The sequence below is a fragment of the Sander vitreus genome, chromosome 11 (assembly GCF_031162955.1).
Source record: "Sander vitreus isolate 19-12246 chromosome 11, sanVit1, whole genome shotgun sequence".
In the NCBI taxonomy this organism is placed as follows: Eukaryota; Metazoa; Chordata; class Actinopteri; order Perciformes; family Percidae; genus Sander; species Sander vitreus.
In genome coordinates, this window is record NC_135865.1 from 8,748,173 (window position 1) to 8,820,261 (window position 72,089).

The following is a 72,089-nucleotide window of genomic DNA, read 5'->3' on the forward strand; positions in this document are numbered from 1 at the left end:
TACAGAAGACACACATTCAAGCCTACACACACACACACACACACACACACACACACACACACACACACACACACACACACACACACACACACACACACACACACACACACACACACACACACACACACAAACACACACACACACACACACACACACACACACACACACACACACACACACACACACACACACACACACACACACACACACACACACACACACACACACACACACAAACACACACACACACATACACACACACAGAATAGATAGAATGATTAGAGGTTTCAGCTGAAGGATGAATACAAACTCTCAGATCATCACGGATTATCCGACAGGGAGGAGAATGAAACTGATTACAGACAAGTAGAGGAAAAGACAATGGATAAAAAATATGGGTGTGGACAGTGAAAAAAGCAGAAGAGAGAAAAAAAGACGTGTGAAAGAACTTCACGAAAGCAATAAACGAGCATGAGGAAGGACATTTACAGTAGAATGCAGAGGAGAAAAACAGATGCTTGCTAGAGTAGACATAGAAAGAAAAAGACAAACACCTCTGCCAGACAACTTGGACACATTTCCAGTACCTCACTACCAAAAAGTCACTGCAATCCTCCTGTGTGGCTGTATGGAAGACTGTAAATGTGTGTAGTGTTGTGGTTGGCACTGGTGGCAGTTCCCATCAAATGTGAGCAGGGAAGCTAAATTGGACAAGTTGAAACACAAATCAGTTGCATCAGATACCAGATGTGCATCTCAGCTGAATGGAGACAAAATCTGGATAGATCTAAAACAAACATAACATAACACTATATAAACACTAATACTTATTTATAATATACATATGCATTTCTCTGCTTTTAGGAGACACGTTTTATAGATTCATTTAGATACAAAATCTGTAATAAAATGAAAATAATAATGCATGTTTTAATTAACTTAAACTGTACTTGTGTCAACAAAAACACTGACGATGTAGACACTGGATGAGATGGAGGGGATGTTTGCTCAAAAGTGTATGAGCAGAAGAAAAAGTTTTATGTGAGAATCCGTTTGAGCAGGCCCGGGAATCTGGCCTGGATAAGATAGAAGTGGGATGTATGAGAGAAAGAAAATTCTTTCCCGGTACCACCAGTGAGCATTATATAATTAATAGCTGTTACAGCATGTCTTCGTCTAGTCTGAAGAAGTGTGTCTGCTGTGTTTATCAGTGTTTTAAGCCCCCAACGTCTCCTTCCAGGCAGCGCTGCCTGGAAGGCACTAGGATTAGGCAATGGTAATGGTTAAGGTTAGGGTTAGGTGCCTTGAAGTCAACGGTCGCAGCGCTGCTTTGAAGTCGATTAGGCAATGGTTAGGGTTAGAGTTAGGTGCCTTGAAGTCAACAGTCACAGCGCTGCCTGGAAGGAGACGTTGGGGGCTTAAAACACCATTTAGCATCTACTGTGAGCCTATTAGCTTCCATCCTCTTGTCTTTAGCATGACACCATACAGTCACATGCCTGTCTCTCCCATGTTCTCGGCCTCTCATGGTTCCCACACCTCTCTGGAGCCGTGTGACTCCTGTCGTCCATCTTTAATACTGCCACGCATACAACTATTGCTATAATGGTAGGGGACCATTTAAAATGTAATATTCTGCAAGGAGGTGTGTTCAAGTATAATTGCACTATGCAACGTGAGGTGTCATGAGGAGATGAGATGTAGGACGATGTGGGCGCTGCCATATGAAGTAAAAGCTTTGAGGTCAGCTTGGTGTGTCAGGGGCCTTGACAGAAGTGCTATTAGGGTGCACTTTTGGGGGCAGGCCATTTCTCTCATTTGGGTCTTAGAGACAGAACAGACAGCCTATGTGTAAATATGGAATGATAAGATAATTTGATCATCATTTCATGTGCATGATTTTCTACAAAGATATCTCAGCATTAAGTCGGTTGTAACAGCAGCCTGCAGCAATACTGTCAGAAAGCATTTAGAATTGCTTTATTGGTTTTCTGTCTTTGCTGGTTTGGAAGTATTTTCCAGTATCTCTGATGGAAAAGAAACCGAGCAGGTCACTGGGATTGTTTGTACAGCCACTCTATATTAAGCCTGTACAATTGTACATTAGACAAAATAATGTTTTCATAATCGCCTAGTATTCAAGGGTTACTTTGACATAAAATAGAAGAATTTTTGGACTACACCAATGACCAATGTGGAGGTGGACAGTGTGTGTGGTTTTCTTTTTTGTTGTTGAAATAATCCACATCTGGTGGGCAACGAGAGGAGTTTGTTTTGAATGAGTGTCATTTTATAGTGTTGTTTCAAAAAACAAAGCGATAATGTTGCAATGTCTGAGGCATGCACACGCACGCGCGCGCGCGCACGCACACACACACACACACACACACACACACACACATAGTGCGTCTCACTATCTTTGTGGGGACCCATCATTGACATAATGCATTCCCTAGCCCCTTACCCTAACATTAACAATCACAACTAAATGCCTAACCTTAACCCGTACCCTCACCCTAACCATAATCTAATTCTAACCCTAATCCTACAACCAAGTCTTAACCCTCAAACAGCCCTTTAAAGTTGTGGGGTCCAGCATTTTGGCCCCACAAAGCTGTCCGGACCCCACAAGTATACTGGACTCCCGGTTTTTGGACCCTACGAATATAGTTAAACAAGAACACACACACACACACACACACACACACACACACACACACACACACACACACACACACACACACACACACACACACACACACACACACACACACACACACACACACACACACAACCCCCCACCAGAGCAGCAGTCCATCTATGGTGGGGAAAGTGTTCCAAAGTCTACAGACTGTGAACAAATTGGTGAATCATTGTTATTTCTGTAGATTTAATTTAACAACTCCAACTGTTATTCTCTTTGTTGCATCCAGTCTTGCGTTGGTTTGTTGGCTGCTCTAACTTTGAAATACAAAAAAGTATAAAGACGCTATCCAGGTTTTAGTTGGGGTTTCATCTGATAGAGTATAGCTTAATTCTTCCAGTTGTACAGCCTGCAGTAAGGAAACATGAATGACATCATAATATGCTGAGACAAAACAAAAACACACTGTGATTTGGTTCACCACTGATTTAACAATAAGTGGCTTTAATTGAAATCTGTGAGTGGGTTATGAGTTTGAGCCACTGGCTAATTCTTTCCTACATTTTTCTTCTTGATCTCCTCTATCCAAGTGTATCAATTCCAGATGTGATACAGAAGGTACCACTTGTTTTTTTCTGTATTGCATTGCATTTGACAGTTCATAGGTCATGTATTTCAAAATGTATAGGAAATACTGCATAATTGAAATTAGGTCAAACAACCAAAAACCAAAAAACAACATGGACGCAAGAGGAAACTGAGTGAATCAGAAAATCGGTTTTTTTGCTTAAGAGGGGACTTTTGGGAGTTCTACAGAACAATGACACACATATTTGACTTTACAATTGTACTTGACTTATCTGCATGATTACAACATACTGTACAGTAAATGGATTTTAGGGGAAGCATTGGCCTGTGTATTAATTTAAGCCCAGTGATACCAGTGGGGGAAACGTTGAAGCTTGGTTAAAATGGTGTTATGTTATGTTAAAACGAATGTACAATGACCGTGACTCACCACCAGCTTGGTTTAGCAATGATACAAAACTGATAAGAAACATTTGCAGTTAATTTAATCCTCCTCTGTCAGAGTATACAGTGCTCTAAAAAAAAGGAATGGCTTTCATACAGTTATGAAACAGGAGTCGATGGTACAACTGCGTCTTTTGAACAAACTGAACTTATTATCTTGTTAGCGACCGATTTACAGTAACAAGCTTGCAAGCTAACTAGCAATGAGGGCTTCTTTCCTTTTCTGTGATTCTTTATTGGATGAAATTATATATGAATCCTAACAACAAAATGCCAGGGAGGAGAGGCTGTTAGTAGAGTTTAAAGTGCTCAAATTATGCTTTTTGGCTTTTTTTTCTCTTTCCTGTATTGTGTTATATATCTTTTTTGTGCATGTTATTGGTTTACAAAGTGAAAAAGCCCAAAGTCCACCCCAAAGGGACTTACCATCTCCAACAGAAAACACTGTTCACAAACTGCTCCAAACAGCTCTATTGTAGTCCAGCCTCACCTAGCCGCTAGCGTGGCACGCCCTCATACTCTGCTTCTGACTGGCTAGCAGTCCTTACCTAGGTACTGCGCATGTGCGACTCCCAACAAAGATGGAACAGAAGTGAGATGCCTCACTCTGTAGCTAAAACAGAGAGCTCAACACACAGGGTGAAAAGAGGAGCTGCAGCAATGTGCATAACAAAAATATGGTGTTTTTTGAAAATTTAACCATGTAAACCTATTCTGGTACAACCTCTAAATACAATTATGAACCTGAAAATTAGCATAATATGAGCAGTTTAATGCAGTTTTGGCAATTTCTTCGCTGTTTTCTCACTTTTTTCTTGCAGGTTTCTCTATAGAGCTCCCCCTACAGCTTTGGAATAGATATTTGGCAGCTCCTATGTTTACTTGTGTCTGACTCCTCGCTCGGTCAGTCTGCCGTTTCCTCTTTCTCTGTTCCTCCAACAATGCTTTCCTAGCTTTCTGCTTCTTTTTTGCTGGCTCAGCCATGACGATAGTGTGAAAAACTCCATCGCTACCTTGTTAGCCGGTTCCTGAATGGGCGTATGTGTGCAGTGCTGTGAAGCAATTCGTTACATCACGATACCTGATATCACGCAATACTTCCTGACGCTGAGGCCGGCGGCTCGTCGGCCGAAAGTTGCAAGGGTGGTTTTTCCGCTCACAGGCGCTAGGGGGAAGCGAGACGACCACCATTCAACTCGAAAAAAGTCATATAACCATTCCAATGACTCTGAAGCTGTAAGGTAAATTAAGCTAAAAAAACTGCATAGTTCCCCTTTAAGTCATCTGACACACAATCAGTTTTGGATGTAAATAGTTTCCCCCTTATTTTAAAAAGGCTTATACTTTTACTATTGCAGTGGCTGAAAACTATTTGCTGTAGTTGATCCTCAACGGATGAATGGATGCATCTACAGTATGATGTGGCATTTGTCTCTTCTCATTTTCCTGTCTCTCTGCACCACATATCATCAGAAGGATTAATAAAGAGTTTCAGGAGAGTAGGCTGCCTGCCCTTAGTCAAACAGTCACTCTTCTGTTCTGATAGCAGAGCAGATATTTGGGGGCAGGTTGGTGTGCAACATCAAAAGAACTGACCTGATTTGTCTGTCCTGGTTCAGTGGACAGGTAGCAAAGGAACAGAGGCTCCTCTAATAATGTAGCCCCTCAAAAGACATGAAAGAAACCAAAACCTTATCCTGATCCCTTCTATTTACTGTACACATGCACACATACACGTATACTTTTTTATTTTTTTAATGGTGTAGATTAAAATCCCCACTCCCCAACAAAGATCTAAGAATACAGCAACACATCCTGTTCAATCACAATGAGAACTGGACCTGATATGCTATTTATAACTTTATATCCTTCTAGGATACCAAGTAGATTTTTTTTAACACCATGGCAAATCCCTTGTATGTGAAAACCCACTTGGTAAGAAATCCCATTCTAATTATTTCTACTCAATCCTTTTTCCTCTCATCTCATTTAGCCTATTTCCTATATCTCTCTTTCTTACCAAACAATGATTGCATTACTGTTTATGGCATTTTCAGATGTCTAGTAAAGTAGCTGAATACAAGCAACAGTGTTGTTTTTTAATTAGATCAAAAGAAAATACAAGTTCATATGAACACCAACATAATGTTAACATGCAATAACACATTTGACCACATACATGATGCAGTAAATGTACTCAGAAGCACACACACACGATACATCAGCATGAACACACACTAGTTCTCTCTCTCCTCCCCGTCCGTCCCTCACTCACTCTCTGGTGCCCTTGTCATAACAGCCCAGTTGATGTCTTTCCAATGCCAATGGAGTGTCTAGTAGCCTACAGTACAGAGCCATCTGGAAGTGTATGAATTTCCCAGTCTGTTTCCATTCATTGGTTTCCACTCAGACCAAACTGACTCATGCAGGTTATGATGTAACACTCAAATTCAGAAAGCGGTAGAAGAAAAATAAAGGTGCAATTTCATTTTATACTCATTTCATACAAAAACCTCATGTATGGCATAGGGTATTGAACCAATAACATAATACCAGACTACAGGACACTGGTAAGTAAACTCAAGGATCACTTCACACATATTTTCTCACTTACCTCTAGTGGTAATTATCCATGCAGAATGTTTTTAAGACACCAGTCTCTGAATGTTCTGCCTCCACCCAAATAGAATGGAGGTGAATGCAACTACATTTGTGGCACACACAACATTGAAAAGTTACAATAAAAGAAATTCAAAAGCAACATCTCTTTTTTAGAAACATCAGTCTGACGAGATGATAACAATTTGGCCTCTGGGAGCAACGACCAATATTTGGGGGGTTCTGGTGTATCCAGCAGATATCCGGATTACGGATATCTGGGCCTTCTATGTTTTCTAAAAACAGATGACTGCATATGAATGCAGATAAGTAAATAAATATAAAAACTAATAAAAAGCTAAACCGTTGTCAGACAATAGCCGATGGGTTCCGAGATTGCATTTCGACCAATGCATTCCGCCTCTTTGCTCTCCACATGGACTGTTTACCTGCATACAACCAAAGCCTGCTCAAACATTATTTGGTCAATACTATGTGGAATACAAATCAGAACTTCCAACAACCAAATCTTGTCCCGTTGCCTACAGATTGGGAATTCATATGCAGTGTCACCCTTAACCAGGATAATCCACAGAACACACTGTTTTTATAGGGACTATTTCTTCCTTGAAAGAAAGTAGTTCTGGCACCATATGGGACTTGCAATTAAGATACGTTCCTACAAAGGGAGAAATATTTAATGGCTTTAAAAGGGCTACTACAATGAGCTGTCAAACTAGCACATCTCTATTTAAAACCTGTGTCATGAAATCTCTTCATCTTAAACCTAAACAGTGCAGTGTCAGACCTGTGTTAAATTCAAGTAACAAGCAGAGTCTCTGAGACAGGTGGGATAACCTGTGTAGCTAATGTAAAGCTTCTTTATCTGTCGCCAACTACTTTGATAATGCAAGTAGTTCCAGTAACTGACTGTTTTAGGGCTGCTTTGTGGCTGAGTGATGTGGGACACGAAGATATCCTTGACCTCTGATCCCACATCGCAGCATTCTGCACAAAATGTAGTCTTGATGCTTAACTCTGCCCTGAGAGCATAAAAACACACATGCAAATAGGTTCCCTCACTCCTCCATCCAGGACACACACACACACACACACACACACACACACACACACACACACACACACACACATAGTGCGTTTCACTATCTTTGTGGGGACCCGTTATTGACATAATGCATTCCCTAGCCCCTTACCCTAAGCTTAACCATCACAACTAAATGCCAAACCTTAACCCTTACCCTCACCCTAACATAATTCTAACCCTAATCCTACAACCAAGTCGTAACCCTCAAACAGCCCTTTAAAGTTGTGGGGCCCAGCATTTTGGCCCCACAAAGCTGTCCGGATCCCACAAGTATACTGTATTCCTGGTTTTTGGACCCCACGAATATAGTTAAACAAGAACACACACACACACACACACACACACACACACACACACACACACACACACACACACACACACACACACACACACACACACACACACACACACAGCTCTTCCCAAACATCTCCATGTGTAGTTATATACCTCTAATTAGAACATGACTGTGTATGACTCAAATGTTTGAGGGAAGTCATCATTTCCCAGCTCTCCCGACTTTCCATGCCCTCTGTGCTTAGTAACTACGATATAATAATGACTCAACCAAACACATTTGTGCACGATGTCGTTGGAGGTTGCCTTCTTTCATGCTTCTTCTCTTTTGCCTTCTCTCTCTTATTCTTTCACTTTTTCTCTTCCCCTTTATTCTTCCATTCAGTATGGTTCACCCTCCCCCCTATCCTCTTGGAGCTTTCTGTTCTGCGATCAAGTTATGACTCTGGAATTCCTCACCAGTGTTATGGGGTAACCATGGAAACCCAAATCTAAATCCCCCTCGGTAACTAACATGATATTTTTAGCTTCATATTGAGTTGAGAAAACAGTGGCAACTGTGAAATCAGCAATTCATTTAAATTTTACTTACTTACATCTTACAATATATTTCTTATCTTAATTGCCTGTAGGCATAACATTTTTAAATATTGAAATAAATAACTTATTTTACAGGAATGACATATATCATTATTCTCTTGCTTTTTTCTTATTGCATTATTTATTGGATATGTTTTGTTTAGAAACCTATACACATACGCAAATGAGGATGTTAAATATTTACTGGTCAGACAGAGGACAGCAGGGTCAGATGGGTCACTGTCTGGGCTCATACATCTTTCTTAAGTAGCCCAAAGAGCACTTTGTCCATTCAACCACTAATACGTGGTAACATTTTTCAATCTGCCAAGAAGTTTACAAGCCAAATCCCTTCTTTCCTCAATAACCAAAAGCAGAAAAAATATTATTCTCGACTAGGAGATATATTGTATTTAACGGAAATGGACACCTAATCTGGGAACCAAAACAAAAAAATAAACCAGAGGTTGATTTGTGTTCCCAGACCAGCACCCACATTTAAAACATGACCAGATTTGGCCCAGACTTATGAAAACAAGTACTTCTGCCATATATAGTGATGACGCTTCGAAGGGTCTGTAAACTCATTGTCAGTGTTTATCCAAAGTCTGGGTCTGAACTATACACGGGGCATCAGTGAGACCCCATGTTATTTTTTTTAAATGGTATAATGTTACATATCTCATGATTTCTGCAAAGTTATGATAATGACACTCTAATAATGTTTTCCATGTAAAATGTCACCAAATTGCAAACGCTATATCCTTTGCGTTCCACTTCTGGGATTGCTCCGGTACTGCAGGAAATTCCACTGGATGCATGTATTTTCCGTTTACTTCCGCTTTCTTTGTGTTGGAATTTTAAATTTGCTGAATTTCTGAGAACTATGGTTAACTGCTCCTCAGATCTCTGCAGGGTAAATCCAGACAGCTAGCTAGACTAGCTGTCCAATCTGAGTTTTCTCTCGCACGACTATTTTTGCAGCGGCTCTGTGTGGAGTTTAGCACCGCCCATGACGATTCTGATTGGTTTAGGGAAATGCCATTAAACCAGAGCACTTTTCCTCCCATCCCCGAATGCTACATGGAGTAGCCAGACCCTCCTTCAGTGCACTTTGGTATGGGGTGCCCAATTTTTTAGCTGATACATTTTCAACATTTAGCTCACTTTCCTTACATTTAGCACATTTTCCTCACATTTGAGACAGAAATTATATATATATATATATATCTAAATGTTAAATATATATCTAAATATTATATCTAAATCTAAACCTTAAATATATATCTAAATGTTAAATCTAAATGTTATATCTAAATGTGTCGCCAACTGTAAAGCTAAATATTTAGAAAATATTCAAATCCCCAAGGAAACCACGCCCACTGCAGTGGCTTCAAATCGCGCTGCACCCAGTGATGCCCCAGCAAGGGGTATCTCTGCTGTAGCCAGTGGGAACTTGGAAAGATTGTGGAGCAGCTTAACTAATCAAAATAATAATTGAATTATGATTGACTTAAAACAGTATATCAGCTAAAACAGCTCAACACATATGTTAAAAGATATAGCAAAGTAATCAATGGTAGAAAAAAATAGCTAAAAGTAGCCTACTGACTTAGCTAACAGTTGAAATGATTAGCTAAAAGTAATGGATGACTTTTGAAACATTAACCACACTTCAAGTAAAAGGTCTAGTTAGTAGAATTTCTGACTAAACCAACCTAAATGTTTACAGTTCAATTGCATGAAAATGTCAGAATATTCACTTTAATATGATAAATAGTGTGAACACATTGGGAATTGATAGGGCGGGTATGTGAGTTTATCTGACAGGGCTGTGGGGGAATCTCAGACCAGAAGGGTTGGAAAGCACTGATCTACAGTATTTTTATATTATTGACCGACCGGTATATTACAGACATGCCTTAATAGTTGTGTTAATCACAATACCGTTGTTTGAATTACATATCTCCGTGTGTGACTAGCGTCATCCTTCCCAAGCAATCTAACATTAGCCCAGCATGGATAAAGTCCAGCTATGCATCCAACATATTCATCCGAACACAACTAAAATGTCACAATCCAGCCACTTGTAAGAAGTTTGTAATACTGGTTACATAGCTAGTTATCGTGCTTTATTAACCTTAATTCTGTTTGCCAAGGCTATATTTTATTGGCTTGCAAAGTAGCTATCCGTTGCTAACGCTAACGTTAGCTAGCTAATTTATGTCAAAAAGCAGTAGCTAACTAATGTTACTGCCAAGATTTGGTTTCATTGTAAGACAGTGTAAACACATGACAACACTTGACGAGTCTTACAACACCTCTCTGGTCTCTAGTGAAATCATATCTGGCAGTAGTTAGCTAACGTTTCTGCTTTTTGAGATAAATTAGCGTTAGCAACGGATAGCTCCTTCGCAAGCTAATATAGCAACATAATTCAGGTTAATAAAATACGGTAATGTAACCAAAGTATTGAAAACTACTTACATGTGGCTATAGTGTGACAGGCCTACTGCTGTTCAGTCTCGCACTGCGAGACCTAGCTAACTTAGCTAGTTACAGTGCTGCGAGGCCTGTTCAGATGACATGTCGGCTGCAGTGTGTGAGCTAGATTGCTTGTGAAGGATGAATCAAACTAACGTTAAACACACAAGGAGATATGAGTCAAACAAAACAACGGCATTATAGTACACACAAATATTAAGACATTTCTGTGATATAAGTCAATAATACAAAATACTGACCGAAATGTGTTTTAACCAAGTAACATTAGTCGAACAGCTCCGCTGTAGTCAGTATTTACTGTACCAACAGGTGTTGACTGAAAATTGCGGTGCAGCGCGATTTGAAGCCACTGCAGTGGGCGTGGTTTCCTTGGGGATTTGAATATTTTCTAAATATTTAGCTTTACACATGGCGACACATTTAGATATAACATTTAGATTTAACATTTAACATTTAGATATATATTTAAGATTTAGATTTAGATATATATTTAGATATATATTTAAGATTTAGATATAACATTTAGATATAAATTTAACATTTAGATTTAACATTTATATATATATATACACACAAATTTCTGTCTCAAATGTGAGGAAAATGTGCTAAATGTGAGGAAAGTGAGCTAAATGTTTAAAATTTATCAGCTAAAAAATTGTAACCAAACTTTTACATTCGGCACCCCATACTTTGGAGGATGGTCTGGCAAAGCGAGACTACTGTCATACTGACTTACAAAACAACTGAATAAAGTGGAATACAGATGGCAACACCTTAAAACTGACATTGACATTCCTCCTGTACAACCACTGGTCATGATTCATCAGTCAGTGAAATAGAAAGTAGAGTAAAGGGTCAAATGATTTGGATTTAACCAAATGAAATGGCTGCCATGCTGCAAAGCGAACTGCACTCACTACCTTAACATGATGCACTTTAATGATCAGCATGGTAAATAACTGTGTTATTGCTGATAGCAGATAGAGCGAAAGTGGCAAATGCTATCAATGGCAAATACATAACTGAACTGCACTCGTCGCTGCCTTTTACTATGATCACACTAACAAAGACATTTATTAATACGGCAATGCACACAGACTTGCTGAATTGCCATCATTTAACACTTTGGATTATGGCATGCAGGGGGTGGAAACACACCACCGCAGCCCTGTATCTTGTTTTAATGTAGGGCTGTTTTGGTCTGAACAAGTCAGACTGTTAATAACTCATTTTGGCTGAGCTATAGTTTTGCACATAAATAGGACTGTGGATATTGTCCACCACATAGATATAGAACATATCTATATCTATGGTACACCATCTCTTACATGACATTTTCCACCCCCTGCACGCCATAATCCAAAGTGTTAAATTATGGCAATTCAGCAAGTCTGTGTGCATTGCCATATTAATAAATGTCTTTGTTTGTATGAGACAGTTAAATGACTGCGAATTTGAAGGCTTCTCAACACTGCATTATGTTTATAATACAGGATTTTACAACTTTGGAAAGTTATCAAAACAGCAATTATTACATTTTTCCGTTGTATAGTGTGTTGACATTACAAAGTAATGCATTTGTGATACGAGTGACTCAGATTGCTGAACTTTAGTATGCATTTTTACACAGAACTAAGACTGTGGATGTTGTCCCACATCATTTCAATTTCAATCTTTCTTTTTGTAGTTGGACTTAATGGATGTAAAATGGGAAGATAAATCTGTCAAAGGGAGAGCGACCAGCTGTGCCAATTCCATACCATATGTTATCCCGAATTAGTTGACTTTACTAGAAATTAGCGTGGAAACCCGTTGCCTTAAAGCTATATTGCTGTTTCTGTCGCCCCCATGAGGAATTCTAAGTAATGACAACAAAACTGTCAGCGCGTCCACATGATACAACCTTCCGTGATCGCGCACACGCCCCCACCCCTCTTCCACGCAGATGCTAGTAGCCAAGAAGGACACGGAGGATTAAAAAACATGATGGACTTCAGAAGTGGTAATTATCTTCACTTGAGCTTCTGCACGGGAAAGTCACTGGACGCCACAATCCTCACGCACTAAAGCTTTAAACAGTCTAAGTATTTACACAAGGTGAAACTTAACAGGTCAAGTTGTATTAACAGAGCGGTAAGTTGATGCAGTAGACAAATCAAGTTTACATTAGTAGTCATTACTAAAAATCATTAGTAAACATAAATTATTTTTTTTCTGGAGTCATGTTGTCTAAAACAAGCATGTTAAGTTAAAGGTGCTCTAAGCGATGTCAGGCGTTTTTTAAGCTACAACATTTTTTGTCACATACAGCAAACAAATCCTCACTATCCGCGAGCTGCCGGTCCCCTGAACACACTGTAAAAAAAAACGCTGTCTCTGTAGACAGCCCAGGCTCCACAAACAGCAACAAAAACAAACTGTGCCAACCTGCACCACCAAACATAACAAAGGCTTTGGCCAATAACCAACAAGAAGGATTTAAGGGGGCGGGTTGGGTTGGATAGCGCACGGAAGGGAGGGAGAGGGGACGGGATGAGGAGGGAGTGGCGAGCTGCCTCGTTTTGTTTGAAAATACTTTGAATGTCAACAATAAGTGCTGTTACCCAACATCGCTTAGAGCACCTTTAAACATGCAAAGAAACATTAAAAATATACATAAAGGCTATTTGTCTCTATTAAATAAATTGTTAAATACCCCATCAGTCCCCACACGGGTCTCGGTCATGGTGTAACAATAAATGTAGATAAACATGAACACTAAATCAACAATACAAAACTAAAACCCAGATAACATAAATGCACACCCAACATTAACAGAACATTATAAAACACACTTTAACTAGGACAGAAACTGTTCAGAATGAGCCTTTGCACCGCTCCAGGCAGAACAGTTCAAACGACCCCGCCCCTCCCATACAGAAACTTAACATCCTTAGCTATCTCTGCTTAAAATGATCTGTGCACTGCATACTTAAGATGATTATTTAGTAATGAATGTTTTTATCAAAACATGAAAGAACAAGTAGTGACCACTAAAAAGTTGAATTACAACTAAATCTGGGCTTACAGTGTATAAACTAATACTACAAAGCACTGTGTACTCGTTTAGATACTGCTTCATTCAAACAACGAATTATTTAACTAAAAAGAAACACCCATGCATTGGAAGAATATATCAAATTGTTTTATACAGTTTTTTTTATAGTTATCCTAGCACAGATGTTTAAAAACAGCTGCTCTAAGAGGCAGTGCTGTAAATCCATTTGGTCATTATTAGATACTATAGGTGTGTTCAATGGTTAGCTGTTGGGAAAAAGGTGGAGAATATACTTTTATGGTGCTATTGATGCAGCACAATTCACATCTGTCTGTGAGATCTGTTGGCTGTAACAAACCACTTCTAACTTCCTCCCATCCAGATTGGGTTCCCTGCGGGGGTCGACAGCCCAATGCATTATGGTCTGTCACCAGGAGATAAACCAAATACTGCAGTGATGACATCATGTGTCTGTTTGTTTATGGGGCGCCTGGGAGGAGATGGAGAAATGGGATGATGGAAGAGAGAGGGACTGGGGACAGTTGACGAAAGTGGGGTGTTGAGAAAGAAAGAACGACTCTGAAGCTGAAGTAGAACGAATGAAACAAGATGCGTTCATAAAAAAAAAGCAAATGTAACCCACTTTTCCTCCTTTTTGTTTGTTTAGTCCGCAGTATGTTCACTGAACAATCAAACACAGATTGCACTTACTGGCTGTTTGCTTTCAGAATACAGCTGCTTAGTCTATGGATGAGCTTTTCAATTAAGTGCAGCTTCCATCTGTGTATTATTCTTTGAAGTTAACAGATTCCTGTGTTAGTTTGTATCCCAAATCTCCAAAAAGCCTTCTCATTCAGGATCTACAGATGTATTCTTTTTTTGGGTTTAATCAGGTTTTGGCTTTTACCATCTATGGTTTGGGGAAAAGCTCATGACATACAGTATTTCCTACATGTGGGAGACAGCTATTGATAGCTGCAATATTAGATGTATGAGGTCCCTACAGAAAATACATGTTTCAGTAATGGGCAGTGTATATGATGTCTCCAAAACATACTAGTAACTAGGAAATATGGTGAAAATGATACAGGTACAGTAAGAAAAAAAAAAAAACATACTACAAACTGTGGTACACGCAAAAAAAAAAAAAAAAAGTAGATTACTTTGTATTTTCTAGCTGAAAAGTGCAGACTTATATCTCATTTAATTTCCATAATCAGAAATGGTGACATAATGAAAAAAAAAATACAAGCAACAAATGCAAGAAGTTGACCAAACTTTACTTTAGGTTAGAATAATGAGCATCTTCAACATGTACATTCAAGGCCAGTTTGTGATGCAGTATTAAAAGCATATATTGCTTAAAGCAGGGGTTCTGATAAACAATGCAGAAGTATTATTTTGAAAAAATGAAATAAATAAAACAAAAAGTTAGTCGAGGCCAACATAGACTTATATTTCTCATTCAGTTCTAAAATGAACTAACATATAAATGGGCCTTTTGAAAAACCTGCAGGTTTTAAGATACAGTAACAACCCAACCCGTTCTCACTCCGAACTCGTAAAATACGGACGTTTGGACAGTGGCTGTCAGCGTCTGAAGCGATGAAAAAGGCGTCCTTCAGCATGTTTGTATAACGTACCGGGGAGAGCAGGCAGCTACATGGGGTTTAGCAAGTACTAGCCTATGTAAGGCCAAAATTCCGCATAAGGAGGTTGATTGGGGTGGTGGATGGGTCAAACACAGGACTTTCACTCAGGAGACCGGGGTTCATGTTCTGCTTGTCACGTTTCCTAAAGTCGCTTTCTTGTTTAACCGTCCCGTTATTCCCGCGAGTCACAGAAATGTAAGCCCACCCACGACCTTTACCTTATCATAACTTTGTCAAAAGGGTCCTGACCAAGCGCGTTTAGTTAAAGCGCGTTATATGATGCTAAAGGAAACTTTTAGCGTCAATAAAAACGACAAAGGCACCTGACCAAGCGTCCATATTTTACGAGATGGGAGTGAGAACCTGTTGAACAACCACAGGAACAACCACGTCAGTGTCAGAAAAACTAAATGATTATATCATAAATGTTGGCTAGCTTTTGTGAATACTCCTGACATTCTTAAGTTAATAATAATTCTTAATAGTTAACTTCAGTCTTTAAAGTGAAGTTAGAAAAATGAAAAAGTAGGTGGAATTCGGGTTATGACTTGGACTAAAATGTACAACAATGCACATGCATAAGTCTTAATTAAACTAAAGCATTCGGAAAGTAATGCTAGGCATGGAACGATTGACCTTTTACGTTGCCACAGCAGATGAGACTACAAGAGCTTTTATGTTACCTTGATACATAACATCCCAATCCCGTTGTCACCCTTTCCATATGGTTAAAGAAAAGAAAACAACAACAGTCCCCATTCCCATGACAATAGCAGTGGAAGTGGTCCATGAGGTGTATATGACACACTTGGAAGTTTCCAGTCTATCCGTAATAATTCAATGGTTAGAGTCAATAGTTAAATCACTTATATCTGTGGTGTACTGTAGCTAATGGGTGTATAGGTGGTTAGGGGCCATGTTGCTCTCACGCTCTCTTGGGCTCTCTTGAGATTTTTCCGGCACGTCTCTGAAGCAAATGGCAATGAGTAAGAGGTCACACAGAGGAGGGGGGGTTAAGATATCAGAATCTCCAGGGGACAGCACCCATTACAAAACTTTGCATTTCACAGCTTTTTGATAGCTTAAGTTATCAAACATCCATGAAATCTGCACCAAATTAGCCGCTAAAACAAATAAATGTAAGTAAAACATTTAATATTTAAACAATGAAATCAACAAATTGCCTTTATTTGTATTGTAATAATGGGTTCTCATGCACGACAATTACCCACTACTGAGCAACTTAATCTTTTAAAGACCGCCTCTGTAAAACATCTGTGACGCTGAGAGACAAACGTTGGCAGTAGCTGCTCCAGTGGCTACCGAATGGATGAAAGATAACAGGATAATAACTTAGCCTATTCAGTTGCACAATGATTTATGCCACATTTCAAACCAGGTCTGACTAGTTACAAATACTGAGATGGCTTTGAAGATATCCAGAACTAATCCAGCGAAGAAAAGTGTGGAGTCTGAACTCCTAATCACTCCATCTTTCCTCAGACTGTGACCTCATCTCCCTGGAGGAGGAAGAAGAAGAGAGGAAAGCAGGGGGGGAGGGAAACAGAAAAGATGTTGACAGAGATTAGAAATGTATTTGTTTCCTTTTGTAGATTTCAACTTTTTAATAAATTACATGTATGTAAGCCTTTTTGTACATTAAGTGCATGGTGTAGAGTGCTGCAAGATCTACAGATAAATACTGCAGGTTCAACAAAAGCAGAACCAGAGACACAACTATCATAAAAAATAAAGGTGAGTACATGACTAAACAGGGTGAAAGATATGATAGATTTGGATTCATCATGTTACCATCCCTCCTTACAAATGTGTAAATGTCACAAGACTGAAAGTTTAACCCGTGGCTTCTCTTTCTCTTCTTCTCTTTTCCAAATGTTTCACCATGGCATCATTGTGGGTTTCCACCCCTTGCCTTACAGAAACAAAAAATATCCTGCAATTAGGCGGTCCTCATCAACTCATAAAGACTGATATGTTTCACTACCAGGAGGTTGCCTTTGAACTGCAGAGATTGTGGTAAATCTCGGGGGTAAACCAGGGAAGTTCTATGATAGCACAAGTTTATAATTGATTATTTTTTATGCCTAAACTTGATGGACGATGTAAAAAGCAAATGCTAACTATGCAGGTACCAGTAGAACGTTCTTGTTGCAATTTTGATCAGGCATTGTCCGGACTGAAATATCTCAACAACTATTAGATGGATAGGCACAAACGTCTGTACAGGCCTTCATGGTGCCCAGAGGATGAAGCCTTCTGACTTTGGTGATCTCCTGACATTTTCTTTAGCGCCATATTTGACATTTGTGGTTTTGAGTGAAATATATCAGCAACTATTTTATAGATTTCCATGAAATGTGGTAGAAACATTTATACTCCCCTTAGGATGAACTGTGGTAAGTCCGGTGATCCTCTGACGTTTCCTATAGCGTCATCATCAAGAACAATTTGAATTTGTCCTATACTTTGCAACTATGTCTTAGCCAACTATAGACCTATATCTAACCTTCCCTTTCTCTCCAAGATCCTTGAGAAGGTAGTTGCCAATTAGTTATGTGATTTTCTACACAGCAATAGCTTATTTGAGGACTTTCAGTCAGGATTTAGAAAGCATCATAGCGCAGAGACGGCACTGGTGAAAATTACTAATGACCTTCTAAGTGCTTCAGACAAAGGACTTGTCTCCGTACTTGTCTTATTAGATCTTAGTGCTGCCTTCGATACTATTGACCATACCATCCTGTTACAGAGATTGGAACATTTAGTTGGCATTAAAGAAACCGCTCTAAGCTGGTTTAAATCGTATTTCTCGGACCGATCTCAATTTGTTAATGTTAACAATAAATCCTCCAGGTGCGCTAAAGTTAGCCATGGCATTCCACAAGGCTCAGTGCTTGGACTAATTCTATTCTCCTTATATATGCTTCCTCTAGGCAATATTATTAGGAAACACTCAATTAAATTTCACTGTTTATTGCATTTATATTTATCTTGCAGTGCTCCCCCCCGCAAACTCCGCGTATGGCACTGCTGTGCATAAGTAGAGCTTTACAGAGCCGCTACCATTGTCTTGATGTCCCTTATTTGATAGTTCCTCGACTCCTCGGTCCTCGGCTGAACCGGAAGTTGTTCTGTCCCCTGAAAAGGCCGTCTCAAAGCTCTTATTTCTGCCCTGAGGAGCGAGGAGTAAGCATCAAGGAGGGATCACCAAGGAGCTATAGCCAAGTATACACAGGAGCAGCCTTCCTTGAAGCCGTGCACTTGAAGGACTTGCCCAAACAGCTGACAAATTCATGTGATTCTTCAGAGGACAGGACGTCTCATTGTTGCCTCTCTCCTCCCATGATTTCTGGAAGGGAGGCAAGTGGAGGAGTCGGGGATGCAATTTATGCGACATGAGATGCAGCTTTAGTCTTGTTTTATCATCCATTCGAGGCATCTTCATTGGTCAAGTTAATGGAATCTATTCACCAATGACTTCCATAAGACCTGTTTTATGTGACATGATTATATTTTCAGTTAAGTAGATGAGGACTGTTCAACAACATTAGAAAAAATAGAGGATACTATGGTCCAAATTTGACTAGAAAGAGGCTGCCCCTTGAAATTGGACACAACAATACAGACCAACTGTGGTAAAGTGCATGGCATTGTAAACTAGGTCTCTTGCAGAAACCTAATGTACTTTCCTTTATTTCATGACAGCAAACATACTACTAAATGTGTTTAAAGTGAACGGAATGGACACATGGAGACACATCAGAACATTAAAGATGCAGTTAGGGGGTCAGATAGAGGAATGCAAGACATTTTAAAAATGGAAAACACTGTATGAGAGGAAGGCCTGGAAAGAATAGTGTAAGACGAGAAGAACAAGCCAGCGGAGACTGCTCTGGGATGTTGCAATAATATGTGAGGAATTGGCCAATTATTCAGTGCAAGGACACCACATGGTGCTAAACCACAGTTAGAAAGGGGGAGAGAAGAAAGAAATACAGTAAGGTCAGACAGCACCTAAAAAGTAACATTTTGAGAGGGGCTTAGAAAGAAAAAGTTGGATGAAAATGTGCAGCAGCTGTACATAGACTTCGCAGCTGTCCTGTTTCTCAGGATGATCATTCTGAGTGTGTTGCAATCACAAAGTTACAGTTTGATTTCCACACATCAGCATAAAACTCAACTAGCTCTTCGAAAGTTTCTCAACTCTCCATTCAATCACGTCGCCTCTATTTCACTCACTACTGTCTCTTATTATTCATATCTCCATCTGAACTGAAAGTTTCTCAAAAGGTTTTCACAATTCTCTAAACTTTACTCAATACTTTCAATACCCAATTTCTTTCATGCACTTTCTCTGACCGCTTCCGCTCACTTTTCTCTCAGGATCTTTCCAAACATCCAAAACAAGACTGTATCTGTTCCAGTGTCTGCAGGCTTTCTGCTAAATCCAAGTTTACTTGGGATAAAATACATAGAAATCTGTACATTGTTTCATACAATCATATACTATATGTGCTGTACAACAAAAGCACCGTGTAAGGTTTAAAGTGGCTGTACTTGAAATACAAAAAACCCCCAGCAGACTGGGATATAGAGGATGGATACCCGAACCGGTACCGGGTACCCCGACGGGCTGGGTTATTTAGGGACGGGACAGATATTTAGAAATGATGTTCGGGTTCGGGTCGGGCTCGGTCACATTAGCGTGATAAGGCATTGAACATTTTAAATTTAAAAAAGCTTATTATGTAGGTGCCCACCTGTGTTAACGTGCGCTTGTTGCCCCGTGTGCGCTGATGCGCTCATCTGTTGACATTTCCGAATGCCTTCCTACAGTTGCTTAATCAAAGCGGGCTTTCCACACAAACAAACGTGTCATTAGTATGAGAAAAAACAAGATTTTAAATGTGTCGGGCTCGGGTCGGGCTCGGACATAAATATCTTAATTCCTGTCGGGCTAGGGCCGGGTTCGGTTACTGCTCTGTCGGATACGGGCCGGGCTAGGACAGAAAAATGCGGCCCAATCCGCATTCTACTGGGATAGCCTCCATACTGCTCTCATAGACCGTTCCCCAATACGTAAAATACCTGCGTTTTTTCAAAGAACAGTGAAGCTCTTTATAACACACAGAGGGAGTGTGACTTCATTCTCTGTTCAGGACACCATTCATTTATTCATTTTCATTTTCATTTAATCCTCTTGGCCCCCTTGGGAGCATAGGCCGTCCACCATGGATCTCCACCTCACTCTCCTCTGCGCTAAGGTCTTTACTTCTTGCCAGGAGGTCCCCGTCTTGGTCAGTTCATCAAGTGTGGACCGCCTCCAGTTGGATTTAGGTCTTCCTAGCTTCCTCTTGTCTTGGGGATTATAGTCCAGAGCTTGTCTTGCTATGTTCCTCAGATCCTTCCTAAGTGTATGACCGATCCATCCCCACTTCCTGGATTTGATTTTAATGTGGATTTGCTCCTGGTTCATGCGTCTCCACAGGTCTACATTTGATATCTTGTTGGGCCACCAAATCCTCATTATGTATCTTAGACAGTTGTTAATGAACACTTGTAGTTTATCGATGATTGATTTGGTTTTCCAGGTTTCACAGCCATATAGGACAGATTTTACGTTTGTATTGATCAGGACGCCATTACTCCACTATATCTTTACAAAACAAATATTTGTTTGCTGCTATATTATTGTTCTGATTATCAAGTACAGCCCCTTTAATGCAGAGAAGCTCAAGTCACATGGAGAAAAAGTCTGTTTTGTGTCTGTGACTGTCTCAACAGTGACCAAGCTGCATACAGGAAATGACTGTCGCAGGTTTCATTGTGACCATCTTGCGTGATTCACTTTTAATGGCAAATTACCACTTAAAACCAGGCTTTATAACCATAAGAATGTTGTATATTTATATGTGCAGCCACAGCGAGCTTGCACAATAACCAGATAATGGCTTTAAACTGGGATTTCCGGCTTCATCAACATTCATCCCGGCATTGCAGTAGCTGAAGTGGTATAGAGATGGTAACCACAGGGAAATGATTTCACTTTGGGGGCAGTCGTGTGAGGGAGTAAAAAAAACTAGGAACTTTTGTAAATAAATGATGGTGAAAAAGCTACTTTACCCAGTTTTTGGACAAACTTAGAATGTCAAAGTATGTATGAAAAAAATCAAAGATCACTAAAACAAGCCACTACCCAGTGGAAGTATTAAATCTAGTGGTTAGCGCTTTCAGTTGGTTTCAGTGGATAACTGCATTTTAATGTAACATAACTATCTCACTACATTAGACTGATATGATTACCTCATTATTACGGCATGCTGTAGCTTCCTCTCCTCTGCTATGAGGCCCGAGGCTGATTGTCCCTGTGCGGTCCAAATTTAGCAATTTTCTGTTGTCACGAGCTCTAAGTTCAAGCTCAACACAGAAACACAACATTGTCAATGCCTCTACGGATAATAAGAAATGCACTTGAGGTGTAAAACTGCGGTCAGTAGTATCAGATGACCTTTTCATCTCTTCACCTTTGCGTGATGTTGCCATCAGACAAACATGTCCATATATAGATGAGGAGAGGAGATGAATGGATAGAAAGACCATAAAGTACTGTTAACTATCAGAGGAAGATTAGTTGAATATGTGGACAGACAGACAAGCAGATTGCATTTACACTGTAAGTCTGTAACTGAAAACACATGGGGCTTCTCTGCTCAGAAGTGATGTACCCTTACAAAATGTGAATGCAGGGCTTCACTCAGGGTGACCTGCATGCATCCTTTTAAATAAAATGACTCTGAGCTACTATTCCCATAGACAGGAATACAATTGTTGAGTCTTTGAGTTTTACCAATCTTCTCTGTCTTGGTTTCAAAGAGAAGAAACCACAGACAGTGTTATGGCATGTCCACATTCCAGCCAACAGATTTCCCATGCATGGGACAAAATGCAACAGATGAGTCCAATGGCATATCAAACTAATTTCCTCCTGCATCATTTTGTGCGGAACAAATGCTCAATGAGAGACGGTGTGAACACGAATGTCACGGTAGAGCCAAATGATGCCAACACAAAACACCTTGAAAATGTGCTGTAGATTTCCTGACACACATAAGACAACCCACATGGCCCGAGTTAGAGAGCCTGCACTCCCTTTTCACTATGGCTTGATTGATTTGATTTGCCGGCTGACTGAGGATTAATCTGTTTTACTGCTCTAACAGCTGAGCTCATGACATCGCAGAGGAAATCATGACACCGAGTGTGCCGTTTTTCATTTTTGTCAGGAATGGATTGGTCTGAAAGTGCTTTATGTGAAGCGCACATTACATGTACTGTAAGTGTCAACGACGATCTAGCGGGTTGCTTGAAGATTTTGTTTTTGTTTGTATCAAAGTGTCTGCATCATCATTACGTGGGACATTTATTTTAAAGACTTGGCTGATGCATCCATTGCCCCAAGGTGGACACAAAACAACTGTTTCTGTTATTGAAGAGACATTTAGGGACTCACCATGATATGACTGTTTCAACCTCAAAAATGTCTAGAAGTGACTAAACTTGTGACTTAGGATGACGTTTGCACTCATGGAAAATGGAAACAAATGAGTGATTAGGCAAAATTGAAGCGTTACTGTAGGTTTCCATTTACAAAGTGGTCACTATTTTATATTACATATAACAGAAAAGGTTACCAACATGGAGAAATAAGGACAAAAGGATAACGCTTAAGGAACCTTATTAATATTATTAATATTCCAATTGCAAAACCAAACACAAATGCCTAACTAAGTGGCTTTTCTAAAAATGAATAAACTTTAAATGTACACAAGGTTTTTCCCACTAAGCGACACATGGAAGTTCTGAACAAAACAGTCACTAAGGGACAGATGAAGAGCACTCCTCTTGCTTTATAAGGTGTAAAAGACTTTTAAAATGAGCCAGTGACAACAATCCATGCACAGGAGAAAAGTATCAACTGATTACAACTGATAAGAAAGGCCAGAGAGCGAGCCAGAGAGAGTAAAAGAGAGAAGAAGAAAGTTGATCTCTTGACTTGCACATTACAGACGTTAGCCAGCTCACAGAAGACATTCAGACATTGAAACTTTACGCTACTGGAGACTTTCCAGACAATGACGCCATTGACCTAATTCCTGCAGATCACTACCCGGACTGTATAAAACCTATAGGCCAATATAATGCATGGCATCAACGCCTTGCAGCAATGTTGTGCTGCTTAACACTCAATGACAATATCACATAGCAATGAAGACACAGACCCCTCGATATTTGATGGTAGGTATGAATTTGTGCAAAATTAAGTGGGAGAGGCTTTCCTTCTAGTGAAAGAAACACTGTGTTCTACATTGTATTTCAAATCTAGTGAATTGTCATGTATGTGTCAAGCACACCTGGGACTCTTCAGACACAATTTGGGCATTTGGTTGTATAAGTGACTAAGACAACAGTAAAATTATAGGAGGTTTGAGTTTACTGGTGGTGGATTTTAATTTTCTCCCTGGATGAAATTTCAAGGGAGAGAGAGAGAGTAGAGGATGCACCCCTGTGGCCAACAGGGTCCTAATCCCAGAACCTTTACAGTAGATACAGTATAGTAGATGTGCAGGGGCCAGGGCCCTACAGTTTTAACCAGGTGGGGTAATACAAATCTGCTAATGGGGCGTTGCCGGATCATGATTTCAAAGACATTTTAAAGTTTGATTAAGCCCACTTCAGTGTTGCAGGTTGCATGGACACAAGCATGGTATTTCTAAAATAATACTTTTGTCTTACCTTATGGTTTAAAAAGAAAATATTAGGAGGAAGAGCTTATGACCTGGAATTTGTAACCATGTTTGTTTCGTAAAAGTTTGTCCGCCTAACTTCTTGTACGTGCTGCGTGGGTAGTCGGTCTCTTTGTTGGACCTCCCTCCTCCGGCTGAAACTAAGCCATGCCCAGATAAATCACTCCCACAGACTGGTAACCTGCACACTGGGGCCGCGGACTGGAGAGAGGAGAGGAGCGGAGTTATCTGGGAGGTAGGAGCGCAGCAGAAAATAAGAGTTGCACTGGAACCGACTACTCTCCGTCCCTGAGTGAAATAAACTTTGCACAAGGAGCACCTGTAAACACTTTATGCAATAGCTGAGTGGCTTGCGTTACACATTATGTCCGGCAGCACCATAGCCAGGGTGCTGGTTGCGCTCTGTATCTGGAGCGCGGTGAACTGCTTGCCCAGAGGGACGCGCAGGACTCGGAGACAAGGGCAGCAGCATCATGTCCCCTCAGTCTCTCAGGGTAAGTGTTTTTTATGTTATTTCAAGTTATTAGTCACAGGACTGATTTCGTGTAGAAGTAAATTGTTCCTTAACCAGAGGTCACTTACGGAACTTCAGAGAGTTTGAGGGTAAATAATGAAATTAGAGTTCATTTCGATCATGTGTTGACATGTTAGTTGAGATGGAAAGCAACATGTACATAGTCAAGTCATACCTAACAGGACACTTCTTTTCAGGTCGTGTCCCTGTAGTCTCTCCTGTGTGTTTTATTATTTTACAATAAAAACGATTGGGAACCCCATATATTAGTTTGTGACTGAGGTTGAACGCCACAACAAGCATAAATAATTGTTGATCTCTGATTTTGGAGTCATTGGATTAACCTCAACTCCAACAACATTTCTGATCTCCTCAACTTCATCCGTGTGTGAATGCTGACGAGAGAGAGAGAGAGAGAGAGAGAGAGAGAGAGAGAGAGAGAGAGAGAGAGAGAAGAATTAAAAAAAAAGTCTTTCTTCTTTCAATTTTTAAAGTTGAAAAATAAGTCATGAGATGTTAACAAAGAACATGCCTGGTGTGAGGGGGAGGGGGGGGACTAAAGGTGGCTATAATTCTCCACTCTGTGCAACTGATTTATTACTCAGCCCTGGGGGCCTTTGAAGTCAAGTCAACACATCCAGGGTCAATTTCACTGACATGGGTGGAGTCTTGTCCCACAATAAAGTGTTTATTCTTATTTAGGGTTTGCTTTTTTTGGGATAGCAAAAACCTTTGTCTTTTGATACTGGTCTGTGTTTTACTGGTCTGTGATTTGTAGTTATGGTCAGGGATAGCCCATTTTCCAGTGTCTTCATTTGTCTTTCCATTTTGAAGGACATGGTAAGCAGGTACAGTGTTTGTGGGTGTGTGAGGGTGGAGTGTTTTCTTTCACTCACATTTTCCCTACACTGTGTGTGTTTTTAAGTGTAGGAGCAAAGGGAGGAGGTGCGTTTTATTTGACCTCCTGGTGCCTGATTCTAGCTGGTACCAAAGTCTCATCAGCTGTATTTGTTTTTGTTCTCTTTCCCCCCACCCCCCTCTCCTGTCAGATGGTTGTAGAGAGAATGGTCAGTTCTATGGTATTAATGATCAGTGGGAACGGCCGTATTTGGGCAGTACTCTGGTCTGTACCTGCCATGGAATCGCTGGCATCAAGTGTAAAAGCAAACCTGAAGGTTAGTATGTGTGTATTGGTCTCATTCATTTTTAAACTGTGTCCAGAAATCACATCTTTTGCATAATTTCCCTCACCAGTCCATCTTAATTTCCCTCATCCTTTAACAAAAACACAGAACATAACCCTTTTCCTTTGTTTTCTCTCTCCAGCAGAGGAAACATGCTTTGATAAGATCAACCAGAAGTCCTATAATGTGGGAGAAACCTATGAGAGACCCAAGGATGGCATGATCTGGGACTGTACCTGTATTGGATCAGGGAAGGGCAAGATCAGTTGCACCATCGGCAGTAAGTTTGTGTTTTGTGTGTGTGTTTTCTGTGAGTGCCTGCTCTACAAGGAGCTGCCCCACTGCCATTAACTGTTCTAACCCCAGACCAAACATCCTAGCTCAAGTGTTTCTGTGTATATCCTGGTCTTCCAGACTGAGGCCAGTAAACGGGTTAATCTCCATGTTCTCCACAGCTGATTAGCAACTGGTGCTGTGCAGCTGTTAGCACTTAGCCGGGTGGTTAGATAATGGGAGAAATGTCTGAGTGTGTGTTTCTTTTCCTTTGATTTCTATTTGTGCAAACGCACCCAGGCATATGGATCTCTGTCTAAAATCATCCTTTTTCCCTTCTATCAACCCAGACCGCTGTCATGAGGGTGGGGCTTCATATAAGATCGGTGACACCTGGAGGAGACCCCACGAAACGGGAGGCTACATGTTGGAGTGTGTCTGTCTGGGTAATGGCAAGGGAGAGTGGACCTGCAAACCTGTCGGTGAGTCATTCAGACAGCCACTGACTAACATACGGCTGTATTTACCTGATGGGAAAACTGGCTGATTTAGTTAGCCAGAAAATTTAGGATGATGGATTATCATTATTATTTATTATTCATTCTCTTATGTTTTACAGGCGGTTAATAAATAGACTTAACTTTTAGGGTATTTTTGTATTGAGTGTTTCATACAAAAGATTTTAGTAGCTCATGAGTCTCTGTTACCTGCAGCTGAGCGTTGCTATGACAACTCGGCGGGAACATCATATGTTGTTGGGGAGACATGGGAGAAGCCATACCAGGGATGGATGGTGGTGGACTGCACCTGTCTGGGAGAGGGAAGCGGACGCATCACATGCACCTCCAGAAGTAAAAAAAAACCTTGATTTATTTCTTCCATCTATCGAACTATCACCTCCCCAGTTTTTGTATGTTTCCTTTTTCCTACTCTCTAGCTAACAGTGTATCTTATGATTTGTTGGACGATTTTAACAGGCTGTTAAGGAATTGTTTACCAGTTGTGTTTCCAATTAAGACCATTACTTGCATCCTTAATGATGCTGGCTGATGTAACGGGTGAAACGGAATGTTATTCCCCTGTTGGCTTGCTGTCGCATGCAAGACTTCAGGGTGGCCTTGCACGTTTGTAGTGGAGGTAATCAATACATTGTTATCATGCATGTTATCAACAAAGTCTCAAGGCACAACGATGGAAACAGCTGGAGGCCAGGAGGAACTTCTCCCCACAGAACCACTGCAGGCTTTTAAACGTGCACTCTTGCACATTAACCTAAATGTTTCCCACCCAAAAGGGCCACGTTGCTGTCTCACAGTTTCCATCTATTTCTAATTAATTCCTCTCATGCCTAGATCGCTGTAACGACCAGGATACTCAGAACTCCTACCGTATTGGTGATACCTGGACCAAGACAGACGCCCGAGGCCACTCGCTCCAGTGTCTTTGCACAGGGAACGGCCGAGGGGAGTGGAAGTGTGAGCGACATGCTTCACTTCACACCACTGGCCTGGGTGAGAAATGATAATACCCCCGTCTCTTTCCTCCTGGTCTCTGTATGGAGAGAAGAATGTATACCAAAAACAGATGCTGTGAGGAGGGAGAGATAAGAAGTGCCTAGTGTCCAAGTGTTGAAGTGAGAAAGATGTGTCTTGTAACTCATGACCATGAGCTCATGAGAAAGAGAGAAGGGGAACAGGGAAATGAAGAGGAACAAATCATCATGGGAAAGTCAGTGGGAGAAATGTGCTTAAAGTGATTATTGGGGTGAGACAGAAATGTATGCCCGTTGTGACTCAGGGACAGCAAAAAACTCAAACGGAACATGTTAATAACTCTGTGCAGTCCTCTTTCAGTCTAAATAAAAGCCAGATATGTATTTCATTGTGTACATTATACAGTATAACACACATAACTATGTTGTTTCAGCTGAAGTCATGTATAGACTTTTTCTTCAAGTGACAGTTGCATGTTGAGAGATATTTATTCTTGTTTTAATTTAATTAAAATGTTATGTTTGAGTTACTATTATCACTTAATCTTTTAATTTGGGATGTTTTCATGTGATAACATAGCTACCCCTGACCTGGATCCAACTTTACATTCCAGGCACTGGCTCTCGTGTGATCACTAACATCCAGCCTGCAGTCTACCAGCCTGCCACTCTGCCTGAGCATGCCCAGGAGGGACCCTGTCGGACAGATGCAGGACTGTCGTACTTCATCGGCCAGCGCTGGATGAAGAACCAGGGAACCAAGCAGATGATCTGTACCTGTCTTGGCAATGGAGTCAGCTGTGAACAGTGGGGTAAGAGATATGTCCTTGTCTTTACAAATTCACAGCATTCATCAACAGTGGCCATAATTGTAAGGATATGTTTTTTAGTAATATTTACTGTATTTGTGTGTGCTTCTGTCTTCACACAGATGGACCACCTCCAGTGTATGGTGGCAACTCTGGAGGTCAGCCCTGTGTGTTTCCCTTTGTCTATAAGGGGAAGACCTACCACTCTTGTATCTCGGATGGACGCAGTGATGGACAGCTCTGGTGTTCCACCTCCTCTGACTATGAGGCAGACCAGAAATATTCTTTCTGTACAGAGAAGAATGGTGAGCAGATGGTCCAGCTAATATGCTCTAATGTTACACACACTGGTGTACCGAACAGTACTGTATATCATTTTGACATTCGAAAAAAAGAGAGTAGACTGTTTCATTTTGCTATTCAGAAAGACAAACAGTGGCAAGTCTTTCTTGAGAAAAATCTTCTCAGATACGTTAACACTTGCTAGATTTATCTTGGGGGAAAAGGCAGCTAGCCTAGCGTGGTTATGTTAGTTGCATGCAAATGTAAAAACAGGAGCGTTATTGGGGTTTGGATATTGATATATTGATAACTCATAGTGATTACAATTTATATGTTTTTTTTATTTATTTATTTTTTAACAGTAATTGTGGCAACCCGAGGCGGTAATTCTAACGGTGCTCTGTGCCAGTTCCCCTACCTCTATAATGGCCGAAACTACACTGACTGTACTGCAGATGGACGTAGAGACGGCATGAAGTGGTGCGGGACCACAACAGACTATGATGCAGAACAGCGCTTTGGGTTCTGTCCTATGGCTGGTAAGTCTCTGCCTGTGTTGGAGAGAGAGGAAAGGAAGGGAACACAGATGTTGGGGCTGGAGGTGTTGGTGTTGTTTGAAGTTGTGTGGTGCTGAAAGCAGATTTAGGCCATACTATTCTAAATAAATTCTAAATTTTAAAATGTCACTCAAATGCCCATAAAAAAACGGAACTTTTAAAACTGCTTTTTACATTCTTCACATCAGTTTCAAAATGGTTGTTTTTCAACTAAGTTTGCGAGCCATGGGGGCCACCAACGTGATTAGCACGGCTAATTGCAATGTCCCTCCCAATCTTAAATAAAATGTATCTCCGCCCAGTCTGAATCAACGAGTTACCATGGCCTTTGTATTAAGACCATTCTTTGAGGATGAAAAGATTTGATGTGTAACCTTATTAAATTTACATAAAAGCTATTATCAGAGTGATGTTAAAAAGTAGTGAGGGCTGTTGGCACAGACAAAATCTAATTTACAGTTCTTACAACGTTTATTTAAACTGTAGCCAAATTCACATTGAGGTCATTGCCTTGTAAGAAATGTGTTGTATCGGTGTCAATTAAGTCTCCATGGGTAACAAAAGAGGCTGAAGCCAGTGAAACACTAGGGGGTCATTGACACTGCACTCATGTATGTGAAGGAATAATGAAATGGTAATGATGATACCAACATGCCGTTAAACAAAGAGTAAAAAACTATGACAAACAAGAGGAATTATTTAGATATCGGAGCTAATGCATGTTGATGTCCAGATAAACCTAATAGTCTAATTTAAAAACTACATAACTATGGCGGGTATTGCTTAAGCCAGTTAAAACACAACTGAGTGGTCACAACAAATGTCTTTGAATGGCTGTGAATGTCTTTTTTTAAAGGCGGCTCCAAGGTAGCTAATATCTTTAAACATAACTGAAGATGAACACTGAGGCTTATCTTGGGCTTTGCTTGAATTTAGTGTGTGCACGGTTTGAGTGCAGTCAAATGTAGTGACACAATATCAATATCCAAAAAATAGGAAGCTTTAATTTAAAGGAAATCCTTCTTACTGCTGTCTACATCAAAGTAGACTTCAAGGTAAACCGATAGAAGATGAATAGCCTGTTTGGCAGCAGACTGTAAAATGTCGATAGTACACAGTGGAAACATTATAGGACTAATCTAAGATAAAGTAGTCTTTGAATTCTAAGAAACATGAAGCGCTGGATTTATTTTATCTCATAAGAACTTATCTTTTGTATGCACTGTGGCAAGATAGATGGGGGATCCTTTTTAAGAAGTTCAAATATTTGAAACTTGTTTAACTCTAATCTGAAGTCAAAGGGTTCTGCTGTGTGCAGAAGTAAAGACTTGACACGTGTGCATGAAAATAGCCTATGGAATAGTAGTTATTGTGCTTAACAAGTAAATAGAATGTAATGGAATGATGGATAGTACTGATTTTTAAGATTTTTTTAAAAAGCTATAATTTTCTTCAGAATTTCTTTATGCCTTCTTCAGCCCTGGGACCCATCTTTGGGCCGACACCCTGTCGTTAACAATGCCCTGTCAAGTAAAAGGAAAAAAAACAGCGTTCATGCCCTTTAGCCAGTGTCAGAGTGTCAGTCCAGCAATTAAAGCACCAGGGGGTCTTTGATATTAACATTAATGACTTCACAGGGATTGTCAAAACAAACAAGGTACTTGAGATGTTAATGGCTGTGTTTAAAGGACGGTAATTGTCTGGAGCCCCTTCTGCTCCACCTGTGGCAGTCCTCCGGGAAGATGCCGGATAGAGTTATCTGGTGACTGCCATGTGTTCTTGGGATGGCAGTGCAACGGTCTCCGCCTCCATTATGCTAACTGACCCATTTACATGATTAGATCCACTGTATTCTCTCTACGTCTGTGACACTCACAAACATGACAATTGTGAAAAAGCACCAGATCATCCTTCAGCTATAGTCAACTGGAAAGGATGGGGTAAAAACACACCCAGACATGGCCTCCAATCATTTTGAACACAAGCCATACTGGAAAAACCTGGATTTTATTCATTGACTAAGGCGTTGAGGAATATTAGCTTGAACTGCATTCATATAACATTTATCACAAACCTTTTAAATCATGACAATGATTACTTACAATATACAATCATATGGATTACATGTAGTACACCAGCACATAATCTGATCATTCAAATGGCTAAATTAACTTATCTTAAACCACTGCCCAGTTTCATGACTTTTCTATACCATGTCCCCTTTATTTCGGCCCCAAGTCACAGCTTTGTTTCATAGCCACCAAATCAAGTCCAAACGGTCTTTACTTCCAGGAACCAGATGGTCTGGCTCTCGTCTAGATTCTGCCTGGCAGGAAAAGTCCGGGCTGGGTTCCAAGACAGCAGATCTGCCCTTTATCTCCACCTCTACCTCCCTAGTCCCTACCCTATATGGAGAGTTAAACAGATATGCACATGGGCATGCATGCATATCAGCTTTGTCTGCTCCTCTAGCTCTACAGCACCATCATTTAAGAAATGTCACTTAGTCTGTAACTGACTCATGTGTTTTAACAATAAATGCTAGTTTTTGCCACCATTGCAATCTCTTGTAAGCTCTGCTGCTGCTCTTGCTCCTTCCTTAAATGTAGATACAGGTCAACACCCAACAAAAGAGGTTAGAATCTGCACTAAAATAACCAGTAATGTGATGAACCTCTGTTCAACAGTCAAATTCCATTAACATTTTCTTACTACTGAAACACACACACACACACACACACACACACACGTACACACACACACACACACATACACAAACACAGTGTGAGAGATTTGTAAAGCAGGGAGGTACTTAGAACACACACACAGTGATAGATTTGCAAAGCAGGGAGGTACTTAGAACACACACACACACACACACACACACACACACACACACACACACACACACACACACACACACACACACACACACACACATAGGACAGGTTTTTGCCTGTCCCAACCACATTCACAAACTTTCTATCTTTCCGGATTAAACACTACTCACTCTTTTAATGACCGGAGAACATATGGAGAACACACACAGCCATTCATACACACAAGAACACGAGACAGCTGTTTCTGGCTTTCAATTTAGGAAAGTCTTCTTCGTTTCTATGGACACAGGTGTTCTGTGGTGATTGTATCCTCTACAGACGTGACAGTGTGTAGTAATTGCAGGGTATAATCTGTGATCTCCAAAGGGAATCATTCATCATACTTCGTTTGTGTCTGCTTTTATCACGAAGCCGATACGCACCGCTTGTGTTACTAACAAGGTTTGTATGATGTGTTCATACGTGTTTGGATACATCTTTAGTGTGGTGTAGTTTGGTTTGTATTTTCAACTAAAGTTGTGAATGGGTTTGTTCCAGTTTTTGCCCAAAAGTCCAAACTGGAGTCAGATTGAATGAAGATCAAAACATATTAGTATATGCTTTTGTAACTGGTTTTGTCCTGTGTTTTCTAGACCATGAAGAAGTGTGTACGGCCAATGAAGGGGTGATGTACCGCGTGGGAGACCAATGGGACAAACGGCACGATGTTTTGGGACACATGATGCGATGTACCTGCGTCGGCAATGGCAGAGGGGAATGGAGTTGTGTTGCTTACTCCCAGATTAAAGGTGTGTGTTTGTTTGTGTGCGTGATAGTAACAGCGAGAGACAGAATAGGTTACATAGAGGAAGAAAAGGTGATTGAGAGCTGCTGTTTTTGTCTGTATGTGTGTGGGGTAAAAATTAGAGAGTAAAATTAGTATACTCTGAGTGAAGATGTGAAAGGTCACGTGATATATAATCACTCACCTGCCAAAAGGTCAAAGGTGAGACTGGCCACCTGCACTTTAGTTGCACCTGCATCGCATCACACACACACACACACACACACACACACACACACACACACACACACACACACACACACACACACACACACACACACACACAGAGGGAAAGAGCACACAAGAGCAGATTTGCAAAAGCAGTGAGGTACTTAGAAAAGAAGTTTTAGCATTTTCCTCCTTCATGACATTGCATGTTTTCATATATTTGTGCTTGTTTGTCTGTTGCAGACCAGTGTATTGTAGATGGTCTGACCTACGAGGTGAACCAAACCTTCACCAAACAACATGAGGAGGGCTACATGATGAACTGCAGCTGCTTTGGACAGGGGCGTGGTCGCTGGAAGTGTGATGCCATTGGTGAGTTTACCATCTTACAGGCTGCACCATTTTCTCTGTGTTTCCTAACTCTCAACGACATGCAAACATTAATTTGATGTATTATTCCAAATTCTACTCCTAAACTTTGTATTAGTCTAATCCTTTTTTACTGGTTTTCGTCTGCGTCACATATTTGAGTGGAGAAGCATTAGTGCCAGCTCCAGTGGTCCCTGTTGCATTACCTGGTTTTATGTGACTCTGCCCTCAGATCAGTGCCAGGAGCCGGAGACGAGGGCCTTCTATAAGATCGGAGACTCTTGGGATAAAGTCATCCAAGGAATCATGTATAAGTGCTATTGCTATGGCAACGGCATTGGAGAGCTCAGCTGCGAGCCCCAGCAGTCCTACCCTGGTAAGATGCTAAACATACATTCAGCAATGTAGTGTATATAATGTAAGGAAATTGTCAAGCCCTCAAGAGATTTTGCTTGAAACTATGCCTTGTACATTAGGGTGTAAAAGGCTTTGCTGTGAAATGTTGCAAATCAACTTACATGTAGAGTTTCCCGCTCAGAAACATTAGTGTGTTATCCTTATTATAATGACTAATTATAACTTTTACCACCTAGTCAACTTTTTCAGAAAAAAAGTCCTGTCCCGATCTTGTCACTTTGACTCCTGGTCCTGTTTCAGTCTCTTGTACTATTTTATTATGTTGACTGCTGTTTAAGAGTTAGGTGGCACCTCTCACCATCTAATTTTAGTAGTAGTAAGTTGTTTAAGCTTTGGGTCTTTTAAGACGAAAGCCAGGTGGACGGCTATATAAATTCTGGCATTGTACATGATAAAGAATGGGCAAAATGTTCACAATAGCTGTAAAATAGATATTTAATCCTCAGTAAGGATGTGTTCAGTAATAGTGATGGTAAAGTAAGCTAACTTTACAAATTGCACTCTAACTCCTGCAGTGAAACCTATTTGTTTAAGTCACCTCGAAAATGAGGCCCTTGACTTTGATGTAAAACAGACAGAAATGATAGGGGGTGTGATTTCCTGTTTTACAGATACACCCCCTACTCTGAGCCTTTGTTCTTGCTAGCATGTGGTACATCCCCTGTGCTGTTGCCACAGCTGTACAAAAAACCACAGTGCACGTGTGTGTATACACCCCCCCCCCACACACACACACACACACACACACACACACCTACCACATGCACACACCTTTTAAAGCCTGTTGAACAACAGTTTTCAATTTTGTGGCTTTTAGAAAGCACTTTAAATTAAACCTCATGTCTTAGCCAGTATCATTTAGAATAAAGTCATGCTTCATTACACAACATTATGCAGGCTTGATGGTTAAGTTACCTCATTCCTGCCGACTTGAAACCAAGGTTGGCTAGACAGCATCACTGCACACCAATCTTTAGAAAAGGATTTCTCACAGTTTTGTCTTGACTTTAAGTTCTCTCCTACATAGGTCTGTGTCCCTTCTGCACCCTATGTTGTTGACTTATTAGTGTTCTGCCCCCTTTTGTCATTATAACTGACCATGTTCGTCAGCTTCTTGAATGGCATCCCCCAATAAAACAACATGCAATTATGTTCCCATTCCTTACCCATTTCCTCTTATTATTTGTAAAATAATGATGCACATTTACAGTATCAATGAGGCTGTGAAGCTATGCTAATGGAAACAGAACTTGAAGTTCGACAAATCTTACGTAAAGGAACATTTGAACTAGTACTTGTTTGCTCTGTGTGGGAAGCAGGTTGACGGGAGATAGAAAATGCAGGGCACTATTTCTCCATAAGTGGCTATAATAGCAACCAGCTGTGAACTTGCTCTGTGTGTGTGTGTGTGTGTGTGTGTGTGTGTGTGTGTGTGTGTCTGTGTGTGTGTGTGTGTGTGTGTTTGGCGAGGCATCCAAAATACAGTATGCAAAGATTTAAGGGCAGCAAGAGGCAAAGCCAGACTCCGAGTCAGTTGGCTGGGTACAACACCATAAAAGGTAAAAATGGAAAACCCAAATGAAGCATTTTTTTAAGGGGGTTTTGATAAGTCTCAGATTTAGCGCTACATTGTTAAGATCTTCGAGAAAAGAAAAAAAATGTTTGTTTTCTTTTCTGCCGTCTGAGTTTATCTCGCCTTGTCTGGAGTGTAATTTACTCTTTAATCTTTTGGGGCATTTCTTATTGTTAGGATGACTCTCATCATTACTTCCTTTTACTGTGGTCCTTATCACGACCTTGCGGTGCATCCGTCTTTATCAAGAATCAATGTTATGTCTGTGTGTGCAAAGTAAAGGGGGATGTGTGCATGTATGTGTGTGCTTGTAAGTTACACAGATGTGTGCATGTAATGCTAGGAGATTGTGTGTGTGTGTGTGTGTGTTTGTGTGTGTGCGTGCGCACATGCAGTTCATCCACTGCAAGTGTGCATCCGTTTTCATTTGCATCCCACATGTGATTCGATGTAACCCTTACCCTCGCAAGTGGCCTGTGGGTCTGTAATAGGCAATAATTGGTCCCAGATTGTTTTTGAGGTTTGTCTATCTGCTAGCAACTCCTGGTTAACCGAGCCACTTGCTCAGAAACTTTGATTACAGGTCTGCTATTTGGAAAAGTGGTTAGAAAACCTCAGTTCTTTATAGAAGCTACCAGTTTTTTTATCAGCACAGCTTATGTCACGAGTCTGCTTGCCACATGACTTCTGTTTACATTAAAGATGACTCGATGCCATTTTGTTCATTCCCGAAACCAGTAAAGAAACTTCAATTTCGAGCTTCTGCCGATATCATTTTTCTTTCTCTGCTAAGCCTTTTCTTTATATATATATATATATATATATATATATATATATAGGAGCTCAAATGTGCGTATTGTGTCATTACTACATCTGACAGAATCTGGCACTTCTTTATTGCGAAAAGTTGCACTCCCGGCTTCTATTAGATGTAGTGTTTGAGCTCCTGTCAACTACAAAACTCGCCACCACAAGGTTTTCCAGGCATTGAAATCCACGTTTCTAGGACTGAAATGGGCTTATACAGCACAATGACTTCCATGATTTTGTGTTATCAGCTTGGCTGTATCGTTTTCAACGAGGCAACTTTTTGTTGTTTCAGCATACCTTTTTTCACTGGATGCATGTTGTTTGAAGAGCTTTGTCATATACCGTTCTGTGATGCTTCTGCAAGTGTTTTTACCTTTAACCTAATTATGTCAATCACATGAGGACGTACAAGCCAATGACAAAGCCCTCATGATAAAGATTGCTGAATTGTTCTGCTTATACACTATTATACTACTATAAATCCTGAGTTTAGAGATGAAAGATTAAAGAACAGTCTGTCAAAGAAAAGTATGAGGGAATAAAGAACATTAACAGCAGTCTCCCTGTGGAATTAGTCCACTATATTTCCACTTGTTGTTTGTAAGCTGGCCTCTAAATGCTGCTCTTTTAATGAAACATGTCCACAGCAAGAGAATAGTGAAGGTTAGAAACATGATGAAATAGAGAAGGTTAAAGAGAAGAGAAAGGAGGGTAAAGGGCTTCTTCCCACTCCCCAGCTGTTGAAATCTGGGCTGGAATCTCACAGGGACGTGCTAGTTTTCCCTCACTCTTTCTCTGTTCGGTTCAGCAATATGCTGCTGCACACTCACTAATACTCACGTACTGTTAAATTGGCTTATGTAAAACTGCAAGTTTCTGAAATTTCTCAGATTGTAGAAGAGCCAGTATCTCGCCATGTTTGCCTCCCAACGTTAAGATCTAACTAAGTTGTTCTCAATATATCACATTATAATATCTTTACAGTAGACAGCGAAGCTCCTGGTCTGTTCTGAATAACTGCTTACCTCTCTGTTCTCTCTCTCTCTCTCTCTCTCTCTCTCTATCTCTATCTCAGGTGGTAATCGTCCTGTTCAGGTGATCATAACTGAATCTGGAAACCAACCCAACTCCCACCCTATTCAGTGGAATGCCCCACAGTCTGCTCACATCACCCAGTACGTCCTCAAATGGAGAGTGGTGAGTTTCTTGATTGAGCTTTACAGTTAACAAAGAAATGATGCCTTGTCTTGCATCTCTCCACAGGATCTGATGCTGACGCAGCCTCTATTGACATATCTATCAGTCAACTCCTGTTCTGCACGCTAAGCTTTAAAATACTCTTGCATCTATTTTTTTTTGTTTTTCTAACATCATTCATCACATTTTACAGAAAAACACTCACAGCCCATGGAGAGAGGTGATGATCCCTGGCCATCTGAACTCCTACACCATCTCTGGTCTGAAGCCGGGCATCACCTACGAGGGTCAGCTAATCAGCGTTTTGCGGTTTGGGCGCCAAGAGGTCACGCGCTTTGACTTCACTACCAATTATGGATCATGTGAGTTGAGGGAGTCGACAGATCTCTGTACTGGCTTAGTTGCCGCATCGCTGATTAACCAACAGTATTGACAGTTAATGGGGCTACTTTTTCCATGCAAGCTGGTTTAGGCATGGGTATGTTTTTGTGCATATCACTGCTTAATGTGCACTGGTTTGCAAAGTAAATATGAAAGATGATATTGAAGACAGGGCTCTGGAAATGTGCTTGCAACATCATGAAATGGCAATATTTTGTGCTCTTAAAAAAAAATCAGTTTGGCTCCTGAAATGTAACTTTTATTTAACCAAGAACTCCTCACTGAGATTTAAAAACATTTATCCCAGAGTGTCCTGTTGCCAGTTCTGATCTCAGAGGCAGCAAGTAGCCAACTCACTTATTTTCCATCTCTGTCTTTGTCTGTTTCTCCTGTAGTAGCGACATCACAAGGCGTGACCGCCCAACCTCCGCCTATGGTTGACATCTCAGAGTCTGTGACCGAAATTACCTCCAGCAGCTTTGTCATCTCCTGGGTTTCCGCCTCTGACACAGTTTCTGGTTTTAGAATAGAGTATGAGCTCAGTGAGCAGGGACAGGCATCTGGACAACCACTGGTGCTAGGTAAGTGCATATATACACATATAAAAACATGAAAACATACACAAAAATACTGTTGGGTTTTGTACGGATGACGGCAAACATATTGTGATTTGTATTTTGGCCTGATTTCAAAATGAAAGACATTTTTACCAAGACAGTACTCTTTATCTGTCAGAGGTAAAAATGTTTTATATAGCTGCTTCAAAATATTTCTATGTATAAAAACAAATGTATTAATACAATCGTTTTTTTCTTTTCTTCTATCAGACCTACCCCACACAGCTACCTCAGTGAACATTAATGACCTTCTACCTGGGAGGAAGTACACTGTTAACGTCTATGAGATTACAGATAGCGGAGAGAACAACCTAATTCTTACTACTTCACAAACCACTGGTCAGTAGGAGCATACATTTTATATTCCTATCTTTTCTTCTATGTTCTTACCATTCTCACAAACATTGCAGCTGTTAGACTGAAATGTTGTTCTGAATCCCAGACCTGCAAGCTGCCTAATGAACATGTGCCAGGGACTATAAATTAAGTGATCCAGTAAAAAAAGCAGTGGTTGTAATTTTCCTTCTCACACCTAAACCCCATTTGTTCCATAGCCCCTGATGCTCCCGTTGAGCATGAAGTGGAGGAAGTGGGAGAAACTTCCATGGTGATCAGCTGGGAAAAACCTCTGGCTCCCATCACTGGTATGCTATGTCACAGCCAACATCTCTCACCATTCTGTTGCTAATTTGAACCCCTGCCTATTCATCTTTGACAGTCCCGAATGCACAATGAACTGTATGGTCTCTTCTTCCATGCAGGCTATCGTGTTGTCTACACGCCATCACTAGAAGGTGAAAGCACGGAGCTGACTCTCCCTGACACGGCAACATCTGTGACTCTGAGTGACCTTCTACCTGGGAAGTTGTACAACATCAGTATCTACTCTGTGGAGGACAGCCTGGAGAGTGAGCCAATCTTTGTGCAGGTCCACACCGCTGGAGATCCACAGCCAGGTAAAAGACTGAGATGTGTAAAAAAAAACACACAAGACACAATTGTTATTTGGAAAGGCTGAACTTGGTAAGCCTGAGTAAGGTTGCTTTTTCTCAGTGTGTGTGTATGTGTGTGAGACAGAGAGAGAGAGAGAGAGAGAGAGAGAGAGAGAGAGAGAGAGAGAGAGAGAGAGAGAGAGAGAGAGTGCAGGGCAAAGTTAAGACCAGTTGGATGGATTCCTGAAAAAGCTATCCTTAATATCTGGGTCTTTATTTTTAATGTAAAGTCCACAGTTTCTTCCATATGTGTATATTCAGGTTTTTGTTGCTTAAGGCAGTGGTTCTCAAAGGCAGTGGTTGTCAAACTTTTTTCAACAATGTATCCTGTTTGAAATATTTTTTCATCCAAGTACCATTTGACGAGCACAACTCATTTTCATTATGAATACTAAAAAACTAGCTATATAAGGAAGCACATCACAGCGCTGCACCATCAATGTCTGCTTTACTAAACAACAATATTGTAACTGAAAAACACTGAAATGCATTTAAAATGTTTAGAATCACTAAATGAATTCCTTATTATTGTGTATTAATATTTTAAGAATGATACACGACTGATTTTTAAAGATAAACATTTAAAAAATCTTATGTACCCCTAGTCTCGCTTTACCAGACCCCTCCAAAGCGCGCTGGAGGAGGGTCTGGCTACTCCACACAGCATTCGGGGATGGGAGGAAAACGTGCTCTGGTTTAATGGCATTTCTTTAAGCCAATCAGAATCGTCATGGGCGGCGCTAAACTCCGCACAGAGCCGCTGCAAAATAGTCGTGCAAGAGAAAACTCAGATTGGACAGATAGTCTAGCTAGCTGTCTGGATTTACCCTGCAGAGATCTGAGGAGCAGTTAACAATAGTCCTCATGAATCCACCGGATTTAAAATTCTAACACAAAGAAAGAGGAAGGAAACGGAAAATACATGCATCCGGCAGAATTTCCTGCGGCACCGGAGCAATCACGGAAGTGGATATAGTCGAACATCTATTAGGAGACTATTTCTGGCACTTTGTAAGTACCCACAACCCCTCCATATACTATGTAATGATTGGACCAAAGATGTAGAGAGTAAAACGCTATGCGACATTTAGTCCTATGCTGATGTCAGCACAAGTTGGTGTGTTGTGACCAAAAATCTGCCTATTGGGTGATTTTGATCCTTAAGTATTATCATTTGATCTTGTGCTCCCCCCCGCCGTACTCTGCTATATGTATGAATTAATTTGACTTATTAGTCTTGTCATAGGAGCACCCTCCAGAATCAACCTGCAAGTCATCCTGTGGCCTAGTCACAGTTCTAATGTAGAAGTTTCCAATTCTTAATACTAGAAGTGAAGAGTTTTCCAATGGAAAGTGAAGTCATTGAGTTCACAGCTGTTGCACTCCTTTTCTGACTGGAGTTATGTAAAACTTTTCAGTCTGCCAGGTCTAACATGCTGTTGAGCAGATGCTGGAAAAGTGTGTGTGCGTGCGTGTGTGCATGCGTGCGTGTGTAAAGACTGATAGAATAAAGATACATGACCTAGTTAAGAGTGTGTGCTGCCATCTTCGGACAGACAAGTGAATCCCCCTCTGGAGATGTACACTATAGTCCCTTTCCGACCGGATGGATTTGGTTTGTTGTTGTATGTGGCGCTAAAGTCAAGTGACTATAAAGAGGCTATAAAGAACGTTCAAGGCTATAAAGAACGTTGCCGTGCTTGCGTCACTCCCTTACCCCTCCTACCAGTTCCTATGGTCACTTGGCCAGTGTGAATGCACATGGCAAAACCGGTTTTGGGTGAGAGTAGTTAGTGGAACTGTTTAGAAGTGGACTGTTCCTATAACTACGTTCCTGTAACTACTTGGTCAGAAAGAGGCTTCTGTCAAATGGACCAAGGCTGCTGTCTACACGTATGTTGTCTGAGCTAAATCCAGAGCAAGGCATATACTGAGTCACTTTAAACTTTGCATCTGCACTTTAGTATATCAAGGTTCAAAATGACAAAAGGTTAATCAGTCTAGACATCGCCACTTCTTTTCATTTCTTTTTTTCTCTTTCCTTTCCTTATTGTCTTATCAAGACTTTCAAGATCTCTCTCCTCTCTTTCTTTGCACTATGTCCAGCTCTTCTTTACTGCTTCAACAGTGTCGGTATGTGTCCTGCTGTCCAGTCTGTCCAAAATATGATTTTGGACATTCCTTGTAGAAATTGTGTTATACACCTAATATGATTATGTATATATAAACCTGCGTGGGGCTTTGATGATCTGCAACATAAAAGCAAATGCATTGAAAGATGTATCAAAGAGCCATGATGTCATAGAATTAAATTGAATATCATTTCCACATACCTTACCTTGTTTAGCAGATAATATTTCAAATGAGTTCTCCATTTTATTGAATTGGTAGGAGGCATCAACTTTTCTGTTACATAAGGTACTTAAACACTATGATGACTTCTTTCATCTAAATGGATATTAAATAATTCAAATGTTAATGTTAAGTTGTTTTTCGCCTGTCCACAGAAGAAGTTACTTCTCCTACAGACCTGCAGTTCTTCGAGGTGTCCGATAAAAAAATCGTTCTGACCTGGTCCGGCCCAGCCAGCGGCGTCTCAGGTTACCGGGTCACCGCCGTCCCTGTTGATGAGTCTGGTTCCCTGCAGAGGGAGATGACCTTGCCTGTCAGTCAAAACTCCTACATTGAAGTGTCACACCTACAGCCTGGAACACTGTACCGCTTCCACGTCTACACCATTCACAATGGAGAGGAAAGTTTACCACTTATTGGGGAGAAAACCACTAGTAAGTATGACAGATGCCCTCATGTCTTTAGGGTAATGACACAAAATATCAAGTCTCAACTAGAGATAAATATTTTAAAAAAGTGCAACAAAACAGCACAGAAACAGGATAAGAAAAAAAGAAAAAGAAAGAAAGTGGTGTGCTCTGAAGAATGATTGTCTGTAATGTATACTATGTATGTGATTTTTACATAATGAGCTAAAACATGTGAAACCTCTGGTATGGTCCTCTATTTTTTTATTGTTTTATTTTTTTTTAAATCAAACTGTCCACATCTAACAGTGTTTTTATTGATGTCTCTTTTTAGAGCCTGATGCTCCCACAGATATCCATTTCACCAACGTGACGGAGGACAGTGCTGTGATATTGTGGTTTGCCCCTCGTGCCAAAATCACTGGTTACCGTCTCCTCCTCTCCATTGAGGGCTCTAACCCCAAGCAGCTGCACCTGCCTGCCCGCCTTACTCAGTACACCCTCCTCAACCTGAAGCCTGATACTGAGTACACTGCTACGCTACATGCTGAGCAAGATAACACACTCAGTGAAGGAGAGACCGCTGTATTTACCACTAGTGAGTGTCTGAAGCATATGAACGAGTTTAAAGCAGTGTGGTCACACAGTGCATGTGTATATGTATTATTAGTAATGGTTTCTGCCCTCAAAAACCAAAATGTAAGATCAGTAGAGGCGTTATGGATACAGTTGAGTGGAAAGATAGGTGCAATCTTCTGAATATGCATGCACTCAATCTTCACACTGGGGGGTGGGGTGCTTATATCTTAACATACCATGACACAATAACTTATCAGAACACACTTTTACTCTCCGTGTGTTTGTAGACCTGCCAATGGGCAACGCTCCTCATTTCAGCACTGATGTGACTGACACCTCCATTATAATCTCCTGGACTCCAGTTCCCCGCATTGAATACAAGGTATGCTCTCTGCTAATACATAACATACAAAGTGTTTTTATACCCACATATTCTTAAAGCTGACTTTTTCCATTATGTCCCTTTTTGTTAAATGAACGAGTGGATTGTGTGATTGTTTTCGGATGCAAATTGTTTTCTTCTGTTTGCTGTGGAAAGCACATTACAGTTATTCTTGGTTTAGTGTCGGCCCCATTGGAGTTAGATATCATGGGAACTACAGACCTCGGGGGTTAAATGTGATTGGTCAGAATATGTCACACCAGAGATGAGAATGTTCTGCTGGCTTCCATGTTCTTGGGAAAACACTGACCTCTGACCTCTGACCTTTACCTCCTGTACCCCACGGTCCATGCCTCGCTCTCTGCTGTCTCTCTGACACCATGTGCACTTATCTTTCAGTTGACGGTACGTCCCAGTCAGGGCGGAGAAGCCCCCAGAGACGTGACCTCTGACTCAGGAAGTATTTACATTTCTGGTCTAACTCCGGGAGTGGAGTACACATACAGCGTCCAGCCAGTAATAAACGGCCATGAGCAGGGAAGCCCAGTCACACGCCGTGTTGTCACACGTAAGAATAAACCAATGAATATTGACCCTGTCATCTTTTATTCAGGTTTTCCTTTCACTGCTTGCTGTTTTCTTTGATCCCCCAATGTTTCCACTTTGTGTATTTTTAACACAGTCTTGCTCCTTTCCTTCTCTTTTCTTCGTCTCCAGCTCTGTCTCCTCCGACTGATCTCAACCTGGAGTCTAACCCAGGCACCGGAGAGCTCACAGTCCAATGGAACGGGGCCAGTACACCAGGTACACACACACACACACACACACACACACACACACACACACACACACACACACACACACACACACACACACACACACAGCCACAGAGCCACCTACCTAGGTGTGCTTGAAAATCAAAAGATTTAATCACACTGAACACTACAAATAATCTAACACCTTAATAGTAGGCCTCTTTTGTGTGTTTTTGATTAAATTGGTTGTAGGTTGATTGATTACTCTCCTTTTGTTTGAATCATTCATCAGTGAGCTACAGTCTTCGCTGTGACATTTTCTAAATTCCATTGAAATGCCAAAGTAAAAAAAATCATTCTGTTATGGCAGTTTTTTTCCCCTCAGCATGTAATTGTTCCATATTGATGCATTATCTCCAGTTTCTTCCTCCCACCCCATGTAAATCTTCCTTCTTATTCTCTCTCCCTCCAAGACATCACCGGCTACAGAGTGACATGCACTCCCACCAATGGGCAGCAAGGAAACAGTGTGGAGGAGTTTGTGGAGGCAGGTCAGAACTCCTGCACCCTGGAGAATCTCAGTCCAGGAGTGGAATACAACATCAGTGTTGTTACTGTTAAGGATGATATGGAGAGCACTCCTATATCAACTATCATTACACCAGGTGAGTGAGAGGTCAGCTCATAATCCTGGGGGTTTAATGGGTTTTTGACACCATAGGGAATGGATATTCAACATGAGAAATACAACTGAACCATCATTTTAGGGAGTCTGGCCTCATTCTCATGATCATATTGTCAGGGAAACGTTTGTGTATACAGGTAAGAGATAACTGTCCCCATTGTTAACTTAACGTATGTTGAAAGTTAATGTGTCAAAATAACACATTAGCTTCCAACATTTAACAGATACTAGCTCTGCTCTGTTAGCATGACCGCTCTAACTCATGCAACACTAATGCTATATTACCTATGTATATATTAAGAATGTTCAATAGAGAAGCTTCATTGAACACTAGTTGAAACCTCACTATATGGCAATATATACCAGGGAAAGCTATCTTGCATTAGCTCTTCCATTGGTGTGATATGTTGAGTATCTCACCCTACTGGAAGCAGACAATTTCCGTTGCTTGCCTTGACCACTGCTCCTGTCTTTTTGTCTGTCGGTTTCCTCTTTCGTGTCCAACCCCTTTCCTTCCGCCTTTGCCTCTCGTTTGTTTGGTGTTTCTGTTGTCTTCTCTCTGTTCTTTCTTCTCCCCCTACACCCCTTCCCTCCAATCCTCTTTCCCACCTACCCAGAAGTCCCACAGCTGACGGACCTCACCTTCAAGGACGTGAGCGACACCTCTATCAGTCTCCGCTGGTCACCGCTCAACACCACAGCCATCACTGGTTACAGGATCACAGTGGTGGCAGCCGGCGAGAGCATACCCATCTTTCAAGACATGGTTCTGCCAACGACTGGTCATTACACTGTCTACGGACTGGAACCTGGTATCGACTATGACATCAGTGTGATCACTGTGACGGAGAATGGCGAGAGCGAGCCCACCACAGTCACTCAGCAGACCTGTAAGAAGTCCTTTATTACTAATATCATTACATTTTCTGATTAGAAGAGCCATTCAGTTATAAATAAGAATACAGAACTGTCAGAACTATCGTTTAGGTAGATAGATGGATTTACTAGAGTTGCCTGCGTGTGTGTCACACATTACATTGTGTGTGGTGAGTTATATAATGTAATAAGGTTCTTATTAACCCTAAGACATGGCTCTGTAAAGCAAACCTTTAAAGCTGCTGATGTAATTGCACAGCATGCTGTGTTGTCAGTTTAATAATCCACAAAAAGTGTATGTGTATGTGTATGTGAGGACCATCTGGTTTAAGTTGCAGGGTTTAATCATACTGAGGCTTATTTTGCCTCCCAATGCAAACACTGCTTGTTCTCTCACTTTTAAGATGTCATAAAACTTTAGACAGATTTACACTGACACACACATAACAGACTCTTCCCTCAAATAGATGGAATACTTTTCTCTTTTAGTCATAACATTATTTTCTCGTTTGTCTTTCCTCATATCTTTTGACTCCCTTTATTAGCCTCCTCACTCTTTTTATATAATTATAACAATTCTCTGGCCACCTTCACTTGAGCAGTAACAACTCTTATAAATGTACCTTTTTGAATACATTCTGAATCAAGCTGCTATCTCTTGTCAATAGCTGTACCAGCACCCACTGATTTGGGCTTTGGCCAGGTTGGTCCAGACAGCATGGAAGTCACCTGGGTCGCTCCCCGTGTCCCCCACACCGCTGACATCAACAGCTTCCTCGTCAGGTACGAGGAAAACAAAAAATGTTTTTAACGCTCTGTATTCATTTTTTTCTGATTCAGATGTTATCTTTAGGACACACTGATCTTATGTTGGTATCCTTATTATTCAGGTATCATCCAATTGACGATGAAGATGACACTACAGAAATCAGCGCAGGAGGCAGTAACAGCGTGGTGCTAAGGCGTAAGTTAAAGCAAATTCAAATAATACACAACACACAGACACACAAACAACTACATTTGTATTAATGGCTCTTTCACTGTCCCCAGACTTGCTGCCCAACACAGAGTATCTGGTGAGCGTGGTGTGTGTGTATGAGCATAGAGAGAGCTCACCCCTCGTCGGCACCCAGAAAACAGGTGAGCCTAACATGATCTAATTTAACAACAGGGTCCATGGTCAGGCCAGAAATAGCTTCTTTTTCAGGGCACAGATCATATAAATGTTGATCTTTTCAAAACACGTTTTGCCGTATTTCCCAACATGTCTTCAGCTCTGGATTCACCAGTTGGCCTGCGTTTCTCTGAGATCTTCACCAACTCCTTTACCATCCACTGGCTTGCTCCCCAGAGCAAAATCACCGGTTACCGTATGCGTTACCAGATGGTCAGCGGCGGGAGAGCCAAGGACGAGAGGCTACCCCCGTCCAGGAACCACTTCACCCTGACAGGACTCACTGCAGACACCGAGTACTTGGTCAACATCTACGCAGTGAGCGGGACCCAAGAGAGCCTGCCGCTCAGTGGGAAACAGAAGACAAGTATGAAAATCCTAATTGAATACTTGATTGATTACTCACCATTTTATCATCATCATGTTGTTTATTTATGTTTTTGTGTCTGGCTCTTCACTCTCTCTCTAGTCTCTGATGCTCCCACAGACCTGGAAGTGCTAGACTCCAGCCCTACCAGCATCACCGTCCGCTGGGATGCCCCACCGGTCACTGTGCGCTACTACAGGATCACTCATGGAGAGTCCGGTGAGTTAGTAATAATGGCTTGAAATAATCATTTGATTTTCTTTTTGGCCAGGAAACTTTTTTTTCTGAATGCATTTTCCCTTTCTGTAGTCCATACAGTGTTCATTTATTGTGGAGATTCCTGTCACTGTATGATCAGTCTATTGAGTATTAAGATATTGCTTTCTCTAAAATGTACCACACGATCATTCTTCATCCAGGAGGTCACAGTAATCCTAAGGAGTTCACAGTGCCTGGCTCTCAGTCCACTGCCACAATCAATAACCTGAAGCCTGGTACTGACTACACTATCACTGTCTACGCTGTGACTGGTAGAGGAGACAGCCCTGCTTCCAGCACTCCAATCTATGTCATGCACAAGACAGGTACACACACACACACACACACACGAGGCATGAGACCAAACAGAGTAACCCATTTTTAGTGATTATCCAACCTCTTCATGTTTCAACTTACAACGTTCTCCTCTTCATCTCTCCATCCACTTAGGTGTTGACTCTCCCTCTGAAATGGAGGTGATGGAAGTAAATGACAACAGTGTCACAGTGAAGTGGAGCCCTGCCCAGGGCCCAATCAATGGATACAGGGTGACTGGGGTCCCCAGAAATGGACAGGGACAGTCTTTCACTGAGGTGGTCGCTCCAGGTATGGTGTTTGGCCAAAGCTTCCAGTATGTAGTGTTTTGTCAGTATTTTAAAGCTTGATTAGCTATACACTTGTTCTGGCTTTCAGTTTAGGAAACTCTAATGTTTCTTTTTCTTCCCTGTTTTTGTATCCTTTTCCTTCTCTTTTCCAGACCAGACAGAGATCACTTTCTCAGGACTGATGCCCACTGTAGAGTACGTTCTGAGTGTATATGCACTTGGACAAGATGGAGAGAGCTCCCCACTGGTGGTGAATGCTTTAACAAGTAAGGGTATACACTTTGTAGAGAGATATTTGTGAAATGTTGTCTGTTTTTCACACATCGAAAAACAACCTTGTGACGTCACCCCCTATTTCTTCAACCCCACTACCTTGCCACCCTTCTGTCTGCTCTCATCACCCTTTTAGATGTAGACCGTCCCAAGGACCTGACCTTCTCAGACATCGATTCCACCTCACTGCGGATCACCTGGGACAGTCCTGAGGGAATTGTCACATCTTACCGGGTCTTGTATTCAAGTCCGGAGGAGGGTGAGAGAGAGCTGCGCCCTGCTCCCCGAGGAGATGCTGAGTCTACTACTATCTATGGTCTGCAGCCTGGCACTGAATATACTGTGAAAGTCATCGCAGTGCACGATGACACGGCTAGCACACCACTGGTCGGGACACAAGCTACAGGTATACAATGAGATTAGTTCTAGATGTTATATATATTTGAGGTAAAAATGTGATACGACAAAAAGTTCCGAAACCAAAAGGAAAAATCCTTTATTTCGGACTTGACAGTATTCGGTAAATACCTCCGTCCTCTGTCGATACTCAGTACTGTCTCCTTCGAACTGTCTTTTCTCTGTCCCCCCCACAGCCATCTCCCCCCCCACCAACCTCCAGTTCTCCCAGGTTGGTCCTACCTCGTTCACTATGCGCTGGGCTGTGCCAGGACAGGAAAACCGACTAACTGGCCTAACGGGCCTCACAGGCTACCGTGTGGTGGTGAACCCAAAGAACAAGAGCGGTCCTACCAAGGAGATCAACTTGGCCCCAGACACCACACAGGCACACATCTCTGGACTCATGGTGAGTGTGGGTCTGTGAGTCTGAATGAAGGACTCCGTTTGTATTTATCTCTTGAAGAGAAGTTAGAAGTGAATGTTTTGCAATAACCTGACCTTCTACATTAACAGCTATTTTAAACTAGTTTTAAGGTTGTTTTTCTACCTTTCAGATACTCATTGGTTTCCATTTATGTTATTAGAGTATGAAAATGGACTTGCAGAGACGTCCATCACAATGAATGCTGTCCCTTCTTGAAACTCCATTACCTTGCAACAATAGCAGAACTAAGAATAATTGTGCATTGCTCACTGATTACAAAAAGTAAATAATACATAGGCAGACTCATACCTGTAGGTACACATGCACAGTTATGATAGTAGTTGCAGCTAGTATACCTAAACTCAGTCCTGTGGAAACTGGCAACACCGTGAGAGACTGTGAAGTCTCTTTTTCTCTATCTCCCTTAGGTTGCAACTGCCTATGAAGTCCATGTTTATGCTTTGAAAAACTCTCTGACCAGCAGGCCAGTCCAAGGGGAGGTCACTACTCTGGAGAGTGAGTTTGTAAATAGTAAATTGAGAAATTCTGACAAAAGAATGCATTGATTTAATACATAAAAACATTTTTGTTAAAGTAACGTTGTTACAGATAGTTCTTGTGTTGTGCAAAAAGCTATTCTTGCGTTGATCCCGTTATTAAAAGATACTCTCTCTCAACTGGATTTGTTCCTTCTCATCCTTACTTACTCTCTCTGTCCTCATCTACCTCAAGATATCAGCCCCCCTCGTCGTGTTCGTATCTCTGATGTTAACGACTCTTCCATCAACCTGACCTGGCGCTCCAAGACAGAAAGCATCTCTGGCTTCCTGGTTGAGGCCACACCCACCACCTCTTCTACAGGCTACACACCCATTCAAAGGACCATTGGCTCTGACTCACGCTCATTCACTATTACAGGTACACAGATATGAGAATGGACATGCATTTACATACACAAATATGTAGTGTAAACCCACAGCTGTAAGAATAATGTAAAATTGCATATAGTATAATTCAACATCAGATACTTAGGATTACTTAAAAATAAGCACATAACCCCTCACTAAGCTGTCTCTGTGTCTTCACTTCAGGTCTGGAGCCAGGCACCAGCTACAAGATCAACATGTATACACTGAAAGGAAACGGACGCAGTGCACCTCTCACACTCACTGCCACCACAAGTAACTATTTATCTCAATCCTACAGTGTCGGTCAAGCCAATAGTATTGCTTAAAATATTAAATAAAAATATCCCAAACTGGCATTTTTATATTTTCAGATTCTCTATAACTTGTAAATATAAAATATAGTACGGAATGGACACAATTCAATACATACAAATCAGTGTTTTAGTTACATGCAGATGTAATATTATTTATTCAGTATAGGTGTAGCTAGTATAAATAACAAAATAACATGTAGTTGAGTTTTTCTGAGTTTTTACTTACTTGTCTGTCTCTTCCAGCCCAACCGGTGGTCATCCCGCCCACCAATATCCGCTTCACCTCCCTGAACCCTAACAGTATCTCTTTCACCTGGGAGCCATCACGCAGTCCAGGCGTTACTGGGTATTATGTCACCTATGAGGAGGCCGGGGGTTTGCCTCGGGAGGTTACCCCAAGACCACATGCAGGCCAGAGCTACACCATTATTAATGGTGAGTGTGGAGCATGAGATTTACTGTACTCAGGCAAATGGAACATATATGCAAATACAAATGAGTTTAAAAAAATGTGGCAAATAACAACATCATTTATAACATTTTGTGTACTTCTTGTGCTTGGTCACAGGTCTGAAACCAGGAACAGAGTATGTCATTAAGATTGTCGCGCTGCAGAAAGCTTTGAGAAGCACACCTCTTGTGGGCAAAGCCAGAACACGTGAGTACACCCATCATCCACTTGCAAGCATGAATGGCCTGTGCAAACTTATTCAATTAAAAATTATTTCTTTAACTTTGACCTTTTTTTCTTTTATTAAAGTAAAGATTGCTCCTATATTGAAAATATGTAAGACATTGTGACAACGTCAAAAGACATTCAGCTGTTATTTTGGAGAAACAGAGCATTGGTCATTTCTCTTGCAAAGATGATCATCCTTTCAGCTTAGAGTTGGATTCCTGAAGTATTACATACAACTGATGCCTTAGAATAATAAAACTGCTGCTATTAATTTTCCACAAAGTGATCATAAAACTATGAAATACAACATTATGGTCTGTTTTTATATTACTCACTTTCAGGAATTGTGCCAATAATTGCACTAATTAGGTGAGGTACTCTAATGTCTCCACTCAAGGAGAAACACTATCCTATCTTGTTTTAAACTATGCGTAAGCCATGTGTTTGAGAGCTATGCTCTGCTGCCCTCTGCTGGCTTTTTTGTCTAACTGCTGCTAATGTAGAATTACAGCATATTGCCCTTGACATTGATTGTCATTTATATTCTTCTATCTCTAACCATGATTATCTATGTTTCATAATAGCATTGCGTTAGCCAGTCAACACCATTCAGCAAACCATTCAAACATCCTATTTTGATGAAATCCACCAAAAATTGCTCTATACAACCAACCAGGTTCCAACTATAACTTGTACTACCTCAGTCTGTGTCTGGGCTTGGAAGGATCCATCAGCTGCATTTTCACCATTCAAATCTTCACTATATTTTGGTTTTCCTATTGAAAATAATTAGATAACTGTTTGATAAACGTTTTTCTTTGTGTATTGCATTATTAGAGACATGCAGGTTAATGAGCTACCTGTTTTGTATGCAGCACAGTGGAAACACAACCATCTTGTGTTTTTACCTGCTAAAAGTTAAGCTAGTGGATTTGCGCATTGTCTTTGCCCTGCTTGCTTCTAACAGCTAACATACATATGCCTCTCGTCCAATCAGAGCCAGCTCCAGATGATCAGCTATTGGTTCCCGAGCTGCCACTGCTTCCTGTTCCTCATCGGCCGACCACTGACATCCTAGATGTTCCAGAGTCCTTCAATGACAAGATGTAAGAACCTGCATAACCATACTGAAATTTGAAATAAAAATGCAAGACCAAAAACGCATAAAATGCATGTGCAGTCAATTGGTGCTTTTGATCTTAACATTTGTTCTCTTTTTTTGTTCATTCTTTTTCCCCATTTGCATCTCCTGCTTGTTATTCTTTCCATTTGGATCTCCTGTTCCTTTTCTTTCTTCATCCCTCTCTCTTTCTCGGTCCAGTTTTGACACCAACCATGTTTACTTGTCTGGCACTAGTGGCCAAACCCAACCAGGCCAGCAGGGCCAGCACATTTATACTGAGTACCAGAGCCTAGGCCCTAATAACGGACTTCATGGCCCCTTCAGTGGACCAAGAGAAGGCCAGAGACCAACTCTCAGAGAACCTCTGATCTATATTCCTGTTGCAGGCCCTGATGGAAACAGAGTACCCTTGGTCAAGGTGTGTGAGACTTAAATGAGCTGTTGCAAATCTGATGTACCTCATACTATTTGAATACTGTTGTAAGATTTTTTTATATTTATCCACTATCATTTAGATTTATATTATCTTGAGTTCAGGATTGCAGCTGATAAGCAACAGGCCACATGAAACTGTGGTTTATATAAATGTGTCTCTGATGATCTGAAATCACTGTTCAGTAATGCCTAACTTCAATTGTCTTAGTTTAACAAATATGAATGCTTAAGATATGTAGTTTTAATACATCCTGGATCTTTTTCTTATTAATAAATATAAAACTTGCTTTTTACATTAGCAGCCGATTCTTTCATATTTAACATAAACGTGTATATGTGAAATATTTGGTGATCTTATGACCTCACATTATCTCTAAACTGTATGTTTGATCCTTTAGGTGAGCGAGGGTCCCCTGCCAGGTCTTGCATTTGGTTTCCCTGACAACGAAACAGAGTTGCCCCAAGAAGCACAGACATTCACAACCATCTCCTGGTCTGGCGTTCCTCATACTTCAGAGTATGAGGTGTCCTGTAATCCTATTACACACCTGGAGGAAAGGGGCTTTCAGGTATATACACGCACATAGTCACACACACATATGTACTGCTAGAGAAGTAAGAACTGCTTGTTAACTTTCTCTCCCTCCATATAGATGCGTCTTCCTGGCACCTCCAACAGTGCCACACTGATTGGATTGACATCTGGGGCGTCCTATAACGTCGTTGTAGAGGCCATGAGGGGCGGGTCTAAAGAGAAGGTTTTGGAGGAAGTTGTAACCGTTGGCAACGCTGGTACAGTAGTCCCCACTGACAAAGTGTGCTGGGAGAATTTTTCTCTCTCACCACAATAAAGTTTAATATGCATTCCTATGTAGCATATGTGTACATAAAGATGAGTTTTGAGAACTTTTTGATATTAATGAACGTCCGTTACATTCAAGTCATTGCCAAATGAGTTGCTACAAAGCTAATTAAGACTATCAGCTCCACACAACTCTCTCTGCATTTTTCTATGTTAACAAAATTGTGTTGTCCGGCAACTTTCGCGCGCAGAAACTCAAGTGAAGATAATTGACTGTAATAAATGTTTTAAACAATGTTTGAATATGGACAATTTGATGAATGCAGCATTCAAATCAAAAGATAGATTGTGTGTATCATGTCAGTTCATTCTATTCTAAACATGCATTTCTTCCATCTCTTAGTTCCAGGTGACATCCCCATTTCCACCAACCGGGATGTGTGTTACGACACATTCACACAGACCTACCATGAGGTGGGCTCAGAGTGGGAGCGCATGTCTGAGACGGGCTTCAAGCTGTGGTGCCGCTGCCTGGGGCTGGGCAGTGGCCATTTTAGGTGTGATTCATCCAGTGAGTGGCTTAATAACCCCATACCAGCATGCTTTGCAAAAACGCATGTGATTTACTCAAGAGGAATTTATAACAGGAAAATAATAAAACAAATAGATAAACAAAACTCTAAAGACTTGTTGGAGTTATGTGGAACACAACAATGAATACATTTGACATCATATACTTTATAAATTCCTTAGCTACAGAATGCCATAGAATTGTGCAGTTCTATGTGCTGCAACACGCATTAATACAATTACAGCATGGGCAGCCTTTGCATTTGTTTGAAGATCAATTGTATATAGTGTAATATATTTAGAATTTTTTTTTATACATACATTCATCAAAAGATGATTATTTCTTTACTATATGTGTGTCTGTAGTCTGCCCATGTTGTTCTGTGCTCTGCCTCTGTATACTGTGAAAACAGCACAGACAGCAGAAAGCCAAGCTAACTGACCAGTGTCGGTCTCAGTTATTTGTATTGTCTATGTAGCTAACATTACAATACCAGAAACTGAGATAACCAATCATCATTTCATTCTCTGAATGTCTATGTGTGTGTCCGCACTGGGACGATACATATATTCAACTGGGAACCAGTAAATCTCACTCAGGCTCTGTCGAATTTAAAGGATGTGATCACATGTAGTTTGAAATACAAATATGTTTTATGCTTTTTACAATGAATTTAGCTGTGTGAAAACCCGTTTCTGTGAATGCTGTAATTCTTTATCTGCAGCGTAAAGAGGAAACGTTTGACCTTTTGGAATTTGTGTTTGGCTGCTCTCTACATCAACTAATGAACTTCCCCCACATATCCACTTCATACTCCTTCCTCCACACTCTCACCCTTTGCTCTCAAACCAACCTTCTTCCTTCTCCATGTCACCTCACTCCCTTTATCCTCTCTCTCTCTCGCTCTCTCTCTCTCTCTCTCTCTCTCTCTATTATTTCTTCTCCTCCCTACTTCAGAGTGGTGTCATGACAACAATAATAACTACCGCGTCGGCGAGAAGTGGGATCGCCAGGCTGAAAACGGTCACATGATGAGCTGCACCTGCCTGGGAAATGGCAAGGGAGAATTCAAATGTGAACCCCGTAAGTATATGACACACACACACACACACACACACACACACACACACACACACACACACACACACACACACACACACACACACACACACACACACACACAATCGTTGAGACGTCAGGCTTGCAGTATTGTGATACAGGCTGATTCTGTTAAGTATATATCTTCTTTCAATCGGATATCTCAGTTGGTAGAGTGGGCGCCCATATATAGAAGTTTACTCCTCAACGCAGCAGGACTGGGTTCGACTCCGACCTGCAGCCCTTTGCTGCACGTCAATCCCCATCTCTCTCCCCTTTCGTTTATTCAGCTGTCCTATCAATAAAGGCCTAAAAATGCCCAAAAAATAATCTTAAAAAAAATACACTTTAATATGTTACTCTCACCCTCCAGATGAGTCAACTTGTTATGACGATGGTAAAATGTACCAGGTTGGAAACCAGTGGCAGAAGGAATACCTGGGCGCCATCTGTACCTGTACCTGCTATGGAGGACAACAGGTGCGTTACACTGTGTGTGTGTGTGTGTGTGTGTGTGTGTGTGTGTGTGTGTGTGTGTGTGTGTGTGTATTCACTGCTGCTTTATGTATATCTTTATGTGTCCTACCATCAGAAGAGCATTAACCTCTCCCACCACCTCTTTAGGGCTGGCGTTGTGAGAACTGCAGGAGGCCGGGAGGACAGACTGATGTGGACGCTGACCTCCTTCAACCGGTTCATTCAGATGCCATCGACCGGTACAGAGAAAACGCTCTACGCAAACTGGTCAGTCTCCTCACGATACGTTTTACTACTAATGTTCTGCTCTCTAATAAAACAAACCCAATACATCAATATTACTATTTAGTCAACAGACATAAACACACTGTATACATACTCTAACAACTTATATTGGAGAAGATCATCTCCACTGATCCTTCACATTTAAAGATACCTGGTTTATCTAAACATGCCTAAATGGAAGGCCATAAGCACTCACACAGTACTCTTTTTTTTTTCTTCAATGCTTGCTACTGCATGATGGTTCTCCACAAACTGAAAATCTGGTATCTACTCACCCTTAAACAAATATTAATTATTAAATTCAGCAGTTTTTGTGATCTGTAATTTCTCATTGATTTGGAGGATGTTGCTAAAAATCCAGTCAAAACTAATAAATCACAACATCTCCTTTTCTCTCTTTCCTTCCCTTCTTGCCCTGTCTTTCTCTGCTCTCCAGAACATCCAGTGTCCGATCGAATGTTTGAGGCCAGAGCTGCTTGCAGACGCTAACAACCCCTTAGATTAGAAAAGAGGGGAGTACAAGTACAGGAGGATGAAGTGTCACTACTACAGCGTCACTACCACTTCAAGAAGGAAGCCTTCTCCTGTTTGTTTTTTTTTTTATAGAGAAGACATTTCCATCAGATCTGTACTTGAAGGTTTTCCCTTCACCAAATTAAAGTGCCTTAACAAGACTTTTCTACACACACCTGTGCCTTTTCAAACACCTGTCCATCTTTTCATGTTGGTTGTGGTCCTCCTTCAGTAGAAACAAGGATTTCTTCAGTCAATGAATTCTTAACATCTGTAAGAGCACAAATCCTGCTGCTTGATCCCTTCAAACCTGCCTACACCCAAACAAACTCTTGACACACTCTCTCACACATACATACACACACACACACACACACACACACACACACACACACACACACACCAGTATTTTTACAGTTGCATTGGGACTTTTTTGAATATTTCAAAAACATTCCATGACAATTCTCTTCCTTTGACTGAGACAAAACTTCCCTAATGACTGTAGCCACATCTTTTGCATTTCCCATGATTTGAGTCTCACTGTGACTGTCTATTCAGAAAATATTTAGGTAATGATAGAATGCATTTCTAAATCAGGAGTGTGATTTTATGTGAGCAATGGGTCACTAAGATTTCAATTAAAATCTCAAGAAACTCAAAACAAACTTTCCTTAAAAAGATAAGCACTGTTTCTTTTGAGTTGATATTAAAACATGTGACCTTGCTATTAATACAGCTACTTGAGTCACCATGTAGATGTGATTCTGTGATCTGTAATGTGGCTATTTTAAAAGTACATAAGGTATAGCATGTATGAAGTCTATAAAGCAAACGCTGACTGACCAAAAGATCAACTGTTATTTTAAAAAATGTATTGTAAAATTCACCATTATTTCCAAGTGAAATGCATTTTAATTACATAAATGTTTGTATTTTTTTTTGTTTTTTTTAATTCATTTCTTTAATTTATCCCTTATTATTCATGCATTTTTTTCAATGCTTCATTGGGGTGTACACTTTTTTTGATTAACTTGTTTTTTTTTGTTTTTTTTATATTGTTGGTGCCAAAATCTGAACTACTGTGGACTGAATCTTTTTATAAAGTGAAAAAACCCAAACCACATGTCAGTTTGTTTTGTTGGCGTATTTCCAGGTTATTTCTTACAGCAGGTGAGGATAACACACATACTTTAATTTATTACCATGACTCCTCCAGGAGCCAAAGGGTTGCAGCAAACTACAGTATTGTAAGATATGATACCATTTGTACAATTATAGCCCTCCATTTAATTGTTGATTCATCCGATTTATATTTGGACGCAAACATCCTAGGACTTTGTCCAGTTTGTGTAGTTTCATCACAAACACCTGCACACAAAAAGAATATTTGTGTAGTTGCATCACAAACACCTGCACACAAAAAGAATATTGACATTGCCTTTCTGATGCTAGTTCTTTGGTAACACAATCAAGATAAAAAACATGATCCGCTTTATTACCCTCCCAAATAACTTCCAATGTAATTTAACATTCTCCCCACATGAATAACATATAACATAAAACACGGACATTTGTTTTGTTGCATCTTTATGAAACAAAATTCCCCCAACCAAGAAAACAACTAATACCCAATATGGACTTCTGTGCGCATGTAGTAGGGGTATAAATCACACGTTTTATCACGATACAATATTATATTGATTCTTAGCACAATGATACAATATTTATTGATTTCACAAAGTCTGCCACGACATGATTTCCATTTGATTCACCTTAGGGGACTGTGACCAATATGAGACAATACATAAACCCATTTAACACAATCAGTTACATATAGTATATTTACAAAAAGCAAATAAAATATGATAATTTCCTTACTGTGCTCTTCCAGGCATTTAAATGAAAAACACTACTTAACACTTAACTTAATAAAAAAAACTTAAGTAACACTACTTAAAAAAAATAAAGTGGGAATTTCAAAATAAAGGCACATTTTAAAGATGATATACCGATATTTTCACTTTGTTTTGATAATATTGGATCGTTGAGGATTTAATCGATATATCGATCCAGGTCGATGTATCATTACACCCAACATGTAGCCAAACTATATTGATGCCTATTACAACTCCAATAAAAAACGCCAAAACCATTCCATCCCAGTCATCTTTCACAACACACAAACGACTAAACACTAAACATTTACCATTATGTCCAGAGCTTGCACAGGCCAGTCTGGCTTTAACCTCAAGTTCCTGCTTCGATTTTCTTTCTTTATCAAGGTCAGCTTTAGCTCAATTTCATACTAACGTTAATTAATCAGCACACATGAAACGCAAAACTAAACTTTCAAAAGTGCACTTTTTAAAAGTAAATATATGTTGGCTAGCCTTGGCTAAAGTTAGTTTAAAACACCATGATCAATGCAAAAGCAAAATACTTGGTTTTGGTGTCAAAGCCAAAGCGCTTTTTAGTTGGGCTACTGTAAGGTAACAATTTACAATGCCTTTGTATGTTATATACAGTCACTGGTTATACATGTAGCTGCACCACTAAATGCTAACAGGAAGACATAAAGGCCAAGGCTAACACATGGAAATTGGCTCAACACAGAACAGCAGGCTAACCAAAGATATATCTAGGCTATGCTAGTAGACTTCCGAGCATTTATAAATCAAACCAATCCAGTAGGCCTATGCACCGTTACAGGCTACATGTTTCTTCAGTGTTTTTGTTTTTTGTTATTCACAAACACTAATTTAAGCATCATTTTAGAAAAACAAAATATGCAGGAGCTTTATACTATGACAAATACAAAAATCAAGTAATTCTATGTATTAACTCTTCTTTTAAATAAACTTTAAATGAGGTATGCCAAAAAAAATCTTGTTTTCTTTTCATATTCTATCTTACATTTCTGTATTTTCTTTTTAAACTTCTCCTTACGGTATTTCCTCTGTATTGTGTCTCTGTAAAGTTGAGGGACTTAATTAACGGAAAAAAACGGGAAAAGGGTTATACAGGTTATACATGTATAGGTCATTCACCATTAGTTCCATGTGAAATCGATTTTAATTACATTAATGTTTTGTAATTATTATTATTAATTCATTTAGGCGTAACATTAGAATTAACTTCTGAATCTTTATAACTGAAATAAGTCAGTTAATTGTTGGTGGAGAATGAGTTTCTTCTTCTTCTTCTTCTGAAAAGCAAAACAATCCTACACCGGATATCATTCTCGTTTTGACCAGCCCTACACAGTGTGTTAATTAAAATCAGCAACAGATCGCATGTAGAGCATTTTAACAGCTACTCTGTCATAATTAAAACAACTGGAGACTGTGTAGGAGCTGATATATGGGTCTGATAACATTTTATTAAATTGGAATCGGACGTGTTTCTGTCACTTCCTGTTCAGACTGAAGGCTGCTGGTATCGGCTGGAAACTGTCCGACTTGACAGCGGATTTTTGTCACTGCCCCCGCCTGCTCCCGCCTGCTCCTGCCTGCTCTCGTCCACTTTACAGGCGAGGCGCAGTCTGGGCGCAGTTCATCTCGAACGAGCCTATTGGTTATGGGTCAGGGTAAATACCACGGTAAGCCAATCAGAGGCAGAGTAGGGCAGGACATGCCTTCACCTCCTACATGAAAATTTGCCGCGTGGAATCATGGATGTATCAGAATCTGTAACATGTGCGCGTTCAGCTGTAAATATTTCCAATGCGATTGATTTTGATATAATGAATGGCGTCTTGAAACTGAACTGGTTAAAATCTTTTATTAATAACAGGCAGTCATTTTGGTTTATTGTCCCCAACTTAATATTTTCAAAAATGGGGGGAATAGACTTTTCCTGTGATGTGATTTTGAATGCAATTCATTACCAGTCAGACTTTCTGCTTTCCATCAGCAGGTCCTTCTTTATTGGAAGTTAATCTATAAACATAATTTTACACCTCATAATACTCCAGTTTGGAATAATAGATAGGCTACATATTGATAAGCAGAAAATCTGTGTACATGGAGGAATGGAAATCCAAGGGGATAATGGACTAGTGTTACAGCACGAGGAGTTTTGTGAGAAATATCAACTTCACTGCAATGTCAAGCATTATGACAGATGGTTGAAAGCTATACCAATGTCTCTCAAATCAATGGTGAGAGAAGACATCAGGTACTCCAACGTTTCTCCTAGTCTGAGGCAGCTCTGCATCCAAGGAATTGATTTTTGTGACTATAAATGTTCAAACAAAGTTATTAGAAATTTTCTGTTAAAGTAATATTATCCCAATCCAGTAAAAAAATAAATAAATATGTTGAAATAATTTGATGATGGAGAGGTTAAGAAAATAAGGAAAAGTTATATCACGTTTCCTCTTCTTCCGAAGGTGAAAGAGGTCAACTTTAACATTTTCAATGAAATCTACCCAACAAATGAATTTTTAAGACTGAGATTCAATTTTGATACTAATAACTGTGTTTTTTGTGAAAAGGAAATTGAGAATTTAGAAAATGTATTTTTCTGGAGAGATCTGCAGAGCTGGTTACAGTCCAGGGAAATTGAGATACCATCCCTGACAATGAAGAATATAAAGTTTGATGTTTTTGTTGAAGATAAGAAGGTAGCTTTTGTTCTCAACAACTTGGTGCTTTTAGGAAAACATTTTATACATAAATGTAAATATTTTAAGACCAAACCCTCCCTGAACCATTGGAAGAATTAGTTCAATCTTTTGTGTAAATCATTGAAACGGGTTAAGGATAAAAAAGCCCTGGAATTGATTTATTTACTTGAAACTTTTAATTTAATTTGAGATAGGCCCTTCTATTTATTTTCTCTTATTTTATTATTTTATTTAATTTTTTATTTTTTTATCTTTTTGTCTATTTGTTATATATATGCTCCTAGGTTTTGTTTATATGCTCGACCCGAGGCAAAAGTTCTTTTTGAAGTGGATGTGTAAATATGCCTTGTTTGTTTGTATATTTGCATTCTGAATATGATGGAGAGGTTAAGAAAATAAGGAAAAGTTATATCACGTTTCCTCTTCTTCCGAAGGTGAAAGAGGTCAACTTTAACATTTTCAATGAAATCTACCCAACAAACGAATTTTTAAGACTGAGATTCAATTTGATACTAATAACTGTGTTTTTTGTGAAAAGGAAATTGAGAATTTAGAAAATGTATTTTTCTGGAGAGATCTGCAGAGCTGGTTACAGTCCAGGGAAATTGAGATACCATCCCTGACAATGAAGAATATAAAGTTTGATGTTTTTGTTGAAGATAAGAAGGTAGCTTTTGTTCTCAACAACTTGGTGCTTTTAGGAAAACATTTTATACATAAATGTAAATATTTTAAGACCAAACCCTCCCTGAACCATTGGAAGAATTAGTTCAATCTTTTGTGTAAATCATTGAAACGGGTTAAGGATAAAAAAGCCCTGGAATTGATTTATTTACTTGAAACTTTTAATTTAATTTGAGATAGGCCCTTCTATTTATTTTCTCTTATTTTATTATTTTATTTAATTTTTTATTTTTTTATCTTTTTGTCTATTTGTTATATATATGCTCCTAGGTTTTGTTTATATGCTCGACCCGAGGCAAAAGTTCTTTTTGAAGTGGATGTGTAAATATGCCTTGTTTGTTTGTATATTTGCATTCTGAATGAGTGAATAAAAAAAATAAAATAAAATAAAAAGCTGGAAATATTTCCGGTGAAGGAGCTCTTTCCATTTGAACAAATTTGCGGTTAACCGTCCTTGATCCAAATATTTATTTACTCGTGCTCTAAGCCTTAGATTAATAGTAGGGCCTGAAAGAGATAGCATACGTTCCTATCAACCTACCTGTTTTTATGTTGTAAAAACAGGTTCAACATGTTCCTCTCAATAATTACCTATAGAGGGTTTTCACGACGCGTCATTAGACCCAAAGTCGCCATGTTGGAGGTACTCTGCATCACAACAAAGCACAGGCACTGAAGTAGATCCCGAATGGCATCAAGGAAAATGGTTCATTATTGCCATGTTTTAGGTTGTACCAATAGGTCAGACCGAGAAAAACATTTGGAATATTATCGACTTCCAAAAGTTATTAAAAACCAGGGAGAGGAATGCCAGAAGTTATCAGAGGAAAGGAGGCGCTTGTGGTTGGCAAAGCTCAACCAGGATCTACGAGGGAAAACTCTGTCTTGTTCGGGCTTTGAAATGAAAAAAAAAATTATTGAGAGTCACTTGGCTACACCTTGAGTATCACAATGATATCATACAGTTAAGGTTAGGTTGATTAAAGACATTATTGCATTACTTACTTTGGCCTTCACAACACATTGGTCGTTAATGACTTGGTACTGCGTCTCCCTCACCCATCCACACACCATCTGGTTATAAGCCTCCAAACTTTTGTAGGATTTAAGGTCTTCCGCTGTGTATGGGCTCGACAAAAAAAACAGGTAGTTGACTATATCGGGATATGCAACTGAAGGAAGAATCACCAGGTCGCCATGGATCCAAGAAGAGGGAGCCAACTTGTAGGAATCTGCACCGCCAGTAAACTGTAATTTCTCAAAATATCGCACCTTTTTTGTGGTCCAAGTCCTTCCATGCCTTTGCATCTTGGACGTGTTTTAATGAGCTTTTCTGTTGTTTAGACATAAAGTATTAAAGTATCCAAAGTATCCAAAGTGCACAATACTCCATTACTCCATTCAGTTGTTTACACCATGGATGTATTAAGAGAACATGGAGTGCCTCCAATATGGCCGCGCATCCAGGTTACCGCCCAGAACGTGACGTCGGTGAAAACCCTATTAAACGGATGATGCATTTGAGTTCCTGCAGACTTTTAATTTAGAAATTTAGCTTAATTCGCACTAAGCTCAACTCTGTAGGCTTCATGAACAAGAAAACCCACTGCAGGCCCTAAACAATTTAGCCGAACTTTAAGACCTGATATTGTACTGGACATTGTTGTACAAAATATACAGTAGGTTATGTCGAAATACTCTCTAACATCTGAGTAGGGACGGCGCTTTTATTCTGAAGAAACCAGAGCGGAAGTGTTGCTGCTGCTGAGGATTCCGGAAGCAAAGAGTAGGGTCAAAGAATTCCTAATAAGGGTTAGACCGGGGCTTTGGTAGGGTGCACGTGTAAGCGATCTCCTGATTTTTACAGACAAGATGGAAAACATTTCCATTGACAGTTTAATCCTGAAGCTCCACGATGTGAACGCGGTGAAATTTGGAGAATACAAGCTGAAGAGCGGCATGCTGACACCCATTTATATCGACCTGAGGGTTCTCGTGTCCTACCCAGCGCTCATGAACCAGGTAAACACGTGCTGTTCTTCCCACTGCACGACCTGATTAACTTTAAATTAAATATGCTAAAGGGACAACTGTTCAACATAACACCGCTACATTATCCAAAAAACAAATGTTCTAGTCACGCTACAATGTGACGTGAAGTTTCCCCGTGTTGAAGTAACGTGGTATTGGTGCGCACGTGGGTGTTTGATATCGACAGACAAAAGTGCCAACATTTACAGGAATCAGAAACCGCTTTAATTGTAAGTGTGAACCCAAACAGGAAATCTGACTCCAGCTTTTTGTTACACTCAAAGTACATACACAGCCTACGGCTAAAAACAAGGAAGACAAAGCTGAACAAGGTAAACCTCTATACTATAGGCTGTGTAACCTTTCAGATACGTTAAGTTTGTAAAAATGGGCTGGCATTTTTCAATAAGCCTCATTCAGGGACGAGAGACCTACATGCAAGATGGAACCTATGTTGTATACTGTTGACGACTGTTTATATATGGGCTGCCCCCTCATCTAGGCCTAGTCCAAAAAAAACCAGACAGAAATCACTACAATTCTCTCTAATGCAAAAACATTTACTTCAGCCTCCAAAATGATCACACATTTCATTCAACATCTCCTTGACACAGTTTAAAAAAAACATTGAATGTTATCGTCTTTACAAATGTAGGTTATGCAAGAAATGTTAATACTGCTCCAAGACTTAACGACATGGTATGTCTTGCCAATATTTGATCATGTTAATAGCCATAAAAGGTTCCACCAAAAACAGTTTTCACAAAGTTGTTGCAGAAGTTGTTGAGTTTATCGCCTCTGGAGGTTTTAGAAAAATGGATTTTATACAGTTTAAACATAATCGGGGACAGTAAATGAAAAGCGTGAATGAAAATTCAGGTTTTGGTTGCCGTGTTGTGTTGATTGGCCTGTAGTGTAGTGTAGCCCTCACCTACAACACTGCCACATTAGAACCTGGACCCCTTTTTGTTGTGTTATTTGCAGGTGTCAAGTCTCATTTACCAGCGAGTGCAAGAAGAGGGACTGCAATTTGACTCGGTGTGTGGGGTTCCATACACAGCCCTGCCTTTGGCCACAATCATCTGTTCTAGACATGAACTGCCCATGCTTATCAGGAGAAAGGAGGCCAAGGACTATGGTGGGTGGATGGGCTTATGTGAGCTTTATTAATCAAGCCGTTAAAAGTATTCCCCTTGGATTTGTTTGTCAACTGTAAGAAACCACAAGAATGGCTTTTGTTGGGATGGATGTTTGTGGTTTAAAATTGTCCCATTGTGTCGCACTTTAATCTGGATAGTGATATGTATCAGAGCCTAAGCTCATTAAAAAAGCAAAAATAATCAAATACATTCTAATTCCCACCCACAATGATACCTTGATACCATATGGAGCTGCTGTTGCTCCATAAAGGTTCAAATGTTCACTAATGCCACAGTTTTGGCGACAACTGATGTAATAGGTCTTTTCTCTCAGCTGTCAAAGACAAACACCTAACTGTTCCACCCCTAAATTAGACAAGTTGCAGCATGATTGAAAGTTAAGATGTTCTAACACAAGACAGGAGCCTTTTCGGACTTGTGTAATTGGGAGCTGATTTATCTTTAAAGTCTCAGCTGGCTTTAGACACGTGCATTTTTTTTACGTGGACATTGACCTGCATGCAAAGCTGTTTGCCAACCAGTGACATTCCTCTGGCCCTACAAAGCTTCTAAAATATTGACTTAATTCCTCTCTCTCCTAAGACAATCTGACCATACATATGTGATTGAAGTATATTTGTGAATCAGCAGGAACCTTTTCTCCATTGGAAGATGACTCTACCAAGGCCTTGAATTAGAGTAACACACACTATGATTCAATTTGCCCAGAATAGGGAGTGATAAGGCTCCTTATGTAACCCTTTTAGGAACCAAGCGTCTGGTGGAGGGCTCATTTCAGGATGGGGACATATGCCTGATTATCGAGGACACAGTGACCAGTGGCAGCAGCATCCTGGAGACTGCTGAAGTGCTCAACAAAGAGGGACTGAAGGTGCAGATTCAGAAAAGATTGCAGTAGGGATGATAGTATAACATGGATGCTTTTTGTTTGAATAATCACTGTAAAGGTTATAAAAGTCCATCAAGTACTCTAATAAGGTTACCAAGGGCAGCAGCCATCTAAAACCTGGCCCCAGTGGGTGTAATCCTCTTTTGAAATCTTGTATTTGTTTTAGGTGACAGATGCCGTAGTACTAATGGACAGAGAGCAAGGCGGTGTGGACATGTTGGCTACTCAGGGAATCAAGCTCCATCCCATCATCTCCATGTTCAAGCTGCTCAACGTGCTGCTGGCAGCTGAACGCATCAACGCTCAAACTGCCCAGAATGTCCGCAAGTTCATCCAGGACAACAACACATTCAGGTACAGTCGCGCAATTCCCTCTCCCTAAGACGGGGAAAATAGTTAGTGTGTGTTTTAATGCGTACTTTACATGTAACGACTGCAAAGTAACATTTGCACCATTTTCAGCCCCAAGGAGGAGAATGGCAATGTGGTTCCTGCCACCAAGAAGCCATGTATGGAACAAAGCATTGAGCTGAGCTACGCAGACAGAGCCAAACTACCCAGTATGTAGCCTTCCAAGTTGGTCAAATGGCCAGCACTAGTACGCTAATGTGAATATTACTGACAATATATCTTTGCAAGGTTACATCCAACTTTAAAAACACATACTTTCCACTCTCTTGGCGTGATTTTAGCGATCGTTCGAAAAGCATTTTGTACATTTATTTTTCTCCATTTGTAAACGGCCGTTTTGTTCAGAGGTGGTGTCATTTTAAATGGTGACTATTGCATATTGAAAATAAAATTCATTCAGTCTCTCTCTCCTCTTGTCTGCAGACGTCCACCCTCTGGCGTCAAAGTTGCTGAAGACCATGGAGGAGAAGCAGTCTAACCTCTGTGTGTCCGCCGACGTGACGAGCAGCGAGGAGCTTCTTCAGCTAGCCGACTCTCTGGGTCCCAGCATCTGCATGCTGAAGACCCATGTAGACATCCTAAAGGTCGGCGTGAAAACCGGTCCAAATTTCACACAAAGAATATTAGGGCTGAAGCGATTCCTCGAATAACTCGACTAATTCGATTACAAAAAATCCTCGATGCAAAATGATTTGCCTCGAAGCTTCGTTAAATCAATGTTACCAACGTTGTATTGCTGACGGACGGTGTTTCCACACGGATCATTATTACTGTCGCACACCAGATGCCGCTCAGTCTGCTGCTGGCGATGCCAGAGCGTAAATAGTGAGGGGCTAAGAGAAGAGACAGGCTGGAGAAAACGACAGAAAGTGTCCAAAGTTTGGAATCAGATCAAACGTAGTTAAAACGAGAACTCTGTACAGTGTGTCTACTGAAAAACCGAACTAGCTTACCACAATAATAGCATGACGTCAATGCTTCAGCATCTCAACAGAAAACATTTCTCATCCATTCCACGAAGCGGACCCGACAAAAGTAAATCATACCAAACACAAAGACAAGAAAATATGTAGTGGTGACCACAATCTGATCTAAAGAGCCGACTTGTTGACTGTCCCTTCGGAGAAACAGCTGATTGTTGTCTGTCTGTCTGTCTGCCTGTCTCTCTCTTTCTTTACGGAGAGACGGCTGATCAACGATCTACTAGCATAACTGTAACGGAGCTCAATCTATTTTAATTTATATACGTAGCATTGTAATCAAATATATAAATTAAAATAGAGTAAAATTAATATTTACATATAGGCCTATATACAGATCAGTCTCAGGATAAAACTTGTAGTTCTGAAAGTGAAGTTGCACAACTTAATGTAATGTTTATGTATGTTTAATGTATGCCTTAGTGTGAGGTTGATGTCATTTCAGAAAATGTTTTCTTTAAAAATGTTACAATGTAATATGGCACTTAAATGCACTTCATATGTTTAGGTTTTTAAGAGATGATATTGTAAGCAATGTAGGCAACAAAAATGTTGCTTTTTCCGAAAGTTTAACCAAACTATTGTTTATTATTGGTCTTCAATAAAACAAAAGTATTTCTTATCCAATTACTCGACTAATCGATGGAATAATCGGTAGAATACTCGATTACTCAAATAATCGATAGCTGCAGCCCTAAAGAATATTGTCAGGACACGTAATCTAATGCTATTTGTATGTCTGCTAACAGGACTACACAGCGGCCTTCAGCCAGAGACTGCAGGCTTTGGCGGAGAAACACAACTTCCTCATCTTTGAAGATCGCAAGTTTGCTGACATTGGGAACACAGTCAAGCATCAGTATGAAGGTGAGAGGGTTTAAATTAAAATTTGGGCTTTTGTGTGAAATGCATCTGTCTTTAAAATGCTTGTTATGTGTGTGTGTATATACATAAAAATATATATATATATATATATATATATATATATATATATATATATATATATATATATATATATATATATATATATATATATATATATATATATATAAATAAATATAAATAAAATAAAATATTTTTTTAAATATATATTTAAAAAAATATTTTATATATAAGTATCTTAATCCGTTTCCCAGGTGGTTTGTACCAGATCTCGTCTTGGTCCCACATAGTGAATGCCCACGGGGTGCCGGGGCCTGGGGTTGTGAAGGGCCTGAGCGCTGTAGGAAAGCCTCTGGGCCGAGGCTGTTTACTCATAGCACAGATGAGCTCCCAGGGGTCACTGGCTACTGGTGAATACACAAAGGCTGTGGTAAGCTAAGTTTACTGTCTGTCGGTCTGTCTGTCCAATCATTCAGGGTTACCAGTTGTTTATCTATGCTAGCTGTCTTTACAGCTGAAGATGGCAGAGGAGCAGTCAGACTTTGTGATCGGCTTTATCTGTGGCTCTAAGATCACCAAGAGGCCAGAGTTCATCCACATGACCCCCGGGGTGCAGATGCAGGCTGGAGGTACATTTGACTCTTATTTGAAAGAGACTTGCATTTGAAATTTCTTTTGTATTCGGTCGATTTGTTTTCCTAGAAATTACGTAGTTTACATTCATATGTTTATATTTACATTCAAGTACATGTTTAAAGCCCCTGACACACCAACCCGACGGCCGACAGTTGGCAGAAAAGGCCATCGGACTGATCAGTCGGCTCCCCGAGGTCCAAAAAGTGCCTCAGAACACACTGAAGCGACGCCGACTAGAGCGTGCACTCTGCGCGTGCACGAGATGTAATACGAGACGTGTGTACTCCACCATATCAGATTTGAAATGAAACAGTTACTATTATGTTAAAGTGCAAACTTTCCGCTTTAAGGGTGTTTGATGTGTTAACTGTTAGCTGTGAAACCAGCACTTTTTTTATACATAATATCCCAATAGTAGGACAATGCCTGGCACAACCTGGCAGACTTAATGTGCGGTAGGATGTTTTTTTGATGGTGATTTATCTTTGATGCCTTAAACATAGACAGGAAAAGGGTGTAACTTGATGCCTTTCCACTCTGCTCTCTTTGTGGTGTTATGACTCCTCTTTAACACAAGGATGCGCTATAGTACAAGAAATGATTGCTGGGCCTGCTATACAGGTGCTGGTCATATAATTAGAATATCATGAAAAAGTTGATTTATTTCAGTAATTCCATTCAAAAAGTGAAACTTGTATAATGTATACATTCATTCCATACAGACTGATATATTTCACGTTTATTTCTTTTATTTTGATGCTTATAACTGACAACTAATGAAAAAAAACCCAAATTCAGTATCTCAGAAAATTAGAATATTGTGACAAGGTTCAATATTGAAGACACCTGGTCCCACATTATAATCTACTAATTAACTCAAAACACCTGCAAAGGCCTTTAAATGGTCTCTCAGTCTAGTTCTGTAGGCTACACAATCATGGGGAAGACTGCTGACTTGACAGCTGTCCAAAAGATGACCATTGACACCTTGCACAAGGAGGGCAAGACACTAAAGGTCATTGCTAAAGAGGCTGGCTGTTCACAGAGCTCTGTGTCCAAGCACATTAATAGAGAGGCGACGGGAAGGAAAAGATGTGGTAGAAAAAAGTGTACAAGCAATAGGGATAACCTCACCCTGGAGAGGATTGTGAAACAAAACCCATTCAAAAATGTGGGGGAGATTCACAAAGAGTGGACTGCAGCTGGAGTCAGTGCTTCAAGAACCACCACGCACAGACGTATGCAAGACATGGGTTTCAGCTGTCGCATTCCTTGTGTCAAGCCACTCCTGAACAAGACGCATCTCGCATCTCTCATGAAAGTACATTTTGCATTTCCTTTGGAAATCAAGGTCCCAGAGTCTGGAGGAAGAGAGGAGAGGCACAGAATCCACGTTGCTTGAAGTCCAGTAAAGTTTCCACAGTCAGTGATGGTGTGGGGTGCCATGTCATCTGCTGGTGTTGGTCCACTATGTTTTCTGAGGTCCAGGGTCAACGCAGCCGTCTACCAGGAAGTTTTAGAGCACTTCATGCTTCCTGCTGCTGACCAACTTTATGGAGATGCAGATTTCATTTTCCAACAGGACTTGGCTCCTGCACACAGTGCCAAAGCTACCAGTACCTGGTTTAAGGACCATGGTATCCCTGTTCTTAATTGGCCAGCAAACTCACCTGACCTTAACCCTATAGAAAATCTATGGGGTATTGTGAAGAGGATGATGCGATGCTCCAGACCCAACAATGCAGAAGAGCTGAAGGCCACTATCAGAGCAACCTGGGCTCTCATAACACCTGAGCAGTGCCACAGACTGATCCACTCCATGCCACGCCGCATTGCTGCAGTAATTCAGGCAAAAGGAGCCCGAACTAAGTATTGAGTGCTGTACATGCTCATACTTTTCATGTTTTTTTTGTATTGGTCTTAAGTAATATTCTAATTTTCGGAGATACTGAAGTTGGGGTTTTCATTAGTTGTCAGTTATAATCATCACAATTAAAAGAAATGACTCATTTGAAATATATCACTCTGTGTGTGATGAATGAATATAATATACAAATTTCACTTTTTGAATGGAATTACTGACATAAATCAACTTTTTCATGATATTCTAATTATATGACCAGCACCTGTAGTCCCCCTCAACACCCTCCCCCTCTTTCTCTTGCAGGTGATGGGTTGGGCCAGCAGTACTCCACCCCAGAGGAAGTCCTCTACAACAAAGGCTCTGATGTCATCATCGTCGGTCGGGGTATCCTGGAGGCCCCTGATAGGCTGAAAGCTGTTGACTCATACAGAAAGTCCGGCTGGGAGGCTTACACAAAGAGACTGGGCCAGAATGGCCAATAGGAGCTCAACAAACGAGTCGCATCTGCATCATTACGTCTAGTTTCAAATTTATCGTGCGACTCAAATAAAGGACCTCTGCGGATAACCTTTTAAGTATTTTTCTCTTTTACACCAGTGTGGCCATAGTTGTTTACATAGAAACATGCAGACATTTGCAGGAGTGGGGAACCGGACACTTTACTGTTGAACATATGTAAATGCTCTCTTTTGATTCTGTCCTATTAATAAGCTGCATTAACTGTGTTCTTCCGATTCCCTCCTGTTAATAAACTGCACAACTTGACCTGAAGTGCAGGTACTTTATGATCAGGTTTCAACAGAATAAGGAGGTTTCAGTATTCCGTTAAATAAGATTTCAGTCCTTCTGTCCACGTCTAACCATGCAGAGTTGGAGATAAGATGTGGATTACCTAGACTGGCTAGTTTTATAAATGATTTGGCTGCTATCTCCCTAAGTCACTTGATGATTTGTTTTTCAAACCAGAAGGTGTCATTGCCTTGACAAAGACTACTGCTTCCAGTCAGGCTGAAGCTGTTCTTTGTCACAAATCAGAGTGGGAATGGCTATTACTTCATGGAGATTTAGGTTGTAATTCAGGGCATTTTGCAGTGCACATTTGTCCAATTTAGATCTTAAGCATCACTTTTTAACATGATCACAGACATACTAATAACTGCAAGGCAGTCTCTTTTAACTCCAAAATGCATCTCTGTCATGTTGAGCTCCAGCTTCACAAAGTACCGAGTTGAATTTAAAGTTTGTATGTACAGTTGGTTAATTTCATAGCAAATGGAACAGCATGGTCAGTTACAATTCAGTAATAGACAATGGGTTTTAAATGTTTTGACTGTTGTCCTGACCTAATTATGCTTTTCTTTTTTTTTTTTTTTTTAAAAGGGAACACTTAATGAATTTCATAGGTCAACTACAAAAGGATGGCTTTTGGTTTACCTGATTGATTGCAATTCCCTCAAGAGAATATGACAAAACATTGCGGATCATTTGAACAGTGTTCAACCATCTTGACATTTATTTTTAGTATTACGTTAGATGCTCAGTGTGTAACCCCTGAGATTGTGTTTTGATTACAAGATGTGGGATTGCTAAATGCAGCCTGATTAGTCGTCAACTG

General features: G+C 40.4%; 2 protein-coding genes across 3 annotated transcripts; both read left to right on the forward strand.

Annotated features, from left to right (window-relative positions):
* Positions 1-24,465: 24,465 nt before the first annotated feature.
* Positions 24,466-57,428, forward strand: fn1a (fibronectin 1a). 2 transcript variants are annotated; one of them, XM_078261537.1, is made up of 49 exons: positions 24,466-24,765; positions 25,835-25,960; positions 26,112-26,249; positions 26,593-26,724; positions 26,956-27,093; positions 27,595-27,753; positions 28,349-28,546; positions 28,666-28,848; positions 29,188-29,364; positions 32,855-33,010; positions 33,457-33,585; positions 33,815-33,958; positions 37,458-37,579; positions 37,773-37,941; positions 38,356-38,541; positions 38,788-38,916; positions 39,132-39,221; positions 39,339-39,533; positions 42,077-42,355; positions 42,663-42,926; positions 43,195-43,289; positions 43,689-43,857; positions 44,007-44,093; positions 44,518-44,709; positions 45,347-45,619; positions 46,274-46,388; positions 46,496-46,569; positions 46,656-46,745; positions 46,880-47,146; positions 47,249-47,365; positions 47,566-47,730; positions 47,855-48,010; positions 48,162-48,275; positions 48,419-48,688; positions 48,876-49,087; positions 49,534-49,621; positions 49,838-50,023; positions 50,197-50,286; positions 50,571-50,762; positions 50,896-50,985; positions 52,004-52,112; positions 52,328-52,547; positions 52,963-53,133; positions 53,218-53,356; positions 53,770-53,937; positions 54,895-55,020; positions 55,409-55,515; positions 55,660-55,779; positions 56,234-57,428. In XM_078261537.1, the coding sequence occupies exons 1-49, from the start codon at positions 24,636-24,638 to the stop codon at positions 56,300-56,302; spliced, it is 7,515 nt and encodes a 2,504-aa protein (XP_078117663.1). In that variant the 5' UTR covers positions 24,466-24,635; the 3' UTR covers positions 56,303-57,428. The 2 variants fall into 2 exon arrangements, with proteins under 2 accessions (XP_078117663.1, XP_078117664.1); XM_078261538.1 differs by having other exon boundaries at positions 26,115-26,249.
* A 5,958-nt stretch (positions 57,429-63,386) lies between these two features.
* Positions 63,387-71,041, forward strand: umps (uridine monophosphate synthetase). Its single transcript, XM_078261539.1, has 10 exons — positions 63,387-63,643; positions 64,637-64,790; positions 65,559-65,683; positions 65,868-66,055; positions 66,164-66,261; positions 66,536-66,696; positions 67,842-67,959; positions 68,229-68,404; positions 68,489-68,603; positions 70,778-71,041. Exons 1-10 carry the CDS (start codon positions 63,494-63,496, stop codon positions 70,954-70,956), a joined length of 1,464 nt encoding a protein of 487 aa, XP_078117665.1. The 5' UTR covers positions 63,387-63,493; the 3' UTR covers positions 70,957-71,041.
* Positions 71,042-72,089: the final 1,048 nt, after the last annotated feature.

Bases quoted from the DNA above. Each gene is read 5' to 3' on its own strand.
- umps (XM_078261539.1), top strand. From the start codon at position 63,494: ATGGAAAACATTTCCATTGACAGTTTAATCCTGAAGCTCCACGATGTG. The intron at 65,684-65,867 runs GTGCAGATTCAG...TATTTGTTTTAG, and splicing joins TCAACAAAGAGGGACTGAAG to GTGACAGATGCCGTAGTACT. The intron at 67,960-68,228 runs GTGAGAGGGTTT...TCCGTTTCCCAG, and splicing joins AGTCAAGCATCAGTATGAAG to GTGGTTTGTACCAGATCTCG.
- fn1a (XM_078261537.1), top strand. From the start codon at position 24,636: ATGTCCGGCAGCACCATAGCCAGGGTGCTGGTTGCGCTCTGTATCTGG. The intron at 28,849-29,187 runs GTGAGCAGATGG...ATTTTTTAACAG, and splicing joins TTTCTGTACAGAGAAGAATG to TAATTGTGGCAACCCGAGGC. The intron at 50,763-50,895 runs GTGAGTGTGGAG...GCTTGGTCACAG, and splicing joins GAGCTACACCATTATTAATG to GTCTGAAACCAGGAACAGAG.